Consider the following 60,070-nt stretch of genomic DNA (forward strand, 5'->3'; position numbering starts at 1 on the left):
CAAGGGATAAAATGGGTACTTAAGGAGCGCCAACATTCCCCCCATGCTTAAACCTTGCTCGTCCTCGAGTAAGTCCAGGAGCTTTGCTTATAAAGAAATCAGCGTTGCCCCTCAATGTCCTCTCTGCACTTAGTCATATATAACAAGACATATTGCTCTCTCAAGTATTTAGCATTTAAGTTCATGTTGTGACCGACTACTTTTTCATTATGGAACATAGACTAGCAATTAAAGAACAAGCCACAATAATAGATAAATACAATGCTCTCAAACTTAAGCGAACTTCAAACATTTACCTTGTTTCATCGTGAAGAGTTTTCAAAAGAATGCATATCAAATATAAGTGAGGTTCTCTTGCAAAAGATCATGGAAATACTCATCTCATCAAGTCTCTCAAGCCTACATTAGATTGTCTTCAACATATTCTACTAATATATAAAAGTGGAAGACTTATGTGGAGCTTGGTATGTAAAAACAATCCTAGCAAAATATTATATCTGAAATATTATCAAACTAAGAGAGAGATCTAATGGAATTACCGAGACTAGTCAAAAAGGCCATTGGAAAATAATGTTGGAGAGAGAGAAAGATGAAACACACACATTTAGATAGGTGGACATATGCAAGTGGCAAATGGATGATCCCGAGATACAAATGAAGTTCTCGTTATCAGATTGCATATGGTTGGAAGATTTGAGTATGGAATAGTTCTTCAAAGTAACTTGGAAAATTAATGAAGCCAAAAAAAACTAAGGAGCATTTTATTCTTCTCTTTTTTTTCTTATCTTTTCTTGTTTTTTTATTTTTTCTCTTTCTTTCTTTTTTTTCTTTCTTTTTACTCCTTAGAACTTTTGATAACATAGAATACTTACACAGTCATCCCCCCATGCTTGAACAAATGCTCGTCCTCGAGTATGAATAGTGGGAGAACCAACTAGCTAGGGTAAGTATCTCAAATTCACCTTATTCTTCGTAGAACCTCTTGAATCTCCGGGGAGCCTTGTCTCCCAAAACTTTTCTTTATATGGTGCCCTTGATTCTTTTGATTCCGTCGAAATGATAATCCATACTCAAATTGTGTTGTGGTCAAGGAGATAATCACAAAAATATATTTTTGGTTTAGGGTGGATATCCAGCGAGGTTTGCAAAATTTCCGAAGTAGAAACTCATAATGCATGGATAAATAGGCTAGCAAAAATGGAATGACCAGCTTCTTAGTCTCGTACCAAAGAAATCAATCTTAATCCAACTCATTAAAATATAAGTTTGCAATCTAAAGGTTTCATCATAAAAAAATATGTATGTATAAGCTTTGGTAGGTAGAACTTTGCAAGAGATTCACAAATGTAGATAGCATAGGAATTAAGTTTTCAAATTAAACAACACAAGGTGTAAGGTCATCGGTAGACTTAAATCGAAGAGCAACATAGAATATGTGGGTTTAGAATTTAGTCATTTAACCTCCACAAATAAAAGAGCCCCTATTTAATCATTTTAATTCCATTTAATTGAGAGCAAATGGTCAAGTCATATACAACATAGCGTAGGTAAAACAAAGCAGCAACTTTAATCACTTTTCCATAAGCAAGAGCATATAAGAATATCATCGTGGTGAGCTCAAGGTGATGGTGGTTATCATTCATTGAAAACAAAAATAAATCTAGGTCGTACTCCTAGTAGCCATGGTATTATACGGAGAGATATACAAAGGTTGCATCTTTGGTTGAAGGCATATATGTACAAGCATTTAGAAAAAAAAGAGAGTTGAGGAAGAATTACCGTCCTTCTCGATGCTCGTAATGAAGTGTAGTGCGGCCTCCTCCATACTTAAGCATTGTGCTAAGCATGGAAGAAGAATCATGAGCATCTTGTGGCAACCGTGATTATATTACTCCATGAGATCTTTCTTCCTTGTCCACAAAATCCTCCCCCATGCTTAGCATGATGCTAGGCGTGGAAGGAGAAGATGGACCATCTTGTAATTCTTGAAGTTCTTCCCTTATGTGTATGAATATCATCTTCAATATGTCTTCACCTTTGTTGCCTTAATTTTCTTCAACTTCTTCTTGTACTAAGTCATGGTCCCAACCTTTGCTTCTCATCGTCGTCGGCTCCTTCAATTTCTCGTTGTCCCATTGCTGCCTCATCTTCATGAATTTTTCTTTCAATTTCCAGAACAGAACATATACTGAAACATTGCTCCATTGCGAAGTGAACGAATTTTTCTTTCCAACGAGTATTCATTCGCCCAAAATTGATTCCGAACAAGAGAGTTATGTCCATTTTATCCCAGCGCTGCAATCTGTTCCGAATTTCAGAACGTGCAGCGTCCAAAGTTTTTGCCATATCTCCTTGTACGGGTCTTCAAATTCATTGATCTTGGATGCGTTGGAATGGTAATTTCATGGAGCTTCTGAATATCAACTTTTTCTTCCTTGTATGTCTCTGTCCATGCGCAAAATTTGATGAAAACAGCGAGTCTTGCTCTCGAACTTTGGAGATGTTGATGAATTTGATTTATTCTTTGATCACGAATTCATGGGAACGCTTTGTCATGCCTGCAAAACAATTCAAGTGCACAGTCTACCCCCAAGGTGACGGTCGGGAGTAGAAACAAATGCCAACAAACCCACCATTCCTAATATCTCAATTTGTGGCATAGCTAGCTTAGCGAAACTAGTGAGTGTACGTGTGTGCTAGTGTAAATGCAAATGAGAGGAAGGTATATAAACAAAAACAACATTTACACCTAGTTCTAAACACCATGTTTACAACTAGGTTGCCGAACTTCTCCATAGCCAAAAAGACTTATTTAACCAAGGTCAAAACACCATGTCTATCCCAAGATCAATAGGCCTTCATAGCACAAGAAAAAATAAAGCGCATTGCAAAGCTTATAAACCAACCAAATGCAACCTCATAGCTTGGTAACTAAATGATGATGGTCTTCAATCATATCTAAACACCATGTTTACACAAGATTGCAAAAGATAAATGCTATCATGATTAGCACTACATAGATAGGAAAGCATACATCAATAAGATTGAGACCAAGCTAGCAAAATGAGTGCATGAACAATGGAATGGATGCAAAGTGAAAATGCAAAGTTAGCAAAAACAGGTGTTAGCAAGGTTGAAAGGATCTTTCGATGTCATTCCGCAACTAGCTTATTCAAAAACAATTGCTAAGTGTGACAAAAAGCCTTCGCGACACTTCATAAGAAGTGAGGCTTTTGTCAATGAAAAGGTTATTTATCGAAAAAGGATCAAGCAACCGAGCTAACAAGGTTTTAGAAGTAGGTTTAAGGGTTTCCTATATTTTTGGCTTAAAACAAAAAATTTGAAGAGAGAGTGTTGGGTATAGAAATTCTATCTAAGGTGGTTTAAAAAAATAGAGATAAACAAAAGTTAGATTTTTTTGAATGAAAAACATACCCTATGGTTTTGGGATTGCTCTATGAGTGATTTTCCTAAGGGTTTTAGGATCTCAAAATCGAGGCTAGTCAATGTTTTTTTTAGAAAAAAGTTTTTTTTATGCAACATGCAATGCAATGCAAGGGTGAGATGAACAACATGTTATGCAATTCAACACGGGGTGGGTGAACAAAATGATATGGCATGATGAGGTGGTCTAAAACAAAACAAAAAGTTAGCCTAAGTTAACTAGCCACAAGTTTAGAATCAAAGGGTGGTGCAATGCTTCATAAATCTCTCTAAAAAGACACAAAGAAAAAGACTGAAAACACTAATAGGCACACAAAAAGGTCTACAAGTTTACCAAGATCAAATAACAAAGTGCTCCCTCAATAACATTTAGAATGAACAACATGAAGTTGTGGTTTTTGTTAGAGCAATGGTACAATGTTACTTGATATTCCGATTAAAGAGTGCAATGTAGACGGTCATATTAATATATAAAAGATCGGGTTGCCTCCGGCAAAGCACTTCTTTTAAAGTCATAGAGCTCGACTTTTTCACATACCTTCTAATTGATGCGAAGCCATGGTCCTTCATGCGAGAAACCGAAGTGTCCATGCAGCTTGATGTCGCCTCTTATAATCCATCGTGGTTTGCTTGCAACATCTTCATTTGTCGAAAGTCGACCGCTTGTGCCTTCATTTGCCAATGTCATTGGGGTTCTTCCTCTGCTCCAAGCCTCTGAATTTTATCATGTACACTTGATGAAAGCATCGCCCAAGCTCCCCTTCATTGTTGTCATCGTCATCTTCTCTATCTTGTTCTCATCGCGTTGCTCCTGCCTATTCTTCATGGAATCTCTCATGTATACTCAACAGAATATATACCAAAATATAGATCTATTGAAATGTTTATGAAATTAACTTTCCAACGAGTGGTCATTCATCTTAAACCGAGTCCAAACGAGAGAGTTATGACCGTTTTACTTTAGTGCTGTGTGCTGTCCAGAAAATTTCAGAGTGCACGACCTTCGATGTTTTGGCCATAACTTCTTGTAGGAAATTTCGATCGACTTCATTCTTGATCCGTTGGAACTGGAACTTTATGGGGCTTTTGAATATCCAAAAATATCCTCTATTTGCTTTTGAGGTCTAGCTGGACATTGATGAGAATAATATCTTCTTGTGAATTCATCCGAAGATGTCAATAATCTCGATCATGTGGTCTTTGGAGCACAGTGTCGTGTGTCCCTAGGTTTCAAGGTCATCACCATTGATTACCAGAAAATATTACGGCTTCAATAATGTGTCTTCTCCGTTGTTCTTGCTTTACCCAAGGTGTCGGGATTAGAAGATGCTCATGTGCTTCGTGTTGATGATCCGAACGGTTTCCTTCCTTGATAGCATCACTCGATTAGAAGTATATCGAGCATCCCACTAGAGAAGATAGGTGGTGTCGTGGTTCTTCTAATCTTGTTGCCTCCAGCTTTGGTTAACTTCAAATCATCATCTTTTGTGTACACAGCCTTCCAATCATCCTTCGACATCATCATCACCTTCTTCATCGGTTGCTACTGCCTCTGTCCTCGTTGAATTCCCCTTCATCCAGTGCAGAGAATGTACCAAACTTCTACTCCATTGAAAGGTGCATCAAATTATCTTTCCAACAAGTGGTTATTCGCCCCAATTGAACTCCGGATAAAGAAGTTATGCTTGTTTTATTACGGCGCTGCAATCTGTCCACAGGGATTTCAGAACGCGCAGCGTTGAAAGATTTTATCATAACTCTTCACATCGATCTCCAAAACTGATGGTTCTTGATCCGTTGGAAAGAAGACTTGATGGAGCTTCAAAATAATCTATTAATTGCTCATGGTACTTCTCTGATCTTGGATGAAAAACTTATCACAACAGTAACACTTCATAGATGATGATGATCGCATGATTTTTTTCGCGGGCATGCTTCATACCTATTGCTTGAACAAACATTTCTTCCCAAAAACATCAGTCTTTAAAATCAATTGACACGGCGGCGTACCTTATTTATCATCTTTTGCTTTGGGGAGTGGGGACTCGATAGCGGATGCTGGGCCACTAATAAAAGTTAGCACCTACCACTAAAGAGCGAATCTTGATGTTGTTGCCGTCATGTCGATGTGGACGTTGTCGATGTTCCATATCGAGGTTCCTTGATCATCTTGTTGCCGATTGTTGAAATTTGTCGAAGTGGATTATGGACTTCTCGAAGTCCAAGTTTGGTGTCTAACTTTTTCCACATGCTTTCAAGGACACAAACAAGAAAATAAGGGTATATGCAATAATAAAAATTAGGATTAGTCCAAAAAAACTAGATAGATCGCCCTAGGGTTCGAGTTGCCGATCCCCGACAACGGCGCCAGAAAAGCTGGTTGACGCTTCTTAAAGCGCCAATTTACGTACCGTAAGCGCACGGATCGTGGTAGCTTTTCCCTTAGAGTACTCCCCCAAGGTTTATCATCCGTGGATCGGAAGCGAACCGACTAGGGTTTACCATCTAATCTATCAAACCTATCCTAAACATAAAGCGAAGATTGCATATAAATTGAATACTTGATAGATATGAATGAAGCATAAGTGTTCATCACACCCACAACCGTAGATGAGATAACACAACCAAGGAGCTAGGGCCTATCGTCTCTAGGTACGGTTCTAGTGAAAAAGGTGATCAAAGCATAGGTTGCATCTCAACTAAAGGTACACGAAATCATCTCTCAGAAAGGCAGGTCGCAAGCGGCCTACTTTCCCAAGGTCACCGGTGCGAGGTGCGTGTCGACGCCTAAGGTTTCCCAAAGCTTTACCCCAGACTCCCATGGTACTCGCCATCGATCCTATTCCACATCATGTCGTCGCTAGAACTTTTCCCTTCACCATGCTGTCACCACACCAGGGTAATCAACCACTAGCTAAAACATGCTACCTCAACGTATCCGCAAGATGTAGACTAATTACCACGAATAGATCTAATCTTACTATGAACATATGGATGCATTACATATGAGAAAGAAAGCATGCATTGAAGTAGACCAAAGTCGAGACAACTAGAATAAAGAGTAGATTGATATCACCATCGTGTGTGTACATACCCCGACGAATGTTGGGGATGACTCTCGAACCCCACCGTGGTACAACCTCGCAGGGAGGCCATGGCGGCTAGGGGTGGCCTAAGCCATCTCCAAGGTACCCTCGAAGACTTGCGGCGGCCGTCGTCTCCCTCCGGTCTTAGCCCTAGGTTTTCGTCGAGTTCTTGGTGGATTGGATTCCCCCTTGGGCGCCTAGGGGGTTGTATTTATGCCCTTGGGGAGCCTTGGGGCGTGTTCCACCTTGCCTTGCACGAGATCTTCCTTGGGAGAGAAGCAACCTTGGTTTCCATAAAATCAGCCTCGTCCAGATTTTCCTGTTTCGCAGCCCTTCCTTGCCGATGTCATATCTCCTATGTACGGACTCTAAATAATGCAAATTCGGTGTCCAGATTGTGTGACACGAAATTATCTCCAACTTTGGTATTCATTGCTTTCCTTGGAAACGAAGATAAGATCCCCAAAACAGCCTCGGAAGAAAATCTGTCTGATTTCGGATTTGTCTGCGCAGCAGGTATTTCGGGGGCCATATCTCCTAGCTCCTTGACCCGAATTGGGCCTTCCATATGTCCAAATCGAATATCTCATCGAGGCCCACAACTTTGGTATTCGACCTTTTTCCATTAGAGGCCGTTTAAGTCTCTGAATCTGCACCGAAAGATCATGCTGTTTGCGCGAATATCTCTCGGGCTGAGTTGATCTCATGGGTAAACCTCCAAATCTCAAGTCCATCTTCCTCCATGTGGCTTTTCTCGACATTTTGACTTTCTTCACCTTTACATGTGGGCTTTAGATGTCATTATCTCCGCGATTTAGATAGGGGTGCTTGTCGTCCAAGCTCCAGCATCTTCTGTTTAAGTCCCCAGAGTTTTACGGATTCGTGTTTTGGTCCTTGGGCTCCATTGGAAGGTGGATGTGCATGAATGGGCTTCGAATCAACATGGGGTTTGGTCCTTTCTTTGGGCTTTGGCCTTCGTCTTTCTCCGTGTTAGCGCTCGATCACGGGCCTCATCATTTCATGCTCCAAAATAGGCCAAAAACCTGCAAAAACGAAGTTCCTCCAAAATATATGTGCAAATATGAAAATGACCAATAATTAGGCCGGGGTTAGAACGGTTAGTGATTTTGATATTTAATTCATGCCATTGTCAAGGATAAACAAGGGATAAAATGGGTACTTAAGGAGCGCCAACATTCCCCCCATGCTTAAACCTTGCTCGTCCTCGAGTAAGTCCAGGAGCTTTGCTTATAAAGAAATCAGCGTTGCTCCTCAATATCCTCTCTGCACTTAGTCATACATAACAAGACATATTGTTCTCTCAAGTATTTAGCATTTAAGTTCATGTTGTGACCGGCTACTTTTTCATTATGGAACATAGACTAGCAATTAAAGAACAAGCCACAATAATAGATAAATGCAATGCTCTCAAACTTAAGCGAACTTCAAACCTTTACCTTGTTTCATTGTGAAGAGTTTTCAAAAGAATGCATATCAAATATAAGTGAGGTTCTCTTGCAAAAGATCATGGAAATACTCATCTCATCAAGTCTCTCAAGCCTACATTAGATTGTCTTCAACCTATTCTACTAATATATAATAGTGGAAGACTTATGTGGAGCTTGGTAGGTAAAAACAATCCTAGCAAAATATTATATCTGAAATATTGTCAAACTAAGAGAGAGATCTAATGGAATTACCGAGACTAGTCAAAAAGGCCATTGGAAAATAATGTTGGATAGGGAGAAAGATGAAACACACACATTTAGATAGGTGGACATATGCAAGTGGCAAATAGATGATCCCGAGATACAAATGAAGTTCTCGTTATCGGATTGCACATGGTTGGAAGATTTGAGTATGGAATAGTTCTTCAAAGTAACTTAGAAAATTAATGAAGCCAAAAAAAACTAAGGAGCATTTTATTCTTCTCTTTTTTTCTTATCTTTTCTCGTTTTTTTATTTTTTCTCTTTCTTTCTCTTTTTTTCCTTTCTTTTTACTCCTTAGAACTTTTGATAACATAAAATACTTACATAGTCATCCTCCCATGCTTGAACGAATGCTCGTCCTCGAGTATGAATAGTAGGAGAACCAACTAGCTAGGGTAAGTATCTCAAATTCACCTTCTTCTTCGTAGAACCTCTTGAATCTCCGGGGAGCCTTGTCTCCCAAAACTTTTCTTTATATGGTGCCCTTGATTCTTTTGATTCCGTCGAAATGATAATCCATACTCAAATTGGGTTGAGGTCAAGGAGGTAATCACAAAAAGATATTTTTGGTTTAGGGTGGATATCCAGCGAGGTTTGCAAAATTTCCGAAGTAGAAACTCACAATGCATGGATAAATATGCTACCAAAAACGGAATGACCAGCTTCTTAGTCTCGTACCAAAGAAATCAATCTTAATCCAACTCATCAAAATATAAGTTTGCAATCTAAATGTTTCATCATGAAAGAATATGTATGTATAGGCTTTGGTAGGTAGAACTTTGCAAGAGATTCACAAATGTAGATAGCATAGGAATTAAGTTTTCAAATTAAACAACACAAGGTGTAAGGTCATCGGTAGACTTAAATCGAAGAGCAACATAGAATATGTGGGTTTAGAATTTAGTCATTTAACCTCCACAAATAAAAGAGCCCCAACCCAGCCTCGGAAGAAAATATGTCTGATTTCGGACTTGTCTGCGCAGTAAGTATTTCGGGGGCCATATCTCCTAGCTCCTTGACCCGAATTGGGCCTACCATATATCCAAATCGAAGCTCTCATCGAGCCCCACAACTTTGGTATTCAACTTTTTTCCATTAGAGGCCGTTTAAGTCTCTGAATCTGCACCGAAAGATCATGCTGTTTGCGCGAATATCTCTCGGGCTGAGTTGATCTCATGGGTAAACCTCCAAATCTCAAGCCCATCTTCCTCCATGTGGCTTTTCTCGACATTTTGACTTTCTTCACCTTTACATGTGGGCTTTAGACGTCATTATCTCCGCGATTTAGATAGGGGTGCTTGTCGTCCAAGCTCTAGCATCTTCTGTTTAAGTCCCCAGAGTTTTACGGCTTCGTGCTTTGGTCCTTGGGCTCTCTTGGAAGGTGGATGTGCATGAATGAGCTTCGAATCAACATGAGGTTTGGTCCTTCCTTTGGGCTTTGGCCTTCGTCTTTCTCCGTGTTAGCGCTCGATCACGGGCCTCATCATTTTATGCTCCAAAATAGGCCAAAAACCTGCAAAAACGAAGTTCCTCCAAAATATATGTGCAAATGTGAAAATGACCAATAATTAGGCCAGGGTTAGAACGGTTAATGATTTTGATATTGAATTCATGTCATTATCAAGGATAAACAAGGGATAAAACGGGTACTTAAGGAGCGCCAACATGGGCAGTCATTTATAGAGTAGGAATTTTATCGATACTAACTCATAAAAGAGCTGGGTGTGTTGCTTTTCTTTTATATTAGTACAGAAAAAGCATTTCTACACAAAAATAATTCTCCAGGCTAGGGAATGTAAGTTCTAGTAATGATCTTTTAACTGAAGATTGTATTTCTTAATATGAGCTTGCTATAAAATTTTCAGAACTAAAAGAGCTATATAACATGCATGAAAAATAAGATATTAATTCATTGCATGGACCAAGATGAATTTCCACAGGATAAACTACTGATTTACCGAGGCTAAAATTCTTCTAGCATGTTTCTAACCTCAAGTGGAAACTCCAACAAAAATATGAGATTTTTTCCAGGCATAAAAACTATTTTTCATTATTTATTATATTTCTCCCTACCATAAATTGGCGAGGTCAGTTAGTCCTGCCTAAAAAATTCTCTAAATTTTTCTATGGCATCTATAACACAAAATAGGGTCACTGTAAAAATTTCAGTCCAAAATACATAGTGTAGAATCTGTATTAAATAAATCACTTTATCCTAGACATAAATCAAGATTTAATTAAACCTATAGCTAAACATGTCTAATGATCATGAAATTTTTACACTAACACTAGAATCACAGGTAAAATCTACCATAAAAATTTAATGGCATGACATGGCTCCAAACATTAGTTATTAAAAAGATATGAACAACTAGCATTTATGCACTATTAAACATAAATCTATTTTTGCAGCAAACATTTCCAACTAAACCTTGTCATTGTATGGGTCTAGATTGTAGATATTTTTATAAGGATTCCAAAAAGTATTTATTTGCTATATTAGGATTTTCTACGATTTTTAATTGAATTTGCAAACTCACTGTAAAAATTTGAAAACAAATCTAATATTATGTTTAGGCCCCTGGATTTTGTAGAAAGGGGCTCAGAAAGATTTGGAACTCGCGAATAGGCCCCTGGCCGGAGAACAGAGTAGGGGCGGCGGTTCTCGGCCGGAATCCGGCGGATTCGCTCGCCGGCGGCGAGGGGAAACAGGGGAGGGGCACGAGGAGATCGGGGCGAACCTTCTGGTGGCTTTGGAGCTAGAGGGGGTGGTCGGACGGGGGCCGGCCATGGATCTCTGCTCCAGGCGGCGGCTGCGGGCGGCAGCGATAGTACGCCGGTGGCGCTAGGAGGCGGAGACCGGACTAGGGAGCTTCCCTGGGGCTAGGGGAACCCGTTCCCCATGTATGTTGGAGCCGAGACGGCCGGTGGTGGCGTGCCGGCGTGAGCAGGGAGGAGGCGGCGGCGATGGGTGTCGGAGGCGGCGCTCCGGTGGGTCTGGGTGGCGAGGGCCGGGCCGAGGAGCTGCGGGACGTCGAGAAGAAGCTCGCTAGGGGTTTGTTTGGGGGCGAGGAAGAGCGGAGGAGGGGGCTCCGCGTGGAGGTGGCTCGACGGCGAGCAACGGCGGGCGGCGGCGTTGCTGAGCGACGGGGAGAAGGGGAGCTCGGCTCTGAGGTGCGATGTTGGAGAGGCGAAAACGAAATCGGCCTCGACGGATGGCTTAAGTGGCGACGAGAGCAGCGGCACGGTGACGCGTGGATGCGGATGCCGAGAAGCTGCGGCGGCGCGAGCAGAGGAGATGGAGGTGATAGTGAGGGCAATTTGGTAATTAAACTCAAGTTCAAAAATATTGTTTGCCTTTTAAGTTTTTCTCCTACTTCTTGGCCTCAAATTAAAAACTTGTAAATACCAAACTTGCTTAAAATTCCGAGATCTACAACTTTCATTTTAGGCACAAATTCATTTGAGGCTTCGTTTGAAAGATAAAATTTGAAACTTGAGTGCATTTGAAAATATCCTATATACTTTGAAATTCAAATTTTTCTCCCATTTTTGCGTGGCAACTCGAAAAACTTTGAACACAAAAGTTGTTCGCCATTTGAAAACCTACAACATTGGTTTTGGGCAAAAGTTCATTTGAACAACGATTTAAAATTTATTTTGAAATCCTCTTTGTTACAATTTGAAAGATAATTTAAATATTTCGAAACTGTAATTTGAAGAACTCATCATTTCATGTACAAAATTTTACTTTCTCATCCTAATCAGTTAATTTCTTCTGCTTAATATTTTAAAAACCTGTGCTGTCACAACGTAGGACACAATAGTGTAATCGGTATTTAAAACCTGAGATCATACGCAGGAGATAAATTTTTTTTATGAACAACTTGCATTTTGAAAAAGCTCACGGTTATGCAATAAGTAGGTGGAGAAAAGGTGGGAGAGAGAGAGAGCAGTACGGTGGGAGGGGGTCGCACGTTTCACAAGAGCGCGACCCATCGCGCTAACTTGCTCCACCCAAAAAAGTTTCTACATATCTGTCACATCGAATTTTCAGACACATACATGGAGCATTAAATGTAGTTGAAAAAATAACTAATTACACAGTTTAACTGATTAGGATGAGATGAATCTTTTGAGCATAATTAGTCCATAATTAGACATTAATTGTCAAATAACAACGAAATGTGCTATAGTATAAAAAAACCCAAACTTTTTCACCAAATAAGCCCTCATTTAGATTGATGTTGTAAACTTTTTGAAAGTGGATCTTTTTACATTTGAAGTATTAAAAATAGACTAATTACAAAACTAATTGCAGAACTCGTCTGTGAACTACGAGACGAATTTATTAAGAATAATTAATATGTCATTAGCGCATATTTACTGTAGCAGTTACTATATCAATTTAGTGTCTAATCATGGTCTAATTAGGCTCATTAGATTTGTCTCATAATTTACAAACAAACTATGTAATTAGTTTTTTATTCCGTCTAGTTAATACTTCATACATGTAAGATTCTTATTCGATGTGATAGTTTTGTGATTTTGAATTTTGCATCTAGGGTAAACACCCGTTTTCGTCGGGCATGTATGTCAGTCTGTGGGACCAGCTTCCCCCCGAGCTCCTGGGTTAAAGCCGCCGTGCCGCGGACGCCGCCCGCCATGCTCCATGAGCGCCACCGCCTTGCGCACCGGCGCGGCCATAGTTCGCGCGCTCTCCTCTGCCTCCGTCGCCCACCTCCACGCGCACGCCCTGAAGCTCGGCGTACTACCCTCCTGCCTCCACCTCTGCTCGGCCCTGCTCAAGTCCTATGCAGCCTCCGGCCGCGTCGCCGCCACCCGCCAGCTGTTCGACGAAATCTCGCGTCGGGACGTCCCGCTATGGAACGCCCTGTTGTCCGCCTACGCGCGCTATGGACACCCCGGCCACGCCCTGTGCGCTGCGTCCGCCATGGCGCGCGACGCGGGGGCCCGGCCAAATGGGGTCTCCGTCACGAGCCTCCTGTCCGCATGCACGCAGCTGCGGAGCTCGGTGCATGGGAGGGAGATCCACGGGTACGCTGTGAGGAATGTCGTCGGTCTTGACTTGCCCGTGCTCAATGCGTTGGTGAACATGTACGGCAAGTGCGGGCTGCTGGCAGATGCGAGGAGGGTGTTCGCAGGCATTGCGGTTGGCATGAGGAGTGCTGTTTCATGGACATCCATGATCAATGCTTGCTCCGAGAATGAGCTCCCAGCTGAGGCACTGGAAGTGTTCGAGGAGATGAGGATTGCTGGTGTCAAGGTCGATGAGATCACACTGCTTGCTGTCATCTCGGCCTGCACAAAGCTGGATTGCACGTCGAGTTTGGGGGACTGGGTGGAACAGTGTGCACTTGAGAATGGGTTCTTGAAGAACACACGTGTTGCCAATGCATTCATACATATGCATGGTAAGATGGGGAGGGTTAGGAGATCATGTGACATATTTGACTCCATGGGATTGAGGACAGTGGTTTCGTGGACAGCCATAATACAAGCACTTGCCATGAATGGCCATGGAGTGGCTGCCCTTGTTCGGTTTGCGCAGATGCTCAGAGAAGGGTTCCAGCCTGATGAGGTTATCTTCTTGAGCATAATCAACGCATGTGGTCACTCCAGCCTAGTGAATGAGGGGCGCCAACTATTCAAGTCCATGGTTGAGGAGTACAGAATCACACCATGGATGGAGCACTATGGGAGCATGGTGGACATGCTGTGCAAAGCTGGAGCATTGGACGAGGCATTTGAGTTCACCCTGGCCATGCCCGTTAAGCCCGATCCTGTAATATGGCGTGTTTTGGCCGGCGCTTGTCGGGACCATGGGAATGCCAGCTTAGCAAGGAAGGTGATGGATCATTTGATCGCCATGGAGCCTGACCATGAGGGGAATTACGTAATGGCGTCAAACTTGTATGCTGCAGATAAGGATTGGAGACGTGTGGTAGATGTTAGGTTGGACATGGGAGTGAGGAAAGGGACTTCGAGAGGTGCTATTGCTGCGTCTTATGTTGAAGTCAATGGTGACTAAAGTGCAGAAAGCTTGTCTTCTAGTACACATCGCTGGTAACTTCTGTATCACCACTACTTCGAGATACACACTGTGACATAATCATGAATTTGTTCACCTTACTCTCACATCATGTGCTTGTGTTTATATTATGTGCCTGTCCTGGAGAATCTGATAAGAGAATTGAGTTTCACGCCTCAATTTTTTTTTGCACAAGGTTTGGGTAAATAGTGGTGCTGTTAGTAGAATTGAATGCCTCAAGTTTCCAGGCGTGGGGACTGGGTTTCTTGTTGCGTTGAGTTGACCTAGCGTGGTAGTTTTCCTTTATTTCCAGGAGCACATGTAAAAGAAAAGTACTAACCCAAGTCGTGGATTCGGCGTGTATCCAAACTTTTTCTATCCATTAATACAATGACGCACAGCTCTCATGCGTGTTCGAGAAAAAAAATATCTCAAGTTTTAATAGAGAATTATAATAGGATTCCCTGCATTTTTTGCAGGATATATTGTTCCAGAATCGAAGTAAGTCTTTCTAATCAGTTAAGTGTCAGCACATGTGCTGTGTATGTGTGAACAAGAAAAGATACCTTTTTGGTAGCCATGTCTATCATACTGTTGGTTAGTACTTGGTGGCCTAAGTGATGCTTGTTTTGATGTTATGGAAGGACCTGCAATTTGATATTGCTCCTGTATGATGTGAATACTAGTTACTTGGACTCATTTTTCTAGCACACAAATTAAGAATTGGTATTATTTCCTATCTTTGCAACCTTGTTGATGTAGGCCATGTTTAGTTCCCAAAAAATTTCAAGATTTCTCATCACATCGAATTTTTGGATACATGCATGGAGCATTAAATGTAGTTTAAAAAATAACCAATTGCACAGTTTAGCTGTAAATGATGAGATGAATCTTTTGAGCCTAATTAGTCCATGATTGGTCATTATTACCAAATAAACACGAAAGTGCTGCAGTAGCCGAACCCCAAAAATTTCGCGAACTAAACACGCCTGTAAACACTTACCCCATAATTTGAGTTGGTGATCCGTACCACATGAAACAGTCATGTGAACATTCAATAAAAAAGAAGGCTAGGATGGCATTTGATATGTTTGTCAGATAGAGCTGGCATTTCTTGTTCCATATATGGAAAAGTAAAATTGCGTACTTGTGCATTCTGCTTTGTGGAAAAGATGTTTTCTACGACCATTCTAAACTTCTAGTTGAGTGTTTCTATCAGTGATATGTCAATCGCACGTGCCATGTGAAACATTTTCGAGAGTATCCTGGTATCCATCCAGTTTTGTCCCGTTGTTTAGAGTTCTTACTGATTGCTCATATTGATGTTAACTTCATGTTGGAAGGACCAGTAATTCAGTAGAGTAGTATTGTTTTTGCATATATGCGGACTTCATCTGTAAATATATGTTACAGAGGCTCCTTTTCCTAGCAGACAAATTAAGACTTATTTTAAGTTCCAGTCTTTACGACCTTGTTGAAAATGCTTCTCCAATAAGTTGATTAGGTGACCCTTGCACGAAAAACAGTCAAAATACATCCTTAACCTGAAAAGTCCTAATATTCTTTTCATCATCTGGGCCCAATCTCTGACAGTGAGATATTGTTTGTTCCAAACCCAGCTCTGGTAACCCCCAAAGTCAAAAGATTTGGCGTCCAAGCGTATGACAGGAGCTAAACATTGAAAACAACGGCCATTGACTTCGCATCAGGATTCTCGGAGGTTTTGAGAAAATCTGACCCGAGTGCTCGACAGATGGTGCATGCGCCGTTGCCGACTCTGATGATTCATGGCAGCGTAAAATAAAAGTTAGAAAAGAAGTGATGGAGCCTGGAAACTGAAAAGTGATGCAGCACTGTCCAAATGGCTTGATAAGCACTCGTTTTCAAAGTGTTGATAAGGTTGACAGTGGTGCCCTAATTAAAGAAGGTTTCATGACCCACTAACAGTCTAACACACAAGTTTGTGGTGTGGTGGTTTGAAGGATTCAAAGGTTCGTTGGCCAAATCAAAAGTTAGTCGCCGGAGGCGCAGTGTTTTCCGGGCCATGGGACACGGGCCAGTCAACCAGCATCGATGCCACCGGCGACCGACAGACACTGCCATGCTTTGTCACCTGTGATTGCTTCCGAATCACGACGAAGCTTCCCGTTGGCTCGAAGCCTCGACCGTGTTTCTGGTGCAGAGGAAGAAGCTCAGGATTCCAAGAAAGAAAGATCCTTTCATAAAAAAAAGAAAGAAAGAAAGCTCCTGCACTGGAGCTGAAAGAGAGGGGCTGCCTACCGGTGGGCTATGCAAACCGAGGGCTCCTGCAGAAACAGCAGATGCTGACAGAAAGAGAAGAGAAGAGACCAGCCACCCGACCTGATGGATCATTCAGTAATCGCCTCAGAAGAAAAAAAATTCTTGAAAAAAATAGCTTGTTTAGATCCCAAAATTTACGCCCAAAAACATCAAATATTTAGACATGTGCATGGAGTACTAAATAAAATATATTATAAATTTTTTACACGAATAAATTGTAAATCGCGAGATGAATCTAATGAGCCTACCTATTCTATTATTTGTAATAATGATGCTACAGTAAATATCCACTAATTATCAATTAATCATAGATTAATTAGGCTCATTAGATTCGTCTCGCGATTTATAATCTATCTGTGCAAAAAAAATTGTAAACAGACTTTATTTAGTGCTTCGAAATAGTAAGACCTTGTTTAGTTCCCAAATTTTTTTCTATAGTACCCATCACATCGAATCTTCAGACACATGTATGGAACATTAAATGTAGTTGAAAGAAATAACTAATTACACAGTTCAACTGTAAATGACGAGATGAATCTTTTAAATCTAATTAGTTCATAATTGGATATTAATAGTCAAATAACAACGAAAGTGCTGTAGTACCCAAATTCAAAAAATTTCGCCAACTAACCACACCCAGATTCTCTTCAAAAAAAATTTACGCCAAAAGAAGAATCTAAATACACTTTACTTATCAATCGCAGTGGACCCAGTCACCAGAGCCCAGAATCCTGGCGTGTCGGTCGGTCGCCGTCTCCCACTGTGTGTGCCGTACTCATGAGGGAGAGACACGGCGACCTGAAGGATGGGCGACAAAGCCGACAGGTACTTGCAGATCGACCCGAGCATGTGGCGTCCACTCACTAGTTTATCAAGACCAGCTTCGATGAATTGTGCAAGTCATTTGTACGAAAACGAAGCCGATGATGATGAACAGAGAAAAAAAAAGCGATGAGGCCGTCAGGCTGTTTAGATTTTTTGCATCTCTTTTCCATGGTATCGCAACTTGCCATCGTGAAATGCAAATAAAAGTAGTATCTGTGCACGAACGTCAACGCGATTGGGCAGTTGGGCTCCATCTGGTTGGCTGCGAGGTCGGAAGCGACGCAGACGTAACGCACAGGACTCGCGTGGTGGAGACCGTCAGCTAGCTAGCCCTCGTTGCTCACCGGCGGTCAGACGGACGGCGGAGCAAGACGGCAGCCGAGATTCGTCAGTGTAAACCCACTCCCTTGAGACCGCTGCCACGCCGTCCACTGGCGTGGAAACCCAGCTGCGAGCCTGCGAGTCTGCGACCTCCGACCAACCCAATTTTCCTCGGCAGATCCAACTCTTCCCCTTCCTGGGACGCACGTGTCTGTTCGAGACGTGTGTGATGAATTGAATCTCACCGGGAACTGAAACGAATGTAACTGAAACTGAGGGGCCGTTTAGTTCCCAAACAAAAAAATTGGATGTCACGTCAACAGTTTAACTAGATGTCGGGAGGGGTTTTCGGACACTAATTAAAAAACTAATTTCAAAACTCACTTGAAAACCGCGAGACGAATCTTTTGAAGCCTTTGACCGCATCATTAGCACATGTGGGTTACTGTAGCACTTATGGCTAATCATGCATTAATTAGACTCAAAAGATTCGTCTCGTCGTGTACATCCAAACTGTATAATTAGTTTTATTATTTAATTACATTTAGTGCTCCATGTATGTGTAAACTGTGTAATTAGTTTTATTATTTAATTAGATTTAGTGCTCTGCATGTGTCGAAAGAGAAAGTCATTCGAGGTGAGAATTTTTGGGAACTAAACGCGCCTGAATTCTGACGACGGTCACATCTGCAGCTGCAACTGCAACTGCAAGCAAGTTGCTGTAGGATCGGAATACTTTTTTTTTTCTTTACACCATTGATGAATCGATTTGGATGCTACAATTTCAAGCATACACAAAACCACACCCTACATGTGCTAGATTACAAGAGAGAAAGGGAGAAATCTAACAACCAAGCTAACAATGGATGATGGCGACGGCCAAGATCATGCCTCGCTGCAGCTGGACGCGCTGCGCGTGGAGGCGCGGCCGATGGACTCGTCGATGCGGTCGAGCCGGGGCCTCCAGGGCGCGGGCCGCGCCGGCGCCGGCGCCGCGGCGGCGGGCTCCTTGGCCGGCCGCGGTGGGGCGGCGGCGGCGGCGAGGAGCGCGCCGACGGGGTTGGGCGCGGGCGCGGCGGTGGCGGCGCCCTTGCGCGCGAGCGCGGTGAGGCGGTTCATGAGGCAGGCGAGGTCGACGGCGGAGGACTCGGCCTCGAGCACCGAGTGCGGGAGCAGGAAGTAGACGGTGCCCGGCTGGAGCGGGTCGTCGGGGCGGAAGGGCCCCTGCCCCGGCTGCAGCAGGTGCGCCGCCGAGCACAGCAGGTAGCGCGGCGGGGACGCGGCGCCGGCGGGGTCCTTGCCGCCGTGGCAGCCGGTGACGTGCGCGACGGTGACGACGCCGGGGCCGAGGAAGTCCTCGACGTAGCCGTTGGTGTGGATGACGCGGACCCCCGCGCACGGGCGCAGCGACGCCGACGAGAAGCCGCACCCCATCGACCCGGCTAGCTACTGCTGCTGCGGTGGCGGCGGGGCGGTGGACTCTGGAGCTCGATCGCTCTGGGAATCGGGAGCTGGGCGGAGACGGAGGAGGAGACGACGGAGAAGCCGAGAAGGTGGGTGAGGACGGCGAGGCCGCCGCATTTTATTTGGAGCTTTCGCGTTGGGTTGAAGACTTTGAAGTCGGAGGCGTGTGTGGCTGACGCGTGGGGTCGTGGCGGGTGACTGGACTCGGGGCCTGTCGGGCGGGGATCGCGTGGCGTGCGGAGTGAGCACGACGGCGCCGCTGAAAAACCGGATGGATACGCCATGGATCCAATCGTAATCCGACGCAAAAGGTTACCCGCCACGGGGGGTACAAGAATTGGCCGAGGGTTGATTTGACTTGGCGGATGGATCAAGGATTACCAAGAAATAAACAGATAATGAAGTAATTAAACAGATAACGAGGAGCCAAGGATTACTTCAAAATACTGTAGTACACTACTTTCTTTATGCGTAGTTTTTCTTGTCACGTAAAGAAACAGATAATAAAGTAATTTCTGGTTAGAAACTTGTCTGGAAAACAAAAGCTACTAGTATTATTCATCGTCATCCCTGGAAAGATTTAGATACGATAAGTAGATAGATAATCATCGACCAAGTCAATGTGCAGGCACCTTGATAGTAGACTTGATCATGGGCCACCCGACCTGATAAATCCGACCCGACCCGCCCGAAAAAAACCGGACCCGATCAAATGACGGATTGGGCATGGGACGAAATTTTTGACTCAAAACTCAAAAAACCCGATAGAATTCGAAAATTATACACAAAAATACGGGCCAATCCAAACCCGATCCGACCATGTCACGGGCCGGGCACGGCCAATATTTTTTGACCCGAAACCCAAAATAACCCGACCCGACTCGACCCGATGGATGATCAGACCTACTTGATAGTAAAAGCAGACAGCAGAGTAGCGCACCAACCACGCACGCTCCACAGCAGAAGCCGTGGTTTGCTCCGATGCCGATTCGCTCCGTCAAACCGCTGGCGGCGCGGCGGCCGGCCGGCCGGACGGCGGCGAAGGGGTCTCCTCCAGTCTCCAGCAGCAAGAGAGGCGCGCAATCACTCGCCTTACTGTATCTCCGTCCAAACACAAGCGAAAGAACCGTGTCCGCGTGCGATCGATTCAGCGGTTTCACGAAACCGGTGGCCGGCCGGTCGACGCAAGCTGCCAAGTCAATAGCCAGCGCCCAATCAACCGACTAGCTGAGCCTTGCCGGTCGAACGCTTCGTACAGCAACACGGCGACGGCACCAAACGTAGCATCATCACCCGACACATCTCAATGCAGATCAGATCTTCTGAAAATAGGGCGAATTTCACGTACATTTATCCCGAGGTGAAAACTGCGTGGCAATGCAAGCTCATGATTATTCAACCAGGACCTGCTCAAAACTTTGTTCAAACTTCTATGAAGGCTCCAAACCAGATAGCTGTAAAACCTATCACAAGCTCCAACATTCATGTATGTATCGGCGATTAAAAACTTTCTTATTGAGGTGGCTTTTGCTTCTTGGGCATCCTGTAGCCGCCGACGACGCAGGCGTGGTCGCGCTCGGAGGGCTCCAGGGTCACCTGCTCCGCCGGCTTGAACTGCTCCAACCTGAGCTTCTCCACCTCGCTGGCAAACACAGCCTCCGCAGGCTGCGTGCAGTCGATGCAGTTCGCCTGGGTAAAAAACACACCGTCATCAGACCAACAATGCAGGCTAGTAGCTTTTATCATCCAAGGCATCTGCTGCTTCCTTCAGAACGTCCTATTTACTTCAGTAAAATCGAATTTTCTTTTGGAAAAAAAAGAAGCTAAAAGAAGACGGCGAACTCTGTAACCCTAGATTATGATATTACAGATTAGCAAGTTTGGTACTCCTACCTTGATTGACATGACAAAATGACCGCCACATTTCAGGAAATATGAGGCGTTGAGGGATAAGATCCTAGCCTGCACGATAGGGCGTCAAATGGAAAGTTTAGAAATCTGGTTACAAGTCGCATTCACATCGTCCTAACACGAGGCATCAAGCTGGACAATTAGCACCATTTGGGGAAAAAAATCAGATAAGCATTATCATGAGACAATTTGTGTGATGGGGGATGAGACGCAGACTTACAATTAAGGCATGCAGTAGTACCAGCAGTAAAACACCAACAAGACACAAGTATGACTCAAAATTGCACTCGAAGTTTGATCTAAGCATTGGCAAGTGACTTGCAGTACCAGGTACACTTCAAATTAAATTGGGAAAATCAAAGTAACCAAAAAGGTCTAACCCTGTAGGTATTTCTATGAACAAATTGTCAGACAAAGGATGCCAAGGCCGTAAAGTGCCAAATGCTATGCATTCCCCCACAAAGCAAAACAAACAAAAAAAAATGAAATGGACTGATGCAGACCAAATAAACCTGGAAATTCTCCTGCGTATTCGAGGGAAAAAATAAAACTGGAAAAAAATCTATCTTTAAGTTTATATAACTTTATAAAAAAAGCAATATTGTAAAAGTAATTGACACCCACCATGTACAATTTAACCTTCCAAATTGAAGGTTACAAAGAAAAACACGGGGCACATAAACATCCAGATACAACACAATCTTTTAGTTTCGTTTCAAAAAACACAAGTTTTTAGTGAACATTGCATCCCACCGAATATGATTATAAAATACAAATGGCAAAATGAAAAAGAAGGGTTAAAGATGAGCATTTGGCCATAAGCGCATCAGAAACTCGAATTTGCATCATCCATTGTGATGTCCTGAAGGGGAGTCCGAGTATGCTCATCATCTGCTGAGGCCCAACATCACCACGAAAAGACATCAAGCCGAGCACAAAGATATGAGTGTGAGATGGCTGCATACCTGGTCCGGCTGTGCGACATCAGAGAAGATAACATCAACCATGCCGACCAACATCCGGTACCTTGCCGGGTGCCTGGCATCCTCAATAATGGGGATCACATTGGTCCTCTTCTTGGCCATATTGACAAGGTCCCTTCCACTCCTGTGAGAGAACTCAACAGCATAGACCAACCCTTCCTGCAATGTGACAAATTCAGAAAACAGTAAACCAAGAAACTGATAAAAAAAAAACTGAAACAGGTGACAGCGCTATCTCTCACCGGTCCAACAATATCAGAGACATGAGACACGGTTGTTCCTGATGCAGCACCAAGGTAGAGCACCCGTTGGCCAGGAGCCTAAATTATCACAAACATATCATAATTATGACAGCAACAGCAAAGAATTTTTTCCGCTTACTGACAGGGCAAGATAACTAATGCGTGTTCAGACCAATTAAGTTAACAGGCTTACAATCCAGATGTTGTCAACACCGCCAAGCACAGCAGCAGCCAGCTTGGATCGGAAGGGGTTCCACACCCTGTACTCGACCTTTGTCCCATCCTCTTTCTGCAACGCCGAAACAAGCAAACAACAAGAGATGATCATTCATGAGCAGCTGGTGCCCTATAGTTACTAAAATAACCCTTCAAATTTGACATATAATATACATGGATCTAAAACGACATTGGCGACTGACAGATAAACAACCTTAGTTTCCACCCACATTGCACAACAAATTCTGAAAAGGAGAGAGCGATGAAGCGTCGGCAAGGACCTGGACGGAGACGCGCTTCTCGCCGTAGACGGACTCGCCGGGGCACATGTTCCTGGTGCAGAGCGCGTCCTCCTTGGCCCTGGTGATGAAGACGCCGCTGGTGTTAATCCACTAGTTAGTTAAAATAATTTCTGATCATTAGTTTTAACCCACGCGACGAAGCACCCAAATTTGTTCTGTCAGCCCTGAGCCAGTTCAGCCCGGACCGGTCTGACCGGTCTAGCCCGAGTTGGTTGGGTTGGGCCCCACATCATTTAAATCACACTCTCTCAAATTGGCGTGGAGGATCATCAACTCCCTGTGTTCCTTCCTCGAGACGCTTGGATTCAAGTTCTTGGTGTAGGGGAGGGCTCACCTCAAGGTAAACAAGGGTTTGGCTCGATCTCTCGTTCTAAATGGTTGTAATCGATTCCCTCCGGTCAAATACATCCTAGTGAACCCCTGAACTAGATCTAGAAGGTATTTGGAGTTGGTGGGCGATTTTCGCCGTGCCAAGGTTCCTAGGTTTACTCTGGGTGCGACCGGTCTGACCGGTCGGAGGGACCGATCTGACCAGTATAGTCGGCAGCATGGTGCCGACCGGTCCGACCGGTTGGGTGAACCGGTCCGACCGGTCGAGCAGAATCAGAACTGGTGATAGTTAGAATAGATGTATGATCTTTTGATTTCGAACTTCAGACCATCCATTGTAAAGTTTTGTAAATTAATTGTAAATATTTGGACTCGGTTTGTAAAACCTTATTGTTTCGTTTTCATTGAGTTTATATTTTTAAGTCTTATGCCGTGCTTGTACCATCTGCGTCCATCCTCGCGTGGAACTACCGGTGTTGTTTCGATCGGGCCGTGGGTTGAGAAAGGATCGCCAAATTAAGCCGTTAAACTAATGCGCCCGATATGTTCAAATGACGGCCATTACGCTTAATTAGAGTTTTAATTTAGCGGTTCCGTCACAGGCTCCACCACCACCTTGCTCCCGCCCTTCATGCCGCCAACGCGGCCGCCGACCGGCGTCCTGCCTCCAGGCCTCCTACCCCTGGTGTCCGCTCTCCACGGGCCGTTCCTACCCCCTCCCCTCCGGCCGGCGCGGTCTCCGCCATTGCCAACGCCTCCTCTCAAGGCGCGGCCTCCGCCATCGCCTCTTCCTCCTACCCTACCGCCGCGTCGTCCTACGGTAAATCGAGTCAGACAGATGGAGAAACTGAGCGGTAAAGGAGGATAACAATTCATCGAGACCATGGTTTCGGTTGCTAACTTGCCTCGTAGTGGTGGCCTCATGGTGGTGACTGGTGGCTCGTCGACGATCACCTCGTACCCGCCGCCGCCGATGAGGTGGAGTGTTTAGAATTTTTTCTCTCTTTTACCCTTTTTTATTCGGGTTTAGGGTTTTAGCTCTATATAAATAAACAAGCACGCCGAACAAAAATTACACATGCGCAAGTTTCATGCCATACCGCTCTGGGCCATAAATGCGCTCATGGGCCTTCTGTTTTGGGCCTCGCAAAAAGGCCATTGAGCGAGATTACACTCGCCTTTCCGGCCCATGCCAACAAACAACAGCTGATAAGCTTATATTTGTGGTAAAACAAAAAGGCATCAATACGTGATACGACCCAATTAATCAGCAGCCCTGCAGAAGCATCTAACAACAGTTCATATATCACTTCGGGCCAATGTTTACACGGTTACACCAGCAAATTTTTCTGGTGAATAACCTAGCCCAGCCGTCATCGGTAATCTACCAGTCAGAATGAGAACAGCAGCAGGTGGCATCATCTGATCCGACAGAGTCATATCTGCGTCATGGTGGTTCTGCTTCCATCAGCTAATAGTTCTGTCAACAAGTACATCCCCTACACTGCTCACCTAGTACCAAGGCGGCGACTGACACAGCAGAGCTCAGAGGGAGAACAAAAATGACTGTTGGACACCTCTGATGCACTCCTCAGATGATGGTGAAATTTGAGAATATGTTCATCAGGTTGTCGAGGGCCTCAGGGTAGAACTTGCGCGCGAACAGGTAGCAGGGTCGCTTCATGCCGTTCCACATGCACGGTCTCCTCTGCGCTATATGCTGCAAGATGACAACGATGGCGTATTAGATCTTCCAGGAAAAAGGAACGCCTCATGAGTTTAAAGTTGACCATGATTGGGAATGGGTCAAGCCAAGGACCAAATTACTCTTACCTTTGCATTGCTGCTAACATGAACGCTCTCATCAATGGACTGCAATCATTTGCAAAATTATTAGATATAAATCCCAACCTATGAATTGTTTGCCCCTACAGGCAATGAGCATAACAAAGAGCTTACTGAGATGTTCTTGAGCAGCTCGAAGCTTGTATCAACAGCCCTATAGGCTTTAGGATGCCATTTCCCTTCAGACCAATCTACATGTGTAACTGACCAATTTGCAATTCCAGTCGGATCAGCCATCTGCAGCCAAAAATACAAATGAAAGGTTATTCTGTAGTTTTTTCTTTAAATAAAATGATTTTGGCTAGTCAAAGAGAAAAAAAGCTCATTTAGAAGCTTCTGATTTCTGAATACTTACATTAAAGAGAGTTGGCAAGTAGTGCTCATCAGAATAGCAGTTATGCCATTCATTTCCTGGCTGTAAAGTGGCAATCACAATATCAGCAACAACATACACATCAAGAAAGAGGGACAATGCACCTAATTTAACCATCGGACTATTATTAACACACAAACGCTATGTACTATGTGCTAAGGTCTATTACACAACTATATAGGCTGAAACAAGCAGTTTCTGAAAGAAAACCGTTCTTGTCTTCTTTTCTCCCTAGCAATCATCTACTTGCTGTCTGAGGACGCTGGAAGCTCTGAATGCTATACACGAAAATAATTTGAAAATGCATTTGCTAAGACAAGGTGTCCTAGAAAGTTAATTCTTTTTCAGGGTGGGAAGAAAGGGTCCACCTTACAGTAGCGCTTGAACTTCCCATAGTAAAGGGTGTCAGCGAGAATAAGAACTGCATGCTGCCGTTTCACTGTGAACCACTGCAAGAGAAGAATACATTAGAGTTTTGGAGGTTAAATCATGGTAAGCCATAACAACTGTTACAAGTAGTTGACATTGGAAGGCAAGAGGATTATTTGAAGTCATAGAAATTACTCCACAAAAAATTAAGTCAACAGACAAAACAAAAATGAAAAACGTGTTTGTAACCATAAAATTCCATTTCTAGGGAGACCAGTCATAAGAAATCATCACCTGTGCACCTTTTCTCCAATCTCTCTTCACAATTTCAGGTAGCATATGGTCAGAATATCTACCGGCTCCATGTGGACCAGGATCGTCAAAACTGAGGGAAAAAATAATTTGGAATGTCAATAGTGAATCTTGTGCTTATTAAAAATCATATGTTCAAGGAAAAAGGATATCTTAAATCAAATATCTCTTCAACTCCAAATAGGGGAAAAATTAACATGTTGCTTATGTAACCTTAACTCCTTCAGTATGTTCACTTACCAGTCAACAAAGCTGACATTTGTCTCCATGAGATAACTATATATATAATCAAAGTTATGAAGTGGCACACAACTGCAGTTAAAATAAAGTGTTAGGATAGGGACCTATCACTCAGATTTAGATGTGGATAAACGAAAATTATTAACCTCTCAGAAAGCAAGACAAAATGTTGGTTTTCAGGATCTTGTAGGGCATGAGCCAAGAGCCTCTTTTCAGCATCAACCATAGAAATGGTACCCCAGATTACCTGAAAGAAAACTGAAAATTATATTCTAGAACAATCAAAAAACTTTGAAATTAAATAATCTTGGACACGATTGCTGTAGGCAAGTACTACAGGCCATGATAGATACAGGGGATTATTCAACAACAATAATATATCCTGGTTCTTACTTTGCAAACTATATCCATCCTGTTAAAATATGGTGTTCTACAATCAATAGAGATGGCAGTCAGAGAGAAAATCAGCAAACACCATATTTCTTTTTTCAAAATCACTCTATACTATAAAGAAATTTAGCAAACGTTTTCTGCAAAAATCAACTTAGAGGATAAAAGAAATGAGTACAGGTTCAAGCCAATTCTAGTTAGATACCTTTTCACTTCGAATATCCCTGCCAGCAAATATTGGACTTGAATGAATCGACCTATCTCTTGATGCATGTACATATATGGAATATCTGTCTTCATGTCCCTGAAAGAAACCCAAGTGGCTAGAATTGGGACTCATATACACCCGGCTGAGAAAGTGATTATGAACAAATCCTGGTTCTTACATGAGATGTTGAATTGAATTCATTTTCAAGACAAAATACACATTACAGTCAACAATTTATTTTCCTAATACGAGAAAATATTAGTGCTACGTGATGAAATACAACCATTGAGATATTAGTTAGTTCTGCTACAACTAGTTTACTACCTGGTACCTAGACATGTATTTACTGTATTTTGCAATACTGCAAAATCATACCATGAAGAACTTTTCCCAGAGCTTCTCAAAAGGCAATGAACTGGGTGTCAAGAACATGAAAGCAATTTTTGGATTCTTTGACTGCACTGGCCTAGCCCGAACAATGTCTCTCATGATGACACGAGCAGCAATCTCATCATCAGTGTATACCCTAGCAGGTTCTGGAGGAGGCCGAGAATTGCAGGCTTCTGATGGTACCAGATAACATGCTGTGTAATGCCGTGGAGTATAAAGATAGGCTCCGATGGCTACCGCACCGACAAAAGCAATCAAGATGATGATCCAGAGAGGCCTTCTAGATGAAGACCTATTGCGCGGTGCCATGATGTAGCTGGATAAACAGGAAAGTAGGGGCTTGTAAATTAATTGTAGCAAGCTACATCCACACAATCATCCATAAGCACTCCTCTGATAAACTGATCAGCATCCAAAAACCTGGAAAACACAGGGAAAAGGAAAATTTCAGTTTAATGCCTTCAGGCATTCAGCTAACACACCCCTATTTTGTTGCAAAGCAGTTCATATCTAGAACGGGAATCTGTCGTATAACAAAAAGACATATTTAGAAGACGAGCCCATTTCCAGGACATACAACTGCACAAAAGTTCAGAAACTGCGCAATACTGCAATAGGTTCAAACCAAAACTATATGTGTATGCTAAGAATAAATTATAAGAGAGGAAATGCTAAAAAGATATTGATCGAAGTGGCTGTTGATCAAAATGAACAAAACTATAAAGCATTCTGAGGATACAAACCAAATGTCCAAAAGACCAAAACCAGGACAGTTAACGCTTTCACCTGGAACTTTCCATCCCCGAAGTTATTAGGGATATAAAATATTTATCCTGCCTTAATCCCCCTCCCCCCCCCCCCCCCCCCCCTCTTTTTTTGCTTTGTTCGCATAGCCACGTACCAATTTCTAAGTTAAGTTATCTTAGTACATCACACAAAACCCTCCCCAAACCCCCTACAAAACCTCACCAATTAGTTATCACCAAACGAACTCCAAAAATGGCTGGGGTGGACTTAGCTTGAGCTAAACCAGCACCACCATGGCTAGGTTATCGATAAATTACTGAATCGATTACTAGGGCACCACGCAGCACACACAAAGCCAACAGCTAGCTGGATGGTCGGGCGAAAAAAAAAAAGGTTCGAAATTGACTGCTCGCAGCCACATCCAAGAGGAGAAGCCGTCCAGATTCTAAGAACAAGGCCAGCTCCAGGAAAGGCAAGCTTGAGTCACTTACCAACGAAAGAAGAATCGATCCGAGTCGGTCTGTATGGGTGGAGCTCCACTTCACGCCACACCACAACACCAGTCCAGCGGCGGGCAGGGAAGACGAGCGGGGCGGCGAGGCACTGCACGGCACAGCTCCCCCCGGCGGCGCTACAGGGAGCAAGAGCACGGGAGCGATTGGTCCGGGTTATTGATGGGTTGGGGGGGAGATCTACACGACGCCGTGATGGGGGGGGGGGAGTGCGGAAGAATATGGGAGCAGTGTTTGCTACAGTGTCCGCACTCACAAGCTCCACTGCTCCAGCCAGCGCTGGCTGGTGTAGCTCAGCCGAACAGGGGTGGAAAGGTTGGCCGGACAACACTGGACAAGACTGGTGTCGTGTGCTGTGTCCTGATTATGCCTTCATTTGTGTTCTGCGCTGGGTGCGAATCGTGCTGGAGTGCCTCGGGCTCCAGATACTTGGGATTCCAAAAAAGAATTCTCGGCTGTTTTTCAGAACAACTGAATAAGGGAGGGTATTCTCGAAAAAAGGTTGTTTTGCAGAAAGTTTTGTAGTTCCATGATGGTTTTGTAATACTATTCCCAACAGAAATAACAGTGCCTCTAATAAAAAAAATCAGCATTGACAGTCTTCTCAAATTAGTGCAGACTGTAGATTTTCTTTGCGCTATTTTTCTTCTTAGGCACAAACTTCGTTGCGTAATTTTTTGTGTAGAGGGATATCGGTTCGTCATTCCTTCTTTCAATTAAGTTTTCTTAGTTCGGAACAAGTTTACAATAGATATATTAATATAAAAAAATTTAGTCTACGCCATCAAACTGTTACAAAAGTTTAATTTTCAGCCTTCAACTTTAAAATAAAAATACCGAAACTGAATAAGTTTAATAATTAGGATGATTTTATATTTTTTTTAAAAAATAAAAGTTTTTTTAAAAATAAATTAGAAAAAAATTATATTTAATTTATTTTAAATTAAAAGAACATGAATCAGGTACCAAATTTTTTTCTAAAATGTAAGCGATCTATTTGAACTTTACTTATTTAAAAGTAATAGGCATAGCTAAAAGCAAATAAATACTAGAAACATGAACAAATTAGATCTGAATAAATAAGAAGCAGAGTGCCAATAGGTGGTTACATTTAAAAAATAATAATACTAGTTTCTTATTTTTCTGATTTCAAATAAATTACTTATAATCTTTTAGCTTAATTAAAATATTTTTATTTAAAAAAAATAAAAACCATATTTAAAACCACCCAAAGGTAAACTTGCCCGCTTTAGATAGTTGGATGATCTCCATTATGCAATAATTAAAGTTTGAAAAACAAACTTTTATAATAGATTAAGAATGTAAACTAAATTGTTCCTTTGTTTAGAAAAAAAAGTACACAAGCGGACTCCTTAGCCTAGGCACTCTTGTTTCTTCGATCTGAACATTGGTCTCCATAAGCTACCAAACAGATAGCCTAGTTGAGCTGCGGAGCCAGTTCAGGGTTGAGATTTTCAGGCAGCTCACCCTGTACTGTACCTGCCTGCATCAGAAATTCGGAATAAATACGTCGGCAATTGGGCTCCATTACAGAACCACGGAACTATAATATCAAGAAGTACCACACCAAACTAGCAGTTCCCAGTGCACCTCATCAAACACTATTCTCAGTTGCAACTCCTCGAACCAACCATTACAGGAGGTGCAAACAGAGGTGCAGGGAACACAACCAGGCAGAGTCCTCCCTTTCAGACTCCTGCCTGATCAAAATCCTACATCTTTTTCTTCAGCAAACCTATACATACATTATAACTAGATCCAACACTCTGCACCGGCAGCCTACTATCTTACGCCGATGAGTTACCTCAGCTGTTCGTATGGGCATACACTTCATTTCACCCTACTCTACCACGATCTCGGGCAGTTTCAGCATGGTGTGGCTGCAGCAGCTGCTCGTCCTGGGGCACTTCACGTAGCTCCTGCAGCACCGGCTGGTCTCCCTGGCGCACACAGCTTGCCAGCTCGAGCAGACGTCTTTCCCTTTGCTTCCGCAACCCTTGTTGCTAGTCACATTGCAACAGTTTCTGCTCAAGCGGTCTGCAGGAGGTGGAACGCAGTCCTTTCCCTTCAGATGGTTCGTGCAGTCTTCCACCTTGTGTTCTTCACTGTGGTGGCTGCACTGGTTCTGCTGGTTGTGATTCTCATCAGGTAGTGAACTGATTGGGATAGAGAATTCTTGAACTGGCTCAGCCGCAATCTTCTTCTCCAGGCCATGAGGTTCATGGCAGCAATGGTTGTGGTGGAGCTGTTGCTCGGCATGGCAGCCCTTTTCTGATTCCTCAATCTCCCCATGGTCATGGCAGTGGTGTGTATCCGCAGGCTGCTGCTCAGCATGGCAGTGATGCTCGTGCTCATGATCATGGTCGTGGCAAGCATGCTCAACTAAAGAATGTGAATGGTTGCGCTCTTCACAGTGGCTGTGCTCATGCTCATGGCAAGCATGCTCACCTGCAGAATGTGAATGGTTGTCTTCTTCACAGTGGCTATGCGCATGCTCAGGGCATGCGCTGTTGCAGTCAGAATGCTGACAAGTATGGGCTTCTTTGCAGTGGGTATGATCATTGTCATGGCAATCTTGCTTGTTGATGAAGTGCGGGCTGCTCAGCTCCTTGCAGTGGTCATGGGTGTGGACATGATCATGGCAACCATGGTTTTCAATAAGCAACTGATTGCCTGGCTCTTTGCGGTGGTTATGAGTATGTCCATGGTCATGGCAAGCATGCTTTTCTGTAACCACCTGGTTGCTGGGCTCTTTGCAGTAGTTGTGGTTGTGGCTGTGGCTGTGGCTGTGGCTGTGGCCGTGGCCGTGATCATGGCAAGCATGCTTTTCCGCAGGCTGCTGGTTGCTCGACTCTTTACAGTGTGTGTGGCTATTACCATGATCATGACAACCATACTTACCAGAAGACGATTCTTTGCAACCGCCTGTCGACTTGCATGGACCATCTAAGCAGTGGTCGGAAACACAATGCTTCTTTCCGTGTGATCCATGCTGTGAGGATGCACAGCATTTCTTCGCATTCTGACCACCCTTGGATCTCAATAACAACATGCTGTACATGATCACCAGCAAGCATGTGCCCACATCTGCCAGGACGGCTGCCCAAATAAGTGGATGTCCCGCAATTGCAAGTCCAACAATTGCAAGCTTAGTAATCACTGAGAAGATGATGTTCACAATGATAGTCCGGTGTGTCCTCCGTGCTAGCTGGATAGCCTTTGGAATCCTGCGGATGTCATTCGACATCAGCGTAATGTGACTCGTCTCCATTGCAACAGCTGAACCAGATACACCCATTGAGACTCCAACATCAGCCTTAGCCAATGCTGGGGCGTCATTCATGCCATCACCAATCATCAGCGTAGGACCATATTTTGCCTTGAGTTCATCAACAATTCTCACTTTGTCCTCTGGGAGAAGTTCAGAATGAACCTCGTCTAGGATGTTTCCAAGCTGGCAGAAGATAGAAGTGACAAAAATAAGTGATCCGGTATGAGGAGAGTATGCAATATCACATAACTAGCATGTCTTTACCTGGTTCTGCGCATATGCAGCTGCTACAGAACTATCCCCAGTAAGCATCACTGACTTAATACCCAGTGATCTCAGCTCCTTGATGGCTTCCGCTGATCCAGTTCGGCAGGAATCCGACAGAGTAAATACTCCAATCAATTCCTTTTTGCAGGCGACATATCCAATAGTAACTCTCTTCATGTCTTTCATGTCCGAAACTAAAGCAAAGAAAGGGGCACATGATTTTTCAAAGGATAAATACTGTGATTTAGACAATATAAAACACAAAATCCTTTTAAAATAACTAATATAATCAGGTTCTAGTCAGAGAACAAAACGGGTTAAGGAAAAATACAGTCATCTTTTGAAAGTGGCAATGTTTAATTAACATTCCTGAAACAAAAACCTTTCTATATACTGTGGACTGTTTCCATCCATCCACGGCATGTGCTGTCTCTTGTCTTTTAACTGGATGTCTGGTTGCAGCTAGACAACTAGTAACAGAACTTGTGGAAATATGGAGTTCATGTGTTTACCAACCTGTTTCACACGAGGCCCTTGACAAAATTCTTTTGTTCCCAATATAAACTCCTTCCCCGTCAATTTCACCATATATCCCTTCTCCGGGATAGATTTGGAACTCAGTAACGTTATCAGATTTTGGTTCCACTGATTTTGATTGAGCATAGTCAACAAGCACGGATGCCATTGGGTGGCTTGACCTGCTTTCAATGCTTGAAACCCTACAATAGCCTCGAAACTCAGTATATCAGTACACCCAAAGAAACCTTGTGCAATGCGCAATTTACAAAAAATGCAACAATCACCAGTAAAGAAGTTGTTGTATGGGGACACGCCCACCAACTGCCTGGAATTCCTCGACACAGAACTCTCCTCTAGTAATTGTACCGGTCTTGTCAAAAGCAGCAATTTTGATCTTCGCCAAGGATTCAAGGACATCCCCTCCTTTGATCAGGAGCCCTGTCTTTGCAGCCGTGAGTAGAGCACAGAAGGTGGCAACTGGTGTCGACAGCACCAGAGCACATGGGCAAGCACTCACTAGAAGGACAAGGGCCAATTGAAACATGTGTTTGAGGTTGTGTGCTCTGACCACCACAGGGATCACTGCTACTGCCGCAGCCATGACAACAACAGCTGCAGGTGCAGTTCAAGATAACAGTAAGAAAAACATCTGAACTAACTTGTTTTATTTTTCTGGTAATTATTTGCAGTAGGCATCTCAAAAGGAAAAATTGTAGCAACATTAGCACATGCATCTAGCTTACCGGGTGTGTAATACTTGGCACATGTATCAATCAGCCTTTGTGTATTGGATCGACTGTTTTGTGCTTCTTCAACTAGCCTTGCCATTTTTGCCACTGCAGAGTTGTCAGCCATAGCAGTTGTCCTCACAGCAACATAGCCTGCCACATGACAATACAAAATCACTACAAGGTCAGTAGCTTATTCTAGGCATTTAAGATACGTCAGTTCAAGCTCTGTGATATGTATTACCATCTATGTTGAGCGTGCCAGCCCAGACCTGGGACTCTGGCTGCTTTGCCACCGGGAAGGATTCCCCAGTGAGGGTACTCTCATCAACCTCACTCCGTCCATCAACAACAACACCATCAATTGGGATGACTTCCCCAGCTTTTACAGCTATTACTGTATTGACCTTGACATCCTGAGCTGCAACCACTTCCCCAGTCTCTGCTAGGACAGCCTTTTGTGGTGTCATGCTCATTAGTGATGACATCCCAGCAGTTGCCTACATGTCAAAGCAACATTTAATCATCTTTTTTCTCAAAGAAAAGATACAATTAGTGCCTATATGACACATATACAAAATGTATTAGTGCATTTGAAATGAATATTTGTTTTTCTTGTTGGACCAAGGATAAAGGCCCCCGCCCCTCCCACTATAACACCTGGGTTTTATGGTCGGGTTGGCTAGGTGGGGCGCGCTAACATAGTACCAGAGCCGAGGTCCCGGGTTCGAACCCACCCGGCCACGCATTTCCGCTGCGCGATTTCCCCTGCGCCTCTCGTGTGCTGAGACCTGCTGCGGGCTACGCCGGGCACTAGAACCTGCTGCGGGCTACGCCGGGCTCGCACGCCGTAGGGGGAATGTTGGACCAAGGATAAAGGCCCCCGCCCCTCCCACTATAACACCTGGGTTTTATGGTCGGGTTGGCTAGGTGGGGCGCGCTAACATGGTACCAGAGCCGAGGTCCTGGGTTCGATCCCTCCCGGCCACGCATTTCCGCTGCGCGATTTCCCCTGCGTCTCTCGTGTGCTGAGACCTGCTGCGGGCTACGCCGGGCACTAGAACCTGCTGCGGGCTACGCCGGGCTCGCACGCCGTAGGGGGAATGTTGGACCAAGGATAAAGGCCCCCGCCCCTCCCACTATAATACCTGGGTTTTATGGTCGGGTTGGCTAGGTGGGGCGCGCTAACATTTCTTACAACATATTGCGTTTGGTTGTTATTTATTTGGTTTTCTAATCTGCTTCACATATGTATGAGTGTACATGCATGTTTGAGTCCACTAGATATAAAGCTCATTTGTCTTCACTTGAGATTTCGAGAGTTTTCAGGTGGGCAGCAACACCATGCACTCAGCAGCATGCTAAATGGTGGTACTGTCAGCTATGTGGGATCTGACTCTGGTCCAAGCCATGACCCAAATGGCAGACCAAAAACTGTTTATGGTCCATCAGTAGGTATAGTGCGCATCCAAATCAAACAACCACGCAACGTCACATCAGTTTGAGCATGTGCTTACAAAATTTGACACGTCAAGAAAAGAATTAGATTCTTCTCTGTTTAGTGGTTAATGTGTGGCTTCTGTAATCCTGCATCTATTATTACTTAGGCAAAATAAACTGCTGAAAGAGATGGAAAGACCTTGTGGCTCGCCCTGGTCTCAAGCCATTCAGCTGTGGTGAATAGGAAAACAATGAACCCAGCCTCAGAGAAATCCTTCAGAGCTATTGCCCCAGAAACTGTAAAGAGAGCAAATAAGACATGTGAAACTTCAATTTAGCATACCATCCATCTACCAGAATTCCAAGCATTCATGCCATGGCAGAACCCAAAAAACAAGTGTTATAAATGCATTCCAGGCATTCATGCCATAGCAGAACCCAAAAATAAGTGTTATAGATGCAATAACAAGGAAAAAGCCTATGTGATGAAAAGATAGCAAGGGCCATCCTAGGTGAGAAGGTAGTGCCAACAAGGAAAGGTGGTGATAACTATACATACAGACCGCAAGCGGTTGTGGAGATTCCTTGATAAGTTTCACATGTATATTGGGATAGAGTTATCTTGATACCAAAAACAAAATCTCTAAAAAGTATGATTCGAACGATACGTTTCTTCCCCCGAAAGGAATACGATTCCCTATTAAGGTCGCATCACCATACTGAAGAAAAGCATCGTTCTGTTCATTTAGCATATGCATCAGCAAGCAGTATCCCTTTAAAGCATAGGAAAGTGGAGGTCCCTCCAGAACCTAATGTGAAGGGAAAAGATTGTGCAAGTGAGACATAAACTTTTTGGGTGCCGGTTCGGTTCTGCTTTCCCACTAACGAGCCATCATATTGGTCCTGGCAAAACAATTTGCATGGCTCCTTTTTTCTTCACAACACGTCTGCCACATGGACAGATATGTTAGCAGCAGCATTATTGACCCCAAAGTGCGGGTATCTGTCAGTGTTTGTATGAGCAGTAGATGATTATAACATAATAAAACTAAGCTAGTTTACTAGGTTCAGCATAGCTATACTTATTTTAATATGATTCAACTGAGGAATGACTCTCAGTTGCAGATTTAAATATTACTTTCGACATAACTAAGTTCTTTTGAATCTAGCGATATATATTTATTTTTATCATCAAACAAAGACAAATTCAATCAAAGAAGGCATCATCCCTGTAAACCTGTGAACCAGAGGCACTTCGTTACCTGCAATCAGCATGAGTATATTGACATCAAGGGTCAGCCTCCGGGCAGCTGCAATGCTTCTCAGAACGATCGGTGGCAAGCCTGCAGCCACCGCCCCCAGTGCAAACCATCTCAAGGGACGCCAAAAGTGCTCGAACAGTGATACGAGCAGACAAGCTCCACAGATAAGAACGTATGGGCTGGGCCATTTGTTCATTATCTTCTTTGTGCCGCTGCCGTAAGCTCGAACAGAAGCGTCAAGCCTTGCCTGGTTCAGCACCTTGACTGGAAACACCAAAGATGGAATCAATCAAGGTTCACAGCTGTTCATCTTATAAATGTGAGGACTGCGACAGATGCAAGTACAATTGACAGGTTCATAGAACATGCAGTTGTTGTGTAAGAGGTCTCATAAAATATTTTTGGAGGAATGCTTAAAATCACAGTGGAAATTTCAGACGAATTTCCCCTAGAAAAATCACACGAATGGCACATGCAGAGTCAACTCCGGTCTCCATGCAGAGTCACCAGGTACTAATCTGCTGGTGAGCCCCCGTGACTCAAGTCAAATTCTAAGATTGGATTTCTATGTAGTCGGGTCAGGGCCACCACCAAACTTCTTGTATGCAGGGTTTTCAACTGATCAATGATCAGATATCATAATCCAAATTGATAAGGACTGGAAATCACTACCGTGACCCTGACGCCAAATATGATGAGCCGTTTGATTCACGGACCCTTCTGACTGGTCCCGATAATCAATGCAAATAACAAAAAAAAATCACACATTTGATTGATCGATGCATCAAAATCGAAGATATTTCGTTCAAGAAAAAAAAAAGAAACACTTCCCCCTTGAGAAGGAGGAGAAGAGGGACACGAAAGGAAGAAAACGAAGTTTGCGTGATTCGTTTCTGGAGCCAACATATTCTTGGGCTGCTGAGTGGCGTGACCAGGAGTCCTTTTTTAGGGGGGGGGGGGGGGGGGGGGAGAAGAAGAGTGCGCGCTGGGTTCGCGGTCGCGGCGGCATCAATCAAAGGTCTGATAATAAGGTCGCAGCACGGCTCCCGTTGCTATCCGGAGATCGGCCCAGGTTTTCGTCGCCGCCGGGGGTAGTTGGGCAGGACTCGGTCGGAGGTGGGTCTACTCCAGTCACAGTCCCCGCCCCCATGCTGTGGAGTTGATCAGCACATGCTGATGGAGCGGCATTATTTCTTATTTCTCCAGTGATCGCACCCAAGCGGCAAGAAATTCCCCAGCAAGAGGACGAATAAGAAGGATTTTTGTGGGGAATTTTTCTTGAGAATTTACTGGAGATAATTAAGCAACCGGTCGGGGAGGAATTTAGAGGAGGGTCGGTTGGGCTCCGTACCTATCTGCGCCGGGGACGTGGCGTCGGCGTCGTGGACGACGATGACGGTCCGGGAGGGGACGATGACGGTGACCTTGCGGACGCCCGGCAGCGGGCCGAGGAGCTTCTCGACGAGCGGCACCTCGGAGGGGCAGCAGATCCCCAGCACGTCGAAGTAGGTCTTCTGGGCCCTGCTGCCGCCGGCCGAGCCCGGCGGCGGCGCGTCCCCCATCCCTGCTCCGCTCCTTCCTACAGCGGTCGCCTCGGTGTCGGCGCGCGTGTCGTGTGCCCGGGATAATGTCTCTGCTCCGCTCCTTCCTGCAGCACGCGGGACGGCGCGGGGGGAGAAGAAGGTAGAAGGAGGCACGCACGGCACGAGGGGGAGCGGCGCTCTTGGCGTGGCGGCCGGCGCGGGCGCGTTAAAGTAGCAGAGGACCCGGGGGGGCGTGGGCGCGGCGCGGGAGGACCCAGCGACCGTTTCGGGAAGACTCACTGGACAGGGGCCCGGCCAGGGCGGGAGGCGGCCGCAAGATGGGCGGCGGTTGCGAGATGGAGGAGGGGAAAGCTAGCGCGCTTGTAGCAGCGAGGCAACTGATCGGAGGTGGTGGGTGACTGGGTGCCGTGACGGGGTGTGATGGGAGAAGGGGTTCGGTTCGGGCCTTCGGGGGGCGGCCGGGTATTTATGGTGGGGGTGGCGGGTCACTGGGTGGAGACGCGCCGGGCACTGCCATGCCATGGATGGATCGTGGGCTGGGCGCGGGAAGGAGGCCAGGCCGATGGGATGCGTGGGCGCTGCTTGCTTTATTGCCTTGTTAGCTTAATTAACCCAGCGTCACGGCCTTAATCCGTCGGGTGCTCTGCTGGAAACGTAGCAGAGCGGGGCACGCCGGTTAGTTGGCGCCTGGAGTTCTCCAATCGAGCCTTTCTCTTTTCTTTTTCTTTCTTTCAATTTCGTAGGGGCAGCAGCCATCCCATCAGCCTACCACGACACTGCACGCTGCCGCATAGCCTTAGAGAGAGAGAGAGAGAGAGAGAGAGAGAGAGAGAGAGAGAGTAAACGAGTAGTCGAACGAAGAGGAAGAAGAAGCATCGTCTGATCTGCATTCCGCGTTTGCGCGGCAGTAGCAAAGTTGAGGTTGCATGCATGGTGGATGGACCGCCAGAAAGCCCCGGGACACGCCACGTGTGCAGTGGCCAGGCTACATCTGTGAGCCATGCACGCTCGGTCGGTCTGGGTAGGTAGGCCCTGGCGTTGGACTTGATGCGGAGACGAGTGCAGCTAGCACAACGTACACGCAGGCGACGAGAATGCGACGGCGTACAGTAGGGGGTACGTACGTCGTACGTGCAGGTATATGCTAGTACTAGATTAATGTCAGGTGCCGCTCGCTTTTGGACCGACCGGCCGGCCGGCAGACGCCTAATTAATTAATAATTACAAACTACTACAAGCTTGATCGGCCCGGCCGGCGCCGCCGTGCACGTGATTCCACCGGTCCATCCATAACGAACGGCTCGTTATTACTATATATGTATATGGATCTTAATTCTTAACTGTGAATGAGAATCTTTTCTTTGTTATTACTTCTAGAGAAAAACTCTTTTATTACAGTACAATAATATATGTGGTAAGTAGGCTGAATATTTAGATGGATGAGAGGAGAGGAGAGAAGCGAGCTCAGCCAACAAACTTTGTTGCATAGATAAGTGGATAATATATTAATGGTGAAAAAATAACTACTATACAAGTGAACTGAGAGATAAGCTGCAAAGATCCTTACAGCCAGTAGCTGGCTGTATTATTAGCCTTGCTCTTACCAACGGAATTGCGCCCGTCCCCCATTTTGATCATACGCATCATGCCAGCAAACTTAATCAGCATATTGAATTGTGAAATAAATTATTTTATGCGCAGTTAAGATTTATCAGTTCAACTGACGTACGTGTTCTAATTTCTCAAAATGCCTCCAAGCGACTAGTAATAAGCTAGCTGGCAAATCTTGAGGTCAATGCAAACCCAATCTATTGTGTCTCGTTAATTAACACGTACGACGCTAGCTATTGCAGCGGTGCCTATATGCTATATCTATATGTGCTTCGCTGATAACGACACCATGACTTTATTATCAATCTAACATGTGAATATACCCAATCTTCGGCAGGCAGGGCAGGCTTTTTTTTTCCGTCGAGGGGCTAGCTAGCTAGTGCGTGATTATTCCAATGCAAGTTCGCTCCAGCCTAACTTGGCTTCTAGCTAGCTCTCTCGGTTGTGGATCGATTGGCTACACAGTCTAGTCATACCAAACAGTGGAGTGGATGAGTACCAAGCTATAGTTAAGCAAGGGCATGTGCCGCCGCGTGTGCACCGGCCGGCCGCCCAGTGAATAAGACGACGGACACGTAGTGCGTCGTCTTAGCTTTTCACAGGGAAGAGCTAGGCCAAGAACAAGGCTGTGCGAGACATACTAGCCGGCCAACTCGATCGATCTCATACGCTACGCCCACAGTACAGTAGTCGTCCTAGTTAGTTCATGCGAAACGAAGGAGGACATATATCGGATGGACGGACGACGTTTTCCTGATCGATCAAGTGACACGATGGAACGATGCAACAAGCAACGTCGACGCTGGCGATCCACGACCGGTCGACGTACAGCGGCTAGCAAACATGTGAGCTTGACGGATCATATCCACGAAGAAAGCTTGACGGATCATATCCACGAAGAATCCAATCCAATCCAATCCAAGGCTATAGGCAGGCAGCAGGACGAACGACTTTCGCTTCTTTCCAGTAAGTCAGTCGATCTTGATTTGTTTTCCTCTCCCTTTCGCTAGAAATCCGAACCCTATGATTCGATTCTTTGTTCTATTTTTTCATTTTTAATAACTGAGGTCAGTTTGCTGAATAAGAGAGCGCGAAAGACTTTCCGCGTAAGAGCTCTTCAAACGTCCTATCAAAGCAGCGCTGATACTGTTGCTCCTCAATCTACAGATAGAGAAGAGGGCACGTCTCTTTTTCTAGAAGCCGGTCTATGTTCTTATTCTTATAATACTTCAGGAGCTAATGAAACTATTTTCGTAAAATTCAATTCTCTCAATTCTTCGGCAATCGCGCCAAAAACTCGAGTTCCTTTTGGATTTCCTTTTTGATCAATGATAGCTGCTGCATTGTCATCATAGCGTATTATTATACCATCTTCGCATTTGAATTCTTTACATGTACGTACAATTACAGCTCGAATTACTTCGGATCTTTCTAGAGGCATTTGGGGTGTTGAATCAAGAGTAGATAGTAAGCATCTTTATTATGGTCGTTTCATTCTGTCCCCGCTTAGAAAAGGTCAAGCGGATACTGTCGGTATTGCCTTGCAAAGAGCTTTACTTGGAGAAATAGAAGGAACATGTATCACAGACTAACCATCCTTTAGAGGGTATTGTTAAAAGATCATCGATTCCTAAAGAAATCGATGTAGTAGTGCACACCTCTCGTATGGTAAATATACCATTGTGCCCTATAAGGTAAGTGCGGACGAAGTAACACGAATATCTCCTGTAGTCAGTCTATTTCCATCAGCCGGCCGGCGCAAAGAACCAACCAGATTGTCCCAGTGGATAAATAAGGAATACGGACGTTAGGCACCTAATCCTTATGTCATAATAGATCCGAACACTTGCCTCGGATTGACTTCAATATATAATTGCTCCAGTGAATAACTAAAAAAAATAGAAGGACGGCAGATAGTAAAGAAAAGGACTAATCATAATATCTATCTTTCAAAGATTCAATAAAAAGACAGTTGGCGGGTCTCTTTGTATGTCTTGTCCGGAAAGAGTTTTGAGAAAATTCATTTATAGACATTTCGTGCTCATTTCCAAATTTCTGCTTAGTTATTCCCATCATCCGGTAACCACAGGATGATCCCAATCTCCTTTTAGTAATAGATCTTTTTGATATGTCTCAGTCTCAGCGGCAAGGAAGAGAAAATGCATCGAGTCGTTTATCAAGAAAGTGGACGAGCATGGTGGTCCCTATATCTCTGAGGGGTGTACCACAGTTTCTTAAAGATCCTGTAAGCAAGTAGGTTCAGATTGTCATTTAGCTTCAATTTCTTAAAGATCATGTAAGCAAGTAGGTTCAGATTGTCATTTAGCTTCAATTTCTTCAGTCTCACAAGCGGGTCCGCATGCATAAAAAGAAATTGTATTTGCCTACTACTCCGACCTTGCCTTGAAAGGATAAGGAAATTGGATAAGAGCGAGAGCTAGACTGACTGTTGGTCCAATGCTAGTGGAGGATTCAGACTGAGGACCCCCCGCCTAAGAGCCCAAAAATATCTCGAATAGGAATTCTAGGATTCGATTCTTTTACCGCATTGGGATACTTTGAATTCTTGAATAAACCAATTCGAGAACAGTTGGATGCCGACAAAATCATCAAAGATGGATTACTTCGATTCAACAAGGTGCCAATAACTTCTTGATGTTGGCTAAGTGATTGAGACTGTGGAATGCATCTATCAAAATGCAGGCCACGTATGTCTCGTGATGGATCAATTCCCATCGATCGATCATGCATGCATATCCCCGATACTGAGAACCGACAACGTTGGTAGTGCTGGATGCATATGCTTATGCCTGGTTTAGATGAAAAATTTTACATCCAAAAATATCACATCAAATGTTGCGACACCTGCATGGAGAATTATATGTAGACGAAATAAAAAAACTAATTACACAGTTTGCTTGTAAATTGCGAGACGAATCTAATGAACGACCATAATTAGACACTAAATTGCTACAGTAACAAATGCTCTAATGACGGATTAATTAGATTTAATAAATTTATCTCGTAGTTTACAGACGGATTATGCAATTTATTTTGTAATTAATTCACGTTTAATATTTCAAATGTGTGCCGGAATATCGGATGTGACACTTTACACCAAAAACTTTACGCATCTAAACGGGACCTCAGTTTATTTGCCTCGCAGTACTGACTACTGAGCAATATAAGGCCTACTCCAAAAATTATAGCCACTTGCTAGTTTATACATTTGTTAAAATATATGTAGAGATATATCTTGCAACTGCTACTTTGGAGGCCTGCGACGTTCCGCTCTGATACTTCTACTGGGTCTCGTTAGAAGCCAGTGGCGGAGCTCGCCCAAAATTCTAGCTGGGGCAGAAAGGAAAGGCAAGGTCGCCGCCTCGTCGGTCGACCTCGGCGTCGCCGGAAGCTTGCCTACGGCGCGCACCGATGGTGGGTGGCGGCGCGGGAGCGCGGTGGCAGAGCACTGCGGCAGTGGGCGGCGGCGTGGCACGGCACACACCGGTAATGGGTGGCGGCGCGGCGGGCTAGAGCGCGGAGGCGAAGCGCTATGGCGGCGGTCAGTGCCAGTCATCGGCTCGCCGGCATCGCCGTGACCAACCTCCCTATCCCACCAATTCCTCCTTCAAAGCAGCCTCCCACCTGCACTTGGGCCGGTGCCGTGAAGCTTAGGGCCGGTCGGCCGGGGCGCCTCTGGCCAGGGTGGCTCCAGCTCCACGCGACCACGCTCCAGCGGAGGCAGCCTGAGCCTGCGGCTGGCGGCAGACAGCGGAAGTGTGGAGGCCGGAGATGCAGATGTGAACGGGAGGTCGGGGGGGGGCGATGACAGGACGACGGAAGGTCGGGTCATCATGGTGATTTTTCCGTTTGCATGCTCTGCTCTCGTCACGCTGAGTCCAAGACGACGGACGCTGCTGTGGCACCGCTCCATTGCTTGCCGGTTCGCCTCCATGCCGGAAGGGAGGAAGACAAGGGTCCTTGTGGCGTTGCTCCGGCGGTAGGTGGGGCAGCTGCCCCACCGTGCCGCATGGGGAGCTCCGCCTCTATTAGAAGCAACATGTGTTATTGTGATGTGAATCGTTGTAGAAGGGCTGGCTCTCCTGTCTCTTCCTATCTTTTTCCTCCTGCCGCGCCGCCCGCCACCCACCCACCCACCACCGGCCTTCGACCCGACCTTCTTCTTACCCGCGCCACTGGCCACCCGGTTGAGCGCCGCCTTGCCTCCGTCGTCAGCTGAACCGCCTCCCCTCCCTTCCCCTCCCCCCCCCCCCCCCCCACGGCCATGGAAGGCCACACACTTTGAAACCTAACCGTCACCTCGACCACCAGCACCCGCCACCGGTCAACCGCTCCCCTTACCTCCCCCACTTATCGGAGGCTGGTCCTTGGAACCCTAACCCCGGCAACCCGGTCAGCACGACGGGCGGCGGCCATGGCGGTGGGCCGCAGTTGCGCTTTTTGCAATAGAAAAGGAGATGCACATGCCTTGGGCTCCGCACGGTGCGTGGCTGATTCGTTCAATGCATGGATTCCGTAGTTTGTACACCTAAAAAGGTTAACATACCAATCTTATTAATTTAAGGATATGCACATGAGACTATCTCTTGAACAAGAGGTAGATCTTGTTTCTCTCTCTTTAATATGGATTATAAAAAATGGATGTGTTCGCCTAAAAAAACTGATGTGGCATAGCTAGCTGACCCAGCCTTCTTGCCCCGTCGCTGGCCACCATCCACTGGAGCGCCATCTTGCCTCTGTCGCCAGCCGAACCGCCATTGCCGCCGCCCCCGACCTTCCCACTATAGATATCGGTCATAGAAGACTCCACCATCGAAAATCCAAAACCCTAACCATAACCGCCGCCAGCCGGCCACTCCACCTCTCCCACCCGCTTCCTGGAACTCTAACCCCGGCAGCCCGGGCGGCGCGGCAAGTGGCGGCGGCGGCGATGGGCAATAGAGAAGGAGATGCGCATGCCTTGGACATCGGAGGAGGTTTGCAAGTCTCCACCAAATTTTTTTCATGTGTAGTAAGGCTTCTCCATTACGTTTACGTGTACGGTTCGGGTGCTTACCATTTCAGCATCTATCAGGTAAAGGGCGTGCTCTAAGAACAACTCCAGCAGACCCTCTATCAAACCCCTACCCCAAATTTGAAGGGTGAAATAAAAAAACAATTCCAGTAGGCCCTCTACTTGAGTCCCTAAACTAGGGATGCCTCCAAATCTCCCCCCCCCCACCCCCTAGGCCTAGGGGGTCTCTAGGGAGCCCTCCATCCGTGGGCCCCACTCACCAGCCCCTCTAAACTTGGATGATGGCTCAAATATGATGGCTTCTGCTGTAGTAGGATGTATTATTTGGAGGGTATAAGATGGAAACTAGCCCCCAAAATCTATATGAGGACTGTGATTTGGAGGCTATTGATGGAGATGCTCTAAGTACAAGAGAAATATTGGGTTTGGGGGGAGAAGAAGATGACTGTATATACATAGACGCATGCGTGAAAACACAAAAGGCCACGGGCACCTAACCCTCTGGCCGTGCGTTACCTACTCCCGTACCGCGTGCATGCGTGCACTTGTAGCTGCTCTCTAATTGGTTGTAATTAGATTACTGATGGTGACGATGATATGCCTCAGTCCCTCGGAGGCAACTATTGTTAGTATGATCTCCGACTTGGTAAGAGGACTCTGTCCTTCTTCACCATGCACTCTGATCGGGGGCACTCTTGCCCTTCGCTGGTAAGTGGGCTCCCCTTCGCGCAGCACCAAATAAACACAAAGGGAGACACTAAGGCACAGTAAATGAAATTCATCATGCCACGGTCAAACAATTTCAAGTTTGATAAAATGTATATAAAACTTTACTAACATTTATATGTCCAAATAGATTTAGTATGAAAGTATATTATATGATTAATTTAATAAAACTTATCTTATAACATAAATATTAATACTATTTTATATAAATTGATCAAATTTAAAATTACATGAATCTTCTCGAGAAGAGAGAGTTGCATTTTTTTAGGATGGAGGGAGTAGAAATTAAACAAACTATGCACGACGACACACATTATTTCTTGAACTAACACACTGCTACGTAAAAGTATAGGTAATAATTTCAGACGTTTGGTACATTATTGGAACTATATATAATATATGTCGGGCAAATTCTAGTACTATATGTGAACGCCACGCACGCACGCACCAAGAGTCTAAGACGATGCATCAAACACAAAACCGGTGAGTGACGGGCCGGGTGCAGACACCACTAATGAGCGGAGGACTGATGAACAACAAGGGGATCATCAAGAGTATCTTTCGGTGCAGCATATTCCTCTTCAAGCTCGATCCTTAATAATAACCCTGCACACACAACCAGCTTCATTCCATGGAATATCGATGACAGAGACAGGTCGATCGCCACTACCAAGGTACCCCATCAATTACAGCCCAGCAATCAAAAGTTCCACTGTTGAGTCATCGCACTATCCATCTTATTTTTATCATCAGATTATCTGAGTTTAATTTTCGCCACATACAAGGTCTCGGATTCGAGCTCCAGCCTCTACACATTTATGTGGGTAAGGTTTGAGACTTAAAAATAACTCTTTCCCAGACCTTGCGTAGGGTGGAAAGCCGCCTACGGCCCTGGGTATGCCGTTTAGTACATTTAATTTCCAAAGTGGACTAGCTCGGACATGCGGTCAATGCAGATTAACCTACCATATATATATAGCCGCGATGGATATGGATATATATGATTTAAAGGGAGATGGGCCGCGGGCAGAAATTAATGAATCAGCTACCCGATTTGTGCTGGGATTTATCATATCGCCCGGAGCAGATCAAAGTTAGTTAAAGCTCTTGGCGGTGGTGGTGGAAGTCTGACAGAGATGTGACGACGCGAGTACTAGAAAGGGATCGGATCGGAGGACAGGGCGAGTCCGGTGCGTGTTGGAATAGAATAGCCACCTCGGAGCAGCCGTTTATTTCAATTTTTAAGTTATTCTAATAATTTTTTAGAGAGTCAAACTATTTTTATATTTAATTAAAATTATAAAAAATTTATAGTACTAAATAGATATACTATATATGAAATTATATTTAATGAAGAATGGAATATAATGATACTTATTTAACATCATAAATGTGTTAGTATTTTATTGTATAATTATTTCATAATAAAATTGGATCAATCTTGTAATATTTTGACTCTCTAAGAATAACAAAATGACTTATAATTTGGAACGGAACGAGTATCAATCACGCCGCTTCATCAGATGTACAGTCGACTCAATCTATCAGCAACCGACAAATCCTACTATTACGCGCTGGAAAAGGCAAATCATGCTGCATATACAGGAACTCCACCTTGGTACGATCAGAAAAGAAAGCTTTTCTTCAATGAATTTTTAATTGTTAGATCATTGGCGAAACCGCAGTGCCCTAAGCACACATATACTACTTCTTAATAACGGTTTTAGAAGAATGAAACTATATTTTTATATGTATTGATGAAGTTGATGGCCACCGTATCGGATACTCTATATGTTTAGCTAATCGAGTTTAGGTCTTCATTGGCACGCATTTACACATGCATCCTCCTCATCATGCAATTTGGATCGATCAATAATCGATCGAGCACTAAAATGGTTAGTTACGGGTCCTGCTAGCTAGATCGGTCGCGTAACATCACATCATGAGTCGATCTCATCTTTATTTGTGACGTCACTCACTAGGGCATGATGCCACCAACCAGCAGTGAGCAGGAAAAAATAAAACAAAAAGTAATTGCTCGATCGACTGCTAGCTAGCAGCTATATAGAAACACTTGGCTGTGTTTAGTTCCCCCGACTCTTCCAAACTTTTCGAATTTTTTATCACATCGAAACATTAAATATAACAAATAATTCATGCATGAAGTACTAAATGTAAGTAAATAAAAAAACTAATTACATAGTTTTGATGTACGTTGTGAGACGAATCTTTTGAGCTTAGTTAGTCTATGGTAGGACAATATTTACCACATAAAAACGAAAAGTACTACAGTGCATTTCACAAATATTTTTCGCATCTTTTTGCAACTAAACACTGCCTTGGAAAGCAATTTTGCCAGATCAAAAGCAGCTGGATCGATAAGTAGCCCACTCAAGCATGCATGCATGCTAACCGCCGCCACTTGTGCGCAGTGGCGAAGCCAGGAAAAAATTTAGGAGGGGCTGAGAAAAAAATGCCACAACGACATGGCACCACTACGACACCTCATGAAAGACAAATATAATAGTTTGAAGTAGTCTTATATTAAAACATCGATGGACAATAAAAATCACAAAATACATCATGAAAATTAAAGGATGCGGTTTATCCATACCGAAAAGCTAAATTACGAAACTAATAGACGCCCATTATTCATCCGAAGAAGCAATCTACAGAAATAGACATAATTAATTAGTCAAACATATATGGACATCCAAATTATGAATTTAGAATAGAACAAAGTTTACCATTAATTTTTTAGGCAATAACATACGACATTTCTTCATCTCTTGAAACCTCTTTTTGATTTTTTTCATTACAAATTTTTCTAAATATCTCCTTCTCGTTATAGCATATCATCAAGTCATTGAGCCATTCATCACCCATTTTACTACGCAAATCTGTCTTTATAATGGACATGGCTGAAAATATCCTCTCATCTGAAACTGTTGCCACCGGTAGTATCAAGGTTAGCTCAATGAGACGATAAACCAACTGATAAGATGTGTTCATATTAGTCTTGACCATAATTTCAGCAACTTTTCCAAGTTCAGTACATCCAAGGAATTCTGGAGTTCTTCTAGCACGGTTGACGAAGGATTTAAGTTCATTTGGCAAAACAGTAAGGTCACCAATATCAAAATCCTCAGCATAAATTTCAGCAAGTCTCACAAGTTTATCCACATCGAAATTAGAGAAGGACTTTCGTGGGTTAAAACAAGCCATACATACTAATAACTCTGAACTAGTTTCACTAAACCGATGATTCAGCTCAGTCAAGATGGCATCAATGGCGACAAGAAAAATCTCGACATGATAGTAATGCATGTTTGTTACCTTTTGCTTTCTACGTCTAGATGTCCCTTCTTTCAATGCAATAGCTGTGCAACTTTGAACATGCTGAAGTCCAAGAAATCTCTCCATCACTTTCCCTTCATCATTCACAAACCTGCATGTCAAATTTTAGTATGTGTTAGTATAATTGTAGAAATAGAGGTAAAAATTTAGACAAGAAAATGTAACTACTGACCTTAGAATCACTGTCATTTGCTCCTTTATTGATACATCTCGAGACTCATCAATAAGCACTGAGAATTTTTTACCCCGAATCTCATCCATGATGACACTCGTGACTTCTTCTGCACAAGCTTTTGTAAGATCCTTCTGTATATCAGGAGATAACATTTGGCAATTTTTAGAACCTTTTTCATATGCCTCCTTCACTATCTCAACCTTATCTTTGTACCAATCAATCATTTCTCTGTATGTACCCTTGTTAAGGGAAGTAGAAGACTCATCATGTCCACGGAAAGCATCCCCTTGCATTATGAGAAATCTTGCAACACCTAAGGAAGCTGTCAATCGAATCTCATAACGCTTTTCTTCCTCCTTGCTAATTTGAACTAATTTTCTACCCACATTTGTCTTTTGGTTCATAAAGTCTTCACACTTTAGCCTAGCTTCTACATGAGTCTTGCAAACATTGTGGTTATTAAAAATATCCTTAGCTTTTTTCCAATTCACAAAACCTTGATGTGCAAAGACCGAACTACCAAACTTTTCAGGCTTTGCTGAATTAAAGAAAAGATAGCAATACAAGCAATAAGCTGCATTCTTGTACTCACTATACTCTAGCCAATCAAACTCATCATACCAAGTCTTCTGAAAAGATCTAAATTCACCACTCATCCATTTACGAGGAAATATGATATTACGAGGTTGAGTTGGTCCATTCAAAGCATATGACTTTACTTGATCTCTAATTTCAGGCTGATAATCATCAATTGGTTTGCGCTTTCCAGGGTCCCCAATTAAATCTGAATGACTAAACTCCACTCTAGATTTCTTTGGTTCAGATGTGCTCTCATTAGTGTGTGGAGTTGAAGCACTTGAACTAAAAGTATGATTGTATAGTTCTTTTTGACATTCTGAAATCTGACATACCAATTACCAAATTACCAATCAAATATTGAATTATTGAAATTAGAAATTGAATCATAGAAGTAAAATAGAAATTGAATAAAGAAATCGATTCATACCTGGTGTGCTGGGCGCTGGCCGTGGCCCATGGCCCCTGCAGGCTGCAGCTATGCAGCACTAGCACCTCCTCGGCTCGATTCAATCCAACACGGCAGCAGCCAGTAGGAGCACGCCAGCAGCCTGCCTGGCAGCACCGTCGCAGGGGTGCAGCGTGCAGGCCGCGCAGCCGCGCAGGCGCGCGAGGCCGCGAGAGAGGGGCGGCGCAGGCGTGCCGCGCGCGGGCTCTGGCCCCGTGCGGGTGGGCGGTGGCCGCTCGCCGCTGTGGACGCTGCCGCGCTAGCGCCTGCCCAATGCCCAGGCCAGTTGCCCACCGACCGCCACCGCCTGGATCTGGATCTGAGCCCACCCTGCGCCTGCGCCGTCTCTGCCTGCGCGAGCGACGAACCTGGTGGACAGGTGGGGGATGCGCGATGGGGTTTCGATTCTGTGGTCTCCATCTCTCCTGGTCCTTGGGCTTGACATCTTAGTGGGCCGCCATAGTGTGTTTCTCGGCCCAATTCATAGCAACGCGAGTACAGCTCGTCTTCAACCTCCAGCCTCCCCTACACCTTGCATCCAGCATAAAAAATTCGGGGGGGGGGGGGGGGGGGCTCTAGGGGGCTTCATGGCTCCGGCGGCGGTAGGGGAGGCTGAAGCCCCCCTAACCCACCGCCAGCTCCGCCCCTGCTTGTGCGGCATCGTGGTTTCTGCTTTGCTTCATATGCAAAATCTGCACCTTTTTTCTCTCCTTTTTTGCTAGAATAAAGAGAAGAGATCGTCGAGTGATTGTGCTAAACTTTGCTAGCTGAGAATGCATGGTATAACATTGTTGAAAAAAAAGGAAGGTAAAGCAAGGACGGTGGCCGATTTCATAGTTAGGTTGTGCTTGTGCATCAGACGCAGCACTAGCTACGGCTTTGCATGCGTGTGCTTTGCTTGCTTGTACGTGTTCGCTGCTTCTTCTAATTAAATTAAAGCCGTGCTTATTGGTATGAACGAACACTAGAATTTCTTTTTACCTTCATAGCATTTCCATGTGCTGATAAGCTGGCGCGCGTTCATTCCATATGGTTTCATACAGGCCCCAGCCCACATGCACGGATAGAGGTAGCTAGTCAAAGGTGCATCATCATCATAGACCATGCATGCATATATTGCATATTGCAGCCTTGTTGCAGGGTTAGACATTCGTTCATCGGTTCATGGTTTCATGCCCAATGTATTTTTTTTTTGGGTTTCTTGCATGCAAATGCAATGCAATTAAGAAGCGTTGCTCGATCCCCCATACAAGCTTAAGTAGCATGAGAGCAAGTATACTAATGGGTGTGATACGGGCGAAATCTGAGTGTAAGTGAGAGGAATGGAGAGAGAGTTGGGCGGGCGACTTGTGATGCGCCCACTCTCATCCGGCGAAGACGCATGTGCGCACTGCTATTGGCTGGCTGAACAGCGTTGCATTAAATATCAGCGGAGCCCGCGTCCATCACACGGTGCGCTGGCACCCTCCCAGCCAGCAGCCGGCTGGGACTATTATCCTTGCTCTGAGCTTACATACATACATGTACGACCACAGAATTTGAGGAGATGATCGAGATTTTATATTCACCAATTGATGCTAAAGTCCTTTACCTGTATGCCCTTACGAAAGTTGGTGATTACCTCCATACCCCTAAAAAGTTCAGTCGCACCTATATACCCTCGTGCGTAGTTTTCTTTACCCCTATGCCCATTTAGACGGAATGGATTAGGGATGAAAACGGTCGGCGAAAAACTGCACCACTTTCACTTTCATAATTTTTCATCAGAAACGAAAGCGGTACGGTATTTTCGGAAACGGAAACGACGCCGGTATTCCGGTAATTTCGAAAACAAAAATATACGGTCGAGAACACATCGGTAACGATCGAAACCCATCAAAACGATATTTAAAAAACAATAAACATATCAAACAATAGAGCATAATATTAACTATTGACACATCTCATATGCAAGTAGTGAAGATTCGATTAAGATATATTAATCCAAATATCGAACCAATCCATGATAACTGACACATAGTAGCATGCACGATAGTATGGCATAAAGTTACACACAGCATACGTGACATAGTCATACATGATCATTAACTAAATTCAAAGAGAGACTAGAGTTAGGGTTAGCCTAAAAGGCTAGGCCAGCCGGGAAGCCCACGAGCTTTTGGGCCGGGAAAGCATGTATTGGGCTGAGCTTCAAATACGGTAATACCAGCGGTAAATTACCGGATAAATACAATAATTTTCGAAAACGGTCGATAGAGACTGAAATCGTTTTCGCTTTCAGTTTCAGATAAAAATATTGTTTCCGTTTTCATATTTTCGGTAGCCGTTTTCATTTTTGTTTACACCAAAATCTCGGTAAAATCTCAAAAACAGTTCCCGGTAACCAAAAATTTTTGTTTTCGTTTTCAACCCTAGAATGGATACTAACGGTACCTAACGGAGATGGAGAAAAACAATTGTACCCTTGCGCTGTGGGAGGACCTTGAACGGAGGGGAGGCGCCTGTGATGACTGTGACCGAAGAGACCGGGAGTCGCCGTGATGACTGTGAGAGAGGAGCTGCCCGTGATGCCACTTACTTTTAATGCAAATAAATAAAAATGTTAAAAACAAATGAAAATAAATAAAATAGCGCATAGTAGAATAGGCGATTCTGCGTTCAAAAAAAAGGAAAGCTATATCTCACTTGAGTGATTTGTGGTACTCTCTCACTCGAGAATAGGCAATTCAACATGCGCGTGCTACAATCCCACACTGACAAAACAGATATTTCACCAAGGTAAAAACAAGAAAAAAAAATGCATATTCGTCCCGATGTCAGCCGCCTCGCCCTTCTTGTTCTTGTGCTGTATGGATGTGGTTGTAGCTGCCCTTCTCCTTGAACAGCAGCGGACCTCCAGAGCCTGACCTCGAGGACAACCGAGTCGAGGACCCAGACCACGAGGAAGACGCCGTAGAAGCCTAGAAGGTGGCGGCCTCGTGCGCGACGAACAGCCTGACGAAGACGTTGGCGACGCCGACCGGCGTGAGCACGCCCCACCCCAGCCTGGCCATGGCGTCGTGCCACTTCTTCGCGTCGAACGACGCGCCGCCGCCCGCGCTGGAAGCCACGCCGGTGGCGTAGTCGACGGCGGCGGACCCGTAGCTGCGGTGCTGCACCTTGGACCCGTAGCCAGAGCGCGTTCTTCTGGGTGAAGATGAACTGGAGGACGAAGCCAATGACGGAGAGCTGGAGGAAGGTGTGCGCCATGGCGTAGAGCATCTCGCCCTCGAGCCCCAGGCGCTGCGAGAAGTTGTGTTTGACAGCCAAAATTAACACCAACCGGTGTGACCGAGCGGTCTGACCGGTCGAACCACTGTGGCCTGTCCGGCAGGGACCGACCGGTCTGACCGGTTCAGGTAGAGTCCGAGTACAACTAGGGTTTTTCATATATTTAGATCTTGTAATAGGATTTCTTGCGGGACAAATCCACCCACCCTATAAATATAAAGGGTCACGGCCGATTGAGACATCCAATCGATCAAAATACATCAATACATTACTTTTCTTTATGTTTATTGCCTTTACTTTTGTCTCTAAACCCTAGCTCCTTTCAACCCTTTTCTGCTGTTCTTCCTTCGTCTCCGCGACGTCTGAAGGCGTTCTAGGTGGCCTGCTGATCCTAGAACAACCCTACGCGCGTTTGCCCTGACGGGGTCCCTCCCGGGCGAGCGTTCGTCGGATTTCGCCGTTCTGCACCGGCGAACTGGTCTGACCGGTTACCCCGACCGGTCTGACCGGTCTGAGCATCGGCGCTGCAAATTGTGTCATCGCTCGCTGCGCGATCAAGCGCGTTCGTGTGTTGGCCATAGATTGGCGCCAACATATTTTGGCGACTCCGCTGGGGAAGAAAGATCTTGGTTGTAAAACCGATCTAATCTACTACATCTACTACCATGGTGAAGCTGTCGAATCCTGGTGAGATCGATCCCGATAACATCAGCAGACCGTCTGTTGATGAATTGCCGCCCGAGGATCGTCAAGCTTATGAAGCCTTCATAAAGGAGTGTGAAGAGGAGAACAAGCGGCGCAAGGAAAAAGAACTTGAAGAAAAACGTCGGTGGTTCTTGTCTCACTTCTCCAAGAATCGGAAGGGTGATATCTCTAAAGACAAGGAGGTGGTCATTCTTTCGGATGAAGATGAGCAAGCCAAATCAAGTGCTACTGTAAGTGCTACAACACCGCCTACTTTAGAGCAAATTACTCAATTGGTGGTTAATGGTCAAGAAAAGATTCTTGCTACTGTTCAAAATATGATTGATAAATCATTAGGCAAGCAACCTTTGATTGATGATAGTGGTACTCCTAGACCTAATATTGATGGCACTTTTTATCATAATACTATGCATCTTGAATTATCGGCAGCACATGTACCCCAATACGGCATGCCGATGAATTTTTATGGTCAGAAAACTCCAGAGCAGTATCACGCGCATGGAGCGGTCGGACCGGTCTCTCGGACCGGTCGGACCGGTCATGGAGCGGTCGGGCCGGTCTCGTAGACCGGTCAGACCGGTCATGGAGGACCGGTTCCAATCGGTCCGATCAGTTCTGGAGCTTTAGTTGCATATCCATCGTCTCCTAAACCAATTACTAGTGTACCTTATGTTTCGGCTGGCTTTAGCCGAATGAATAATTCGTACACTATGCCTCCTCAGGGTTCAGGTTATTCATATGGTACAATGCCAAATAATGGACATTTGCAGCAAATACCATATATACAACCGAATCATATACCGCATGTGCCGAATAGCTCCAATACCAATGTTCAAAGGCCAAATAATTCTTATTTTAATCAAATACTCGAGAAGCATAAGAAAGATTTGGCTGTTATGTTTAAAGAAACTTTCGGCGTAGAATTGAAGGACAAAACTCTAGTCTGTCAAAAGCCTTATCCTGAGAATTTTGATTCCATACCATATCCTCAGAATTTCAAGGTGCCTGAATTTATTAAATTCACTGGGGAGGATAGTAGAACTACATGGGAGCATATTAGTCAGTTTAATGCACAAATGGGAATTTATGGGAGTCTTGATCATTTGAAAATTAGAATGTTCCCTTTGTCTTTATCTGGCACTGCTTTTTCATGGTTTTCGGCATTAGCACCTAATTCTGTGCAAACTTGGTCTCAACTAGAGCGTAAATTTCATGATCATTTTTATAATGGTGAAAATGAGTTGAGGCTATGTCATTTAACATCGGTTAAGCAAAAACATGATGAGTCTGTTGCTGAATTTATTAGAAGATTTAGAGATACAAAAAACCGATGTTATAGCTTGGTTATTTCTGAAAAGGATCTTGCCGAATTAGCTCTTAATGGTTTGAGATCTCATATTAAAGAAAAATTAGAAGGATATGAGTTTCTAACTGTTAATCAAGTGTTGCAGAGGGCTTTGGCTCAAGAAAGCCGAAGCAAAGAGTCTAAGTTTAAACCCGATCGTCTTAGTATGCATATGCTACAAGGAGAATCTTCAGACGATGAGGGTAATGAAGTATATGCTGCTCAATTTGTATGGTCATATAGTGATAAGCCCAGCACTTGTACTTCTTTAAAGCCGATTTCTAAAAATCGTCAAGATGAGATTAAATTCACCTTTGATGTGACAAAGTGTGATAGAATTTTTGATGAATTGACAAAGCTTGGGAAGATTAAGTTCTCTCACACTATTCCATCAACGGAGGAATTGAAGCGGTGTGCATATTGTAAGTTACACAATACTTTTTCTCATGCCACTAATAATTGCAATGTTCTTCGTAGACAAATACAATCGGCTATAAATGAAGGACGATTGGTTGTTTCTGCGATGCAAATTGATCAAAATCATTTTCCTGTTCATACACTTGAGTTGTCAAATCCAAAAGTATTGATTCGGCCGCATCAAACCGAATCGACTAAAGGGAAAAATGTGGTGGTTGGTGAGGAAAGGCATGAGAAAAAGGTGCTGCAGAGCAAGACACCTCGAGTTGCAACAGAGGCTTCAACGCTCGGGGGGCAGGACAAGGAAAAAGGGGTCGATACCGAGTCGACCGGTCTGACCGGTCCGACCGGTCTGACCGGTTCTAGAACCGGTCTGACCGGTGCGCCCAGTAAATCTGGGAACTCCTCCAAAATCAAGACAAGGCCGAGTTTTAAGGAACTCTTGGCCAAATATGAGATGAAAGGGAGTGCTCAGAGACAAAAGGGGCAAACAAGCAAAGTTAAGGATACGGGATCATCGTCAAGACATCAAGAGCAATCGAGTCGAGGTAATTATACTTCATCTAGTGGACCGATTGCTCCATGGTATTGCTGGTATCCTTACTTTTATACACCTATGGATTATAGTAGGATGCATATGCAATCATATTATATTCAATATCCTCCTATGTATCCAAATCATGCATTATTACAAAGACCGATTGTTGCTAGCAATAATCCGGTCAAACAAGATGTTGATTGCAGCAAAGAGAATGAAAAGAGAAAGGAGCAAGATTCAAAGTATTTACAGCCAAGGTGGTGTCCCTCAGGCTTGTCTCGTACTCAGAAGCGAAGGCTGCAACGTATACGCAAGAAGGAGTCGATGGAACAGCAAGTGGAGGCCGTGCCGAAGACGTCAGCGATAATGAAGAAGGTGTGGCGGCCCAAACAAGTTGTTTCAACATCGATTTGAGCAAAACATGGCCGATAACTGTTTATCGCCTTTAGTACAAAAAATGGCCGATGTAGTGTTAATTATCGCCCTTAGACAATTTTGGCTCAGAAGAATGTTTTTTGGCAAGCAAGCTTTACCAAAAAACAGGGGGGCATATGTTGACAGCCAAAATTGACACCAACCGGTCTGACCGAGCGGTCTGACCGGTCGAACCACTGTGGCCTGTCTGGCAGGGACCGACCGGTCTGACCGGTCCAGGTAGAGTCCGAATACAACTAGGGTTTTTCATAGATTTGGATCTTGTAATAGGATTTCTTGCGGGACAAGTTCACCCACCCTATAAATATAAAGGGTCACGGCCGATTGAGACATCCAATCGATTAAAATACATCAATACATTACTTTTCTTTATGTTTATTGCATTTACTTTTGTCTCTAAACACTAGCTCCTTTCAACCCTTTTCTGCTGTTCTTCCTTCGTCTCCGCGACGTCTGAAGGCGTTCTAGGTGGCCTGCCGATCCTAAAACAACCCTACGCGCGTTTGCCCTGACGGGGTCCCTCCCGGGCGAGCGTTCGTCGGATTTCGCCGTTCTGCACCGGCGAACCGGTCTGACCGGTCTGAGCATCGGCGCTGCAAATTGTGTCGTCGCTCGCTGCGCGATCAAGCGCGTTCGTGTGTTGGCCCTAGATTGGCGCCAACAAGTTGAACGCGACGGCCATGGCGACCACAGCCGTGGCCGCCACCAGCTTGAGCATGCCCACCAGGAAGTCCCGCCAGAACTACGGCGTGCCGGGGCCCACCTGCATCGCCACCAGCTGCAGGAACGCGGCCGCGTGCTCCATCGCCGTTGGGCCCCGGTGCCGATGTGGTTGAACCTGGCCTGCGAATAGAACGGACCGCGCGGCTCGTTGAGCTTCCTCTGTCGATGCCCTGGTCCGGCGGGCAGCTCCCCGGGCTCATCCTGCCCAGCCGGTACTACTTCGCCACCCCCGATTCCGCTGCCGGCCGTCCCTAGCCGCGGTGGCCCTAGTACGCCGGCCACCCCCTGTCCTCCCAGATCCAGGGGCGACAGAGGGGCGCCGAGGGAGGGCGGTCGCCGAAGGACGGTCGACGGAGTGCGGGCAGCGGCGGGGTCGCCGGACCTCGGCGGCGGTGCCGCGGCGGCGCGCGGTGAGGTAGGGTACGGAGGGGAACGAGGCAAAGAGGAGGAGAACACGACCGCTCAGTTCAGATTTGGGGCAGAGAGGATTGAGGATGGGCTGAGGGCATTATGGACATTTCCATTTGTGGATCCCACTTGTCAGGGCTGCTAAACCGTTAACTTCTAACAGAAAGTGGACGGAAGGACACACAGGTAAAAAAAAAGTTCAAGCGGTGGTATACAGGTGCGACTAAATTTTTTAGGGGTATAGAGGTAAGCACCAACTTTCATAAGGGTATACAGGTAAAGGACTCAATTTAATTTGGTACAACGAATGACTTTATACAGGTGAAGATTCTGCGGTACGAAAAAAGGCCCCTGCGTCGCCCACCCCCGCACGGGCGACTCGGGCGGCGGCAAACCCTAGCCGCTGCCGCCGCCCCACACCACCCCTCCACCTCGCCGCTGCTGGGAAGCCCCGCACGGCCCTGGTGACGGCGGCGGCGAGGCCTTCCCATTGTTGGTCGCGAGCGTGCAGTGCGGGGTTGGTGCTCGCCGTCCAAGCTGCCCCCTGCCTCACCCCCTCCAGCTCTCCTTCTCCGGCAAGGTTTCTCGGCCGGGCGGTCGGGTCTGTGCTCCATGAGACCGGATCAGTGCTCCATGGGACCGGATCTGGCGCCCCCACCCCCCCCCCCCTTCGTCCCCGCACGCCGGTGCATGACCTTGGGTCGCCGCCATGGGTCGCGTGCTCGCTGGTGGCCCGGCGCCCGCAACTTTCTCCCTGCCCTCATTCTCCATCTTCAGCGCCCAAGCTTGGCCAGACGGCCTGATCTGGACCACATGACGGTGGATCTGGTGGCTACACCGGTGCCGGCAGCGGCCGCCCCTGGGCCACAAGTCGAGGGCCCGTGCTGTCGGTGCACGCCTCCCATCGTCAATGGTGAATCCAGCTCCGCAGCGTGTGGCGGCGACCGGCGCTATCAGTGTGCGCCTCCCGTCGTCGCGGGCGAGTCCGTACGGCACCGCGGCGTGCGGCGGCGGCCGATGGTGCTATCGGTGGCTTCGTTTCTGCCAGATGAGACGGCCGGCATTGTGCCCACTGCTCGTGCGAGTTGTCCAGGGCTCAAGCAGTTGGATTCACGGCACTTGTTGTCTCGTCTTCGGGATCTCTTGCAAGGGTTCGGAGTGAAAACTCTGCTCAGTTTTGATTGGGCCAACGATGATTGACGCTATCTGGCTGTCTTTCCTTGTTGAAGGCATGTTGAAGAACCTCTTCTTGCATCCTCTCCATGGTCGGTCAGATTGCTGCTGTCACTCCTTGGCATAAGATTTGGGCGAAACCCCTGCCGAGCTCAAGCTTGGTTGACGATGATGGCGTTCTGGCGTCATTCTCCTCCCTGGAGGCATCGCCGTTGAATTTCTTGTGCCCGGGGTGATGTAGTCTCCTTGTCTACCTGCTGTATTTGTGGTTGTGCCACATCTTGCCCCTTGTGCTAGGGCTTTTGTTGTCTTTTCTTTTTTGTGGACAAGGCACAGTCTCGCCCTTACGCCTGGGCTGTTGTTGTTTGGTTTTAGTCCGGTGTACCAAATTAACTGAATGAAAGGGTTTTGCCTCGTTTTTTTCCTAAAAACATGGCTGTTGATTCAATATCAATATATATTCAGGTGGGGATTTGCTCCCCCGTGACAGTTCGAAAATTTTTTGTTACAACTACGACTAATTTTGACTAATGCAGGTATGATAAAACTACGAAGATAGACATGGACAGTCACGTGCATGCAAGTACTTGATCATGGAGCAATGTGGTGTGGCTATTCTACATTCTAGGTGTAGCTACACCTACGAAATTACTGAATGAATTTTCAATAATAAATAATGCACGTAATTACTGAACACTATTTTACTGAACGTGATTCAGTAATATGACAACTCAGTTCAATAATTTCTGATCAATTTGGTTATTAGTAATTTGACTGTCGGGTGCAAAATAACCGCTACACCTAGTTTGTAGAATAATACTATTACCGTGTGCGTGTCTAATTGAAAGTAAGTGGGATCGGTGATAGATCAGCGAGGCGTGTGATTTGGACTGGAATTTAGTGGGATCCGTGCTTGATTCCAACGCCCTCGTGTCAGCGTCAACGTACAACCAACCAACTACTACTAATCCCTGCAGCTGCTAATTAATTAAGTCAATCCAGCTTCTTTCTGGAAAGCGTGTGTGTCTGCATCTTGAAGTTTGTTCTAGGAAAATATATATACATCTTGAAGTTCAGCAACGACGAAGAGAAGCATGTTGGGAACAACAAAGACTATAGCTGAAACGATGAACAGGAAAGCTAAAGGTGAGTGAGTGACTGAACGGCACGATCGCATGGCCTGCTGGAGAAGAGAAGACAACAGCATCCAGGACGACGACAGGGACGGCACACTGCCCCCCATGCAATCCGATGCGATCCAAGCAGGTGGAGGTCAAACCAGAATAGCTCCGATGATCGGCCGGCCACCCACCTGGCGGCTGGCGCCACTCTGATGCTGCTGGGTGTCTGAAGATCACACATGCCTGGTGCCTGCTGCACAGCATGACAAGGCCACGCTTGCTGTTGCTGATTGAGCCAGACCCATCGATCGTTACAACTAGCTGCAGCCTGCAGGTGTGTACGTGTATGTGCAGTGACGAGGTCAGAGATGCAAAGGATGCA

At 45.1% G+C, this 60,070-nt stretch overlaps 6 protein-coding genes and 1 non-coding gene across 10 annotated transcripts; 1 reads left to right on the forward strand and 6 right to left on the reverse strand.

The window, feature by feature from the left end:
* The first annotated feature begins 12,883 nt into the window (after positions 1 to 12,883).
* Positions 12,884 to 16,284, forward strand: LOC120668684 (pentatricopeptide repeat-containing protein At4g14820-like). Of its 2 annotated transcripts, none has more exons than XM_039948433.1 (2): positions 12,884 to 14,327; positions 15,912 to 16,284. In XM_039948433.1, the coding sequence occupies exon 1, from the start codon at positions 12,913 to 12,915 to the stop codon at positions 14,290 to 14,292; it is 1,380 nt and encodes a 459-aa protein (XP_039804367.1). In that variant the 5' UTR covers positions 12,884 to 12,912; the 3' UTR covers positions 14,293 to 14,327; positions 15,912 to 16,284. The 2 variants fall into 2 exon arrangements, with proteins under 2 accessions (XP_039804367.1, XP_039804368.1); XM_039948434.1 differs by lacking the exon at positions 15,912 to 16,284 and adding an exon at positions 14,772 to 14,941.
* Positions 16,285 to 18,455: 2,171 nt separating this feature from the next.
* Positions 18,456 to 19,344, reverse strand: LOC120668685. Its single transcript, XM_039948435.1, has one exon. The coding sequence runs from the start codon at positions 19,171 to 19,173 to the stop codon at positions 18,625 to 18,627; it is 549 nt and encodes a 182-aa protein (XP_039804369.1). The 5' UTR covers positions 19,174 to 19,344; the 3' UTR covers positions 18,456 to 18,624.
* Positions 19,345 to 20,542: 1,198 nt separating this feature from the next.
* LOC120668968 (rRNA 2'-O-methyltransferase fibrillarin 1) lies at positions 20,543 to 22,930 on the reverse strand. Its single transcript, XM_039948793.1, has 6 exons — positions 22,837 to 22,930; positions 22,533 to 22,628; positions 22,340 to 22,417; positions 22,080 to 22,256; positions 21,097 to 21,165; positions 20,543 to 20,892 (listed from the first exon to the last, which is right to left on the reverse strand). Exons 1-6 carry the CDS (start codon positions 22,882 to 22,884, stop codon positions 20,716 to 20,718), a joined length of 645 nt encoding a protein of 214 aa, XP_039804727.1. The 5' UTR covers positions 22,885 to 22,930; the 3' UTR covers positions 20,543 to 20,715.
* On the reverse strand, positions 21,937 to 22,011 carry LOC120671715. The gene has a single exon (XR_005673806.1). It is a non-coding gene; the product is annotated as a small nucleolar RNA snoR60 (small nucleolar RNA).
* Positions 22,931 to 24,379: 1,449 nt separating the features above from the next.
* Positions 24,380 to 28,853, reverse strand: LOC120668686 (glycosyltransferase BC10-like). 2 transcript variants are annotated; one of them, XM_039948436.1, is made up of 11 exons: positions 28,553 to 28,853; positions 27,300 to 27,734; positions 26,922 to 27,020; positions 26,473 to 26,573; positions 26,327 to 26,398; positions 26,069 to 26,159; positions 25,774 to 25,854; positions 25,388 to 25,447; positions 25,147 to 25,269; positions 25,021 to 25,059; positions 24,380 to 24,907 (listed from the first exon to the last, which is right to left on the reverse strand). In XM_039948436.1, exons 2-11 carry the CDS (start codon positions 27,621 to 27,623, stop codon positions 24,779 to 24,781), a joined length of 1,119 nt encoding a protein of 372 aa, XP_039804370.1. In that variant the 5' UTR covers positions 27,624 to 27,734; positions 28,553 to 28,853; the 3' UTR covers positions 24,380 to 24,778. The 2 variants fall into 2 exon arrangements, with proteins under 2 accessions (XP_039804370.1, XP_039804371.1); XM_039948437.1 differs by having other exon boundaries at positions 27,300 to 27,630; positions 28,553 to 28,825.
* A 1,247-nt stretch (positions 28,854 to 30,100) lies between these two features.
* LOC120668688 (cadmium/zinc-transporting ATPase HMA2-like) lies at positions 30,101 to 38,065 on the reverse strand. Of its 2 annotated transcripts, XM_039948438.1 has the most exons (9): positions 37,433 to 38,065; positions 36,082 to 36,345; positions 35,019 to 35,116; positions 33,624 to 33,879; positions 33,395 to 33,532; positions 32,936 to 33,263; positions 32,649 to 32,851; positions 32,130 to 32,326; positions 30,101 to 32,048 (listed from the first exon to the last, which is right to left on the reverse strand). In XM_039948438.1, exons 1-9 carry the CDS (start codon positions 37,641 to 37,643, stop codon positions 30,435 to 30,437), a joined length of 3,309 nt encoding a protein of 1,102 aa, XP_039804372.1. In that variant the 5' UTR covers positions 37,644 to 38,065; the 3' UTR covers positions 30,101 to 30,434. The 2 variants fall into 2 exon arrangements, with proteins under 2 accessions (XP_039804372.1, XP_039804373.1); XM_039948439.1 differs by lacking the exons at positions 35,019 to 35,116; positions 37,433 to 38,065 and having other exon boundaries at positions 36,082 to 36,207.
* A 9,444-nt stretch (positions 38,066 to 47,509) lies between these two features.
* On the reverse strand, positions 47,510 to 57,470 carry LOC120669495. The gene is made up of 4 exons (XM_039949236.1): positions 56,929 to 57,470; positions 52,239 to 52,845; positions 48,759 to 49,431; positions 47,510 to 48,158 (listed from the first exon to the last, which is right to left on the reverse strand). Exons 1-4 carry the CDS (start codon positions 56,979 to 56,981, stop codon positions 47,755 to 47,757), a joined length of 1,737 nt encoding a protein of 578 aa, XP_039805170.1. The 5' UTR covers positions 56,982 to 57,470; the 3' UTR covers positions 47,510 to 47,754.
* Between the last annotated feature and the right edge of the window lie 2,600 nt (positions 57,471 to 60,070).

The sequence above is a fragment of the Panicum virgatum genome, chromosome 4N (genome assembly GCF_016808335.1).
Source record: "Panicum virgatum strain AP13 chromosome 4N, P.virgatum_v5, whole genome shotgun sequence".
Lineage (NCBI taxonomy): Eukaryota > Viridiplantae > Streptophyta > Magnoliopsida > Poales > Poaceae > Panicum > Panicum virgatum.

What these genes read in the sequence shown, in the direction of transcription:
- LOC120668685 (XM_039948435.1), bottom strand. Translation starts at nt 19,173, where the DNA reads ATGGGGTGCGGCTTCTCGTCGGCGTCGCTGCGCCCGTGCGCGGGGGTC.
- LOC120668684 (XM_039948433.1), top strand. Translation starts at nt 12,913, where the DNA reads ATGAGCGCCACCGCCTTGCGCACCGGCGCGGCCATAGTTCGCGCGCTC.
- LOC120668688 (XM_039948438.1), bottom strand. Translation starts at nt 37,643, where the DNA reads ATGGGGGACGCGCCGCCGCCGGGCTCGGCCGGCGGCAGCAGGGCCCAG. An exon ending in TATACTCATGCTGATTGCAG is followed by an intron (nt 35,117 to 36,081) that starts GTAACGAAGTGC and finishes CTCTCTTTACAG; the next exon opens with TTTCTGGGGCAATAGCTCTG. An exon ending in CTGCATATGCGCAGAACCAG is followed by an intron (nt 32,049 to 32,129) that starts GTAAAGACATGC and finishes ATCTTCTGCCAG; the next exon opens with CTTGGAAACATCCTAGACGA.
- LOC120668686 (XM_039948436.1), bottom strand. Translation starts at nt 27,623, where the DNA reads ATGGCACCGCGCAATAGGTCTTCATCTAGAAGGCCTCTCTGGATCATC. An exon ending in GGGATATTCGAAGTGAAAAG is followed by an intron (nt 26,574 to 26,921) that starts GTATCTAACTAG and finishes GTTTTCTTTCAG; the next exon opens with GTAATCTGGGGTACCATTTC. An exon ending in AGTTCAAGCGCTACTGTAAG is followed by an intron (nt 25,448 to 25,773) that starts GTGGACCCTTTC and finishes GCCACTTTACAG; the next exon opens with CCAGGAAATGAATGGCATAA.
- LOC120669495 (XM_039949236.1), bottom strand. Translation starts at nt 56,981, where the DNA reads ATGCTCAAGCTGGTGGCGGCCACGGCTGTGGTCGCCATGGCCGTCGCG. An exon ending in GAGTACCACAAATCACTCAA is followed by an intron (nt 49,432 to 52,238) that starts GTGAGATATAGC and finishes TTGGTATGTCAG; the next exon opens with ATTTCAGAATGTCAAAAAGA. An exon ending in CCTTAACAAGGGTACATACA is followed by an intron (nt 48,159 to 48,758) that starts GAGAAATGATTG and finishes TTGTGAGACTTG; the next exon opens with CTGAAATTTATGCTGAGGAT.
- LOC120668968 (XM_039948793.1), bottom strand. Translation starts at nt 22,884, where the DNA reads ATGTGCCCCGGCGAGTCCGTCTACGGCGAGAAGCGCGTCTCCGTCCAG. An exon ending in AGAAGCGCGTCTCCGTCCAG is followed by an intron (nt 22,629 to 22,836) that starts GTCCTTGCCGAC and finishes TCGGCGTTGCAG; the next exon opens with AAAGAGGATGGGACAAAGGT. An exon ending in ATTTTGTCATGTCAATCAAG is followed by an intron (nt 20,893 to 21,096) that starts GTAGGAGTACCA and finishes TTTTTTACCCAG; the next exon opens with GCGAACTGCATCGACTGCAC.